The following is a 67851-nucleotide window of genomic DNA, read 5'->3' on the forward strand; positions in this document are numbered from 1 at the left end:
ACACAAAAATTCCAAAAATTCCTAATTATCTCATTTGATCCTATTTATTTCAGTTTATTTTTTATATTTTTGTTTTTTAAGTTTAAATCGATGTCATTTGGCCGCCAATGTCCTTATATTAATATATGCTATTTACCTCTCTATTAATTGAAATCACCAAAACTTTTACATGTGTGAAACAATTTAGCATTGGATTTGGCCTAGAATAGACTATCATATCGTGCGCCGGTTGAGGATTTTGAAATTTAGTAAATTTGTCATTAAAAGGTAATTAATTCCAAATATTTTGTGATTTTAAAGACAATTAATCCTAAAAACTTGACATTTTCAGAATATTATCAACGTATTAATATCTTTCAGCATAAATCAATCTCTCTTAATACTTTTCTTTGTAGAAAAAATAGTACTACTATGACTATTCTTGGACACGATAAAACTAGGCTAGGATGTTGATTACTTGATAATAATAAACCAAGATAATTAAAAAAATTTAATTAGGTGTAAGATGTGGCAATTCATTATTGTAATCATAAATTGTGTAGTAGTAAAAGGCATGCATTTTTTACCAAAAAAAAATTTCAACCATATTGACCCTTCCATGGCCACGAATAAAACAAACAAAAATTAACACTATTACTAATTTTTGGGGCCATATTTATCAATTATTAGTACTATTCTTTTACCCATTTGGAACTTTTTTTTCCTCTGCAAATGGTATGATCATAGTAAGCATTTTCGGCCTACCATGCAATAATGTCAATTATGTGCCCACTTGAGAACTTTCCAATAGTCAAAGAAATTTTGTGGCAAAAAAGAAAAAAGAAAATACATTTATAAAATTGAATCATTAAATGTGAGAGTTTTCGTTTTTTCATTAAATATTTTTCCTAGGACAATGTTGGGGTCGGTTTGAAATAAGTAATTTAAATTGGTCCCATAATCGGATATTTTCTTACTGGCCATTTCAACGAATGCGGTCTCCATAATTAACATTAAAATTTGATTGGTTTAAATAATAATTTAAACGTGAAATCAAGGAATCGGTGGTTCTGGATTGTTGGAATTTTACTAAATTAGTAGTAGTAGTAGTACAAAATTAAAATAGTGAAATAAACGTGCAAAATGTAAACTAAAAGTCCAAAACTAAAGTTTATAAAGATATAACTTATAAGTGTTCTTTGATTGTCAAACTATTGTACGTCAATAAAATTTTAATGTGTGACAATGACATTTTTCAAAAAATATTCAATGCGATCTACTCCCTCCATCTCTGAAAATTTGTCTCATTTTTTTATTTCCGTCCGTCCCCTAAAATTTGTTCTATTTCACTTTTACCATTTTGGTAATTGATCTCATATTCCAATAACTCATCCATACTCATATTTTATTATAAAACTAATATATAAAAGTATGACCTACAATCCACTAAGTTTTTCAATTCATTTTTCGTTATATTTCTTGAAACTCGTGCCGGGTCAAAATGAGATAAATTTTGGGATGGAGGTAGTAGTAATGACATGAATTTATTAGAGCGATTAAAGTTCAAATTTTAAAATGTTCCTGGCATTTATCTAAGTTCTCAATATTCTTACGAATATGATTTATTGAGATCGAAAACTTTATTTAATTAAGGATTAGTACTAGATCTCTAAAATGCGATTTAGTCGTGTTTGAATTAATTTTAATCAAGTCTAGCATAATCATCATACTTATGTTTTAAACAATTTAGATTTTAGCATCATAGTTTTTGTCGTTAGTGAAAGTCACGGAATGGACAATGATACCTAAAAAAATGATCATATATACTGAGGCCGTAGAATCTCTTTACAGTCAATTTTAGTTGACCTTTTTTTTCATTGGTATAGTCCTTAGAGCATCCGCAGCGGTGAGGCCTGCGGTGCTCGTTCATCCGTGCCACTGAACACGGTGCCGTCCATCCACCGATGATGTTCGTCCGTCCGTGCCGCTGAGCAGCACACGTAGCGACGCCTCATTCACCAACGGCATAGCCGTAGGCTTTTTTTTTAAATGCGAAATTAATTGAAAAAAATGTTTTTAAATAAAAAAAAAAATTCCCACTTCCCAAAAAAAATATATCCGTTTTCTTCCCACTTTTAATTTATTTTTCAATTTTTTCCCCCAAAATTCACATTTTCATCTATAAATATCCCCACTTCAACACAAAAAAAATCACATTCTCATCTATTCTATCATCATCTACATTCTCTCATCTTTTTTCCTCATACTCTCTCATCTAAATTCCCACCACACTACACAATGTCCAGCTCCGGCGATCACCCCTCCGGCAATCGTGGTTGGAACCACGATTGGTTCGACTCCGACGAATTCCCTAGTCCGGAAACACAATTTACGGCCCCTCCTCAAACCCAAGGTTCGCAAGCTCCGGGTGGCTACCGTCCTTACCCGGTGCACGACCTAAACGCCTCCGGGTTCGGGTGGGCACCCGAACCCGGATCGGGAGGGAGCAGCAGCTCTACTCCTACTCCTACTTCTGTTCCTACTCCTCCTGTTCGTGGCACCCGCACCCCGTACACTCCGGGTGAGATGATGGCGATGTTCAAAGCCTACTTGGCAGTCTTCGAAGATCCGAAAGTTGGCACGAACCAGACCGGGGAAACGTATTGGTGGCGCATCACTTGTCTTTACAATGAAACCCGGCCGCGGGGAACCATCTATCGCAATGAGAGTATGGTGCGCAATTGCATCTTCAGATGCAACGAGGCAATCGGTAAGTTTCAGGGGATTTACCTCTAGGAAGAGCGGTCGGCGAGGAGCGGCACGAGCGAGTTCGACATCATCACTGCCACCTTGGCGACCTACCAACGCACGGAGTTCAAACCGTTCAAGTACCTCGATTGTTGGCAGGAGGGGCACCATCATACAAAGTATAGGGGCGGCATAGTAGCATCCTCCTCCAGCTCTTCCAGCAAACGGTCGAGGTCGGTAGCCCTATCCGATGGCGCCTCCGATGATGTGGCTACCCAGCTTGCCGGAACTAACTTGGGTAGCCCCGACGCTGGCCCGAGCAGTTCCCGCCGACCGCAAGGAAGGAAGAAGGCGACGACCACCCGCCGTCGCGCCCCGACTCCATCCGCCCACGTCCCCGCCCCCGCTCCGGCTCCCTTTGTGCCTTCTCCACCCCCGAACAACACGTTGTGGACCCTCTTGGGTCAACTCTATTTGAATGATACGTCTAAGATGACTTCGGAGCAACTTGCAACACATGAGCAAATGATCTGGGGTCTCAAGAGGCAATTGGGGTTAGAGGACTAGTCTTCCATGTGTGTAATTTTTATTTTCTAGGATTTTAATTATGTATTTTTATTTTTTAGTATTTTAATTATGTAATTTTTATTTTTTAGGATTTTAATTATGTAATTTTTAATTTTTAATGTATTTTTATAATGTAGAAATGTTTTTAATAATTGGAGTATTTAAATTGAATAATAGAATGGTAGGACCCTTGAGCTTGTCCTTAGCTAAGAGCAGCTAAGAGCACGGATGTGGGTGTTGTGCTCTTAGCTAAGGACAAGAAGTAAAAGTGGGTCCGGGCCCACTTCCGTGCTCTTAGCTAAGAGCACGGATGTGGATACTCTTATTTGACAAATAATCTTTCAGGAAATTATTTGTTCAGTTCAAGGAGACGAACAATCAACGTCCAGTGTATAGAACGATATGTTAAGCTCTGTCCTCCATGCTAAATTTTGGGAATATTGATATTTAAAATCATAATTTTTGATTAATTAAGTAAATTTTAAAAATATGAGATAATAATTTTTCAAATTTTAACAATTTCCCATAATGATCAAAATTGAAATCAAATATGATGTGACAACAAAACAATGTTATTTGGACAAAATGATGTCTTTATATTTCGATTGTTGATTAAAAAAATAATTTACTTTTATAAATAATTGATTAGCCTATATTGTGTCGTGTTACATTCTATTTAGATTTTAGAGTTTGATCAAGAGATAATGAAAAATTGTGACTTAAAAGTACAATTATTCTTTCTTTTATTATCTAAAAAATTAGACTAAATAATTTTTGAGACTTATGATACAAGACATCTCAAACTATTATATCACTTTAATTTTTAACATTTGCATTATGGGTGAATTCTATATAGATGTATAATTCAGTTCCTTTTAGGGGTGTTTGGTTGACAAAACTAAATCTCATGATTAAATATGTATCATATTTGGTTGACTTATGATTAAATATGTATCATGTTTGGTTGATAAGATTGACCCTAATAATTTAATTATAGAGGAATAGTCTCATAATAATTAGTGATAACAACCGAACGTCACCTTAGTTTATAAAATACTCCACCCTAGCATAGTTGAATTTGAAATTTAGAGATGCAATAATAATTAATTATAGTAGGAGAGGAAAAGAGTCAAAATCAAAACGTACACATGTATAGTATAGCATATGTGATATGTATTGACGTAGTAGTACAAATTCTACAATTATGTTGAGACAAAAACGACAGGGAAGGTCAAAAGCCCCTCCCCCTCAATACAACCCTCAAAGCTACAAAACAAACAGCAGAGGTCAGCTCACGTCTCTCCATACTTTCATTCACTTCTTCAACTCCTTCCCCACTCTCTCTCTCTCTAAGCAACAAGACTGAAGCAATTCCCCTCTCACTGCCCCTCCAGTTATATATCACTAGGATTTTCTCTATCGAAGAAACCATTCAATCTCAGCCCGCCTCTGCTTCTTTTTTCTTGATTTGCGTGCTTGACAAATCTTATCCTCTTCTTCTTCAAACAAAACCTAATTTTCTCATTTCAACAACCCTACTTTTCTTCATTTTTCCCTTTCTTAAACAAGGTGGGGAGTACTTTTTTAGGGGATTCTTGAAGTGAAATGGGGAGTAAATGGAGGAAAGTTAAGCTTGCTTTTGGCCTCAATCTGTGTGTCTACACTCCCACAAATCATGTAGCCGACAATGATGACGATGACGACTCTCCGCCGCCGTCCGAGCGTCGCTCCGACGCCGCCCTCCTTTCGCCGACATCTGCTCCCTCTTCCAATAGACTCAGGCTCTCCAAGAGTTTGAGTAGATCTTCTTCCAAGGTTTCCTTTCACCTATTTCTTACTACTATTAATTATGTTCCTAATTCTGTTTTTTTCCTGTGCTTATTGATTTTGGTTGTTTGTCTTTTAGCTGATAAAAGTGGAAATTTGTGAGCTTTTCAGCAGCTATCTATATGTGTCTTTGATTAGTTTCTTCAAAAAATAGTTGACTTTGATTATTTGTTGTTTTTGGTTTTTAGAGTATATGAAGCTTTAGTTCTATGATTGGAATTTGGGTAGATTATCTTTAGCAGTGTATTAAATGCATTTAGTTGCTGACCCTGTGATTTTACTCTGCATTAAAGATGAGTTGTTAAAAAATGGTTTCTTGTCTTGATTTTGCAGAAGACTTGCTCCATATGTTTGGCAACGATGAGGCGCGGTGATGGGCAGGCGATCTTCACGGCCGAGTGCTCCCACTCCTTCCATTTCCACTGCATTGCTTCTAATGTGAAACATGGGAACCAAATCTGCCCGGTTTGCAGAGCAAAATGGAAAGAGATTCCTCTGCAAGGCCCAACTTTGGAGCCTCCAATGGGGAGAGCAAGGATAAATCCAGTAGATTGGCACCAGAACAATGACTTCATGACCGTTGTCCGTCGTCTACCTCCTCCTCGGTCAAATTCTGCGCGTAACGTTGCTCCATTGTTTCAGGCTCCGGATCCAGCAATCTTCAATGACGACGAGTCACTGGATCATGAGATAGACTCTCCCGAGAAGAGCATCTCCAATAAGAGCATATCTGATGGTGAGGATGATCGAAGGAAAGTTACGGTCATGACATACACTGAGGTTCCGGCCATTGCAAAGTCAAGCACGTCGGACAGTTTCACTGTCTTACTCCACCTGAAAGCCCCAGTCTCCAATTCGTGGCACAATGCCACCAGGAGCGACGCCAAGCAGCCCAAAATTGCACAGACGCCTCGTGCTCCAGTGGATCTTGTCACGGTTCTTGATGTCAGTGGGAGCATGGCAGGCACAAAGCTCGCGCTGCTCAAACGAGCTATGGGGTTCGTGATACAGAATCTTGGTCCCAATGACAGGCTGGCTGTCATAGCCTTCTCTTCAACAGCGCGTCGCCTTTTCCCCCTCAGGAGAATGTCCGAAGCTGGTCGCCAGCAGGCTCTACAGTCTGTTAACTCTCTGGTTGCTAATGGAGGAACCAACATTGCTGAGGGATTGAGAAAGGGTGCCAAAATAATGGAAGACCGACGCGAGAAGAACTCTGTTGCTAACATAATCTTGTTGTCAGATGGACAGGATACATATACAGTCAACAGCAATGCCGGCAGCCAGAATCAACCGAACTACCAGTTGCTTCTTCCGTTGTCCATTCGTCCGGATGAAGCCTCGGGTTTCAAGATTCCGGTTCATGCATTCGGCTTTGGAGCTGATCATGATGCATCATCCATGCACTCAATCTCAGAGATCTCCGGAGGTACCTTTTCTTTCATCGAGACTGAGAGTGTGATTCAGGATGCATTTGCTCAGTGCATTGGTGGCCTTCTGAGTGTCGTGGTGAAGGATCTGAGCGTTAAAATTGAGTGTGTTCATCCGAGCATTCGTCTTGGCTCATTGAAAGCTGGAAGCTATCCCAACCGTATCTTGTCCAATCAACGGATAGGATCTATTGACGTTGGAGATCTGTACGCAGATGAAGAGAGGGACTTCCTGCTCTCCGTAAATATTCCTGCTGAGACTTCAAGCAAAGAGACATCACTTTTGAAGGTGAAATGTGTCTACAACGACCCCTTGACGAAAGAATCAGTAACCCTAGAAGGCAACGAGGTCAGAATTGAGAGAACTGACCTGGCCAGACAAGAAGACGTGTCTATTGAAGTCGACAGACAACACAACAGGATCCGAGCAGCAGAGGCCATGGCACAAGCTCGAACTGCTGCTGAGAACGGAGACCTAGCCGGTGCTGTTTCCATACTGGAGAACATGCGAAAGGCTCTATCAGCAACCGTATCAGCTAAGTGTCGTGACAGGCTCTGCGCATCACTTGACGCCGAGCTCAAGGAAATGCAAGAGAGGATGGCAAGCAGGCAAGTCTATGAAGCATCAGGGCGGGCCTATATTCTATCCGGACTAAGCTCACACTCATGGCAGAGAGCGACAGCTAGGGGCGATTCAATGGATGGTTCAAGCCTCGTTCAAGCCTACCAAACCCCGTCTATGGTTGAGATGTTGACCCGGTCACAGGCCACGTTGCTGGGAAGTCCCTCAGCACAGAGGCTCCTTCGGCCAGTGTGGTCGTTTGCTTCACAACCAAAGCCAAGATAGTGGGTGGCCGGGACAGCAGTCACCAGAAGGCTAGGCTACCGCCTTTTTTCTAGTTTCTTCACTGCATTTCAAGTTTTGTCAAGGAGGTGGGGATGACCAGTCTTAAATAGTATTCCTGTCTAATTTTGTGAAGGAAATAAACTCTGTAAAGGGGTTCAATATATTTGGGAAGAAACGGGAAAAAGATGTATCTAGGAGAACAACTGGTGTATCTTAGTCTGTGTGAATGTTGGGGGTGGTGTAGATAAGGGGTATATGGTTTTTGAGATAATTGGGTATTATTAGCTTTGTGTTGTGGAGGTACGAAATATCCACTTTCAATATAAGAATCTGCAATACATTTTGTCAATATATGTTCTAGTCTTTGTTGCAATCTCAAATTAATCTTGGCTCAGCTTCATGCCTGACCGGCTGACCATCATCAATTGAAACAAAATACTTTGATTTCTAAACCGAGTGCTCTGAGCTATGATGACCTATTGGTATGATCAAAATGTGACATGATGAATTTGTTCAAATTTCCTAGTAAAAGCATGTAAATTATGTAAACAGCTAACCTGTTTGAAATTTGATAAAAAAGCATATTCTCCTTTACAGTTCATCTCGTGTTGACTTAGAACTTCCATGATAGAAAGCAGCTTCCTTTTCGAGCGCACTTTACCTTTCTATACATTTGCCTTTGAAGGTTCTTGTTCTATACCACACCTTTCTATGGCAATGGCATTATCAGAGAGAGAGTGCACAAGCTTATTTCGTAAAGAGAAAAAGTGTTCTAAATGCTCCCAGTTCAAATAACCAAAGCTTGAAGTTCAAATATTATCAATCTTCTATATTGATTTTAAGAAAAAAGTGAAAAAATAAAATGTTGCCAAGTCGAAATCACCACACAGTTGTTGATTAGGTCGCATTTAGAACGCTGTGAAAGAATAGGAGTGCGTGGCAGCATGCTCCTTAACACTCATGAACACAGTAAAACATTTATGTAAAACTTTACAACAAGCATGCTGACAAAGTAGAATTTATAATTATAGTAATGTACTAACATTCATTAGTGTAATACACAGTTGATCAAATAGAAAGAAGTGGCTGACTCTGTGCAATTGGATATCTACTCAGAAGAGCCAAAATTGATTTAAGTAATGGACTACATAATACTTCAAGCTTTCAGTTTAAACAGAAATTCTACAAACATGCAGTACTAACCAGTAACTAGATCAATAAAAGGAGCAAAATCAAACAGGCAGACATGAGAAGCTTATTCTTTCATAAAACTGGCTGACTAGAGTAGGCGTCTCTAAGGTTTGATACAGAAACGAGCCCCTTGAAATGTCGCAATGAACCTTCTAAAAGACACCAATACAGCTTCATTTGTCTTCTTTAGGCTTGGGAATTTTCTTGTATTCATAATTATCTATGTCAACCATTTGTTGCAAAGCCTGTAAAAAACGAGCACCCTCCACATTAAAAACTTAGTACATACCACATTTCAAATACACCACCAACAATAGGTTACCTTCAGCTCTTCCTCCAGCGATGTCTTTTTAGGGTTGTAAGCATTAAGAGGTCCGGTTCGTGATAGTGCTTTTCTTGTCTCAATAATTTCCCATTCTTGGTCATCCCTCACTTTAGCAATGTCCTTGCTGAACAAAAAGTTTTGCACCATTTAAAAAAATGCAACAGATGAACATAGAATTCCTCTACTGTGGCAGACAATACACCTCTATTTTCAATTTTTCATATACCTTAATTAACAAAAGATGTTGCAGGTGAGTATGGATAACCAACCAAATCAATCTCCATTTATCGCATGAATGTGCATCAAAAAAGGTAGATCAATTCCAAAGAAAGAAAACATATACAGGAGGACAAGAAGCAACTACCTCCCAAGATATGCAAAAACTATTAATTTCTCAAACCAAACGCATCCTGCAACCCCCTTACACTTGGCCAGAAAGGAATCCCAATATACATGATAAGTGAACCTTCAAAACCAGCTATAACATCTAAGAATTCTTCCAAACTACATAGACAAATACTAGTATATGTTTCTGGCCTGACGAATGTTTAGGTCTTGATGAAACAAGCAATTACAAGGTGATAATCCTTAAACAGATAGAATGGACAACTGTAGTCATGATTTGAAATGCTGGATGCACCTTAAATCAAATATACGAGCAACGAGTTGGATTGCAAATAATTTCTTGAAAAGAAGCAAAAAATGATTCCTTGAGCTATATAAATGAGCACCCTAAACTTCGTCTAGTCATCATGAACTAGCAAATTGCAGCATATAAAGGATCAGCTTGCATTGTAATATCATTTTAAAAATCTACCTAATTGGATCACATATCTTCACCCAGCAATATATCTCCGGTTTTTTCCAATTTCAGAGGTAGATTTCAAAAAACACAACCGGCATATTTAGGGGTGAATCATTGAATAATCATACAGAAAACTACGATTGAACTCACATTCAAACTGACCTCCCTTGAAGTAGATGAGCGAGTCCTAGGGCTCCGATAACAGTGAGTGAGATCATCGGAAGACCATATCTGAGAAACGGTGATTGCCTGCCCCAGCGCTTGAACTTTGAGGCTGATGGCTGAGCCCTAGGCGCTGATCGGTTATCATCCTTGGCCACCGCCGTATGAGCAACCGTCATATCCACGCACAAGCACAATAATTATTTGACCAATTCATAAGCTCATTGATTTCTCCATCAACCACAAATCATATGATATTGGTAAATGGTAAAGAATCCTCGCCCAAAATAGGAATTAAGGATAGATGTATATTTGGGCTTAGTCAGGCCCAATAACATTTAATGGAATTTGCTAAAAAACAGTCGCTGGTTTCTTTATTCATTTCGATTTATTATAATTACGTGGATTCGTGTACGTCACAATATATATAAAAGAATAAATCAGCCGCTTTTAGTCACATCAGCCGTATTGAATAAATTTAGATTTATAATGAATCATAATATAAAATATAATACTAATACTATTAACATATACTAATAGTGCAGTTGTCCGCCACTAATTAAACTGAATAATAATATAAATATGTACACTTAGATATATTTGCGTCGCTGGTCAAAATTATTTAATGAAAATTGGGGGGACATTTGGACGAGAGTGGAATCAAAGATTGTCTTCTAATGGAGTAATGAAAGAAAAGTAGGTAGGCTAGGTTTGAGATATGAGAATGAGATTATGCAAACTTTCCCATTTAAACATGGAGAAGAATGCTAATTAGAAATATATATATATATTTATATATAGTCTTCAAATCATCAATAACTTGTGTTTATGGGTGAGAATTTTACAATGCTTAACCAAAATTAGAGGCAAACATGCATCATCAACTAGAGGAATCAAATATTTGGAATTTAATTGATGGATGGAATATGCCTAAATAAATAAGTCATTTTTAGAGGTGGGGCCGGGCCAAGAAAAATAGGTTTTTAATACCTTTTGAAATTATCTACTGTATTCATTTTTATGCATATCTATGTCATAGTAATAATGAATACGGTTACAAGGTAAATCTCCTATTTTAAATGCATGGTTATGTACTACTACAATTTAACTGAACTGGATGGAGTAACTTCATTCCAATTTTTAAAATTTCAATATGAACTAAGTCATCAGTCGTAATTGATAAATAAACTAAAAATGTATCGAGTCAAATTACCTATATTGACCGGTCTTTAATTAATTAATATTGCAACTAATACAAGAGTGAAATATATCTTCAACTATTAGCTGGTATGCCAAATATTTAGTTCGACCTTTTCCACCTTCAACTTGTCTAAGGTTTTATAATCTATATCATGTGTTTCAATAGGTGGCCTACTATTTCATTGAGTATCAATTTATACAATACATAACATTTGCCCACTATACGTGTTTATATTAAATAATTAATACCAAATCAAAGAGTTATAATAAATTAGAGTTTTGTGTGAGATCCAAACACCTCAAACGGATTAAGTTTCAAATTTAACCATACTCAAACACCAACATAATTACAATCATCATATGTAGTATGAAACTTGGATTATAATTCTAATCGATCTCATTACGGGACTATCTCACACAATTTTTTAGATATTCAAAAATGAAAAATGTCATCAACAAATAAAAGCAAATACAAAAAAGAGAGATAATCATAAGTGAGATTTAGGTTTGACTTGGAAAGAAAAGCTTAAAAGGGCAAGTAATGCAAGATTGCAATACCTTGATCTTGGTATTTCTTGGAAGATATGAATGAGCAATCAACATCTACAAAGTGGCCATCAACACCATAATAACTACTCCAAAAATTTAATTTTCAATATTTTTGTTTATATTCAAAATCTTTTTCCAAAAATATTCTTGAGGTTTAGATTGTAATAGTTTGGTATATAAATCATAAATAAGCAGTTATGTTTAGAATATAAAAATCTTCTCTAGCAAGTTCTAAAATTTTAAATCATAACTATTGTGTCTGCTATTAAATCACTAAATTGTTGTTTTCTAAGTATCTCAATATATGGAAGAAAAAGCAGTGCCACAAAACTTATTTTTAGCAGTAAAAATAAGATAAAATAATTAATGGCGGTAAACCATCTACACGTACAAGGTGACTACTGTGCCATCATTTTCTCACAATAAATCCTTATAAAAATTAAATTTCTCATAATAAAATTGGTAATAAAACCAAAACTGCAAATAAAAAAGAATATATCGACGCTAAATTGGTCAAATTGACAACCTTGTATAATCACCAGAATCAGTTAAATTCAAACGAGACACACGCAAAATATATTAGTTAAACAAAGAAATAAGAAATGGAAAAATTGCACATAGGAATTTAGCTCGAAATCTAAAAAAAATCTGACATCTTGCAACCGATGCTCTGGTTCCCTTTGGCGGAATCAGGGGGTCATTCATCATAATTCTTTTCTCACCTTCTGAAAAATTTCTCTCTTCCCCTATTTGTTGTACATGCACATATCTAAATCTATCTGTATGTGTATGTATATGTGTGTATTCGTGGTGAAAAAAGCAATCTTGGGGCATTTGTAACACGGCTTCTTGATTTGAGGGGGAAAACATCGATAAAGATTGTTTTTTTACTTTTATTTTTCAAAATTATAATTTTTTGTTTGTGTTTTGGGTGATGGGAATGGCGGAAAAGGAAGGGAAAATGCAGGGGTGGTTGCATTTGATTCGTTACAATCGTATTGGGTTGCAGTATTCTCGTAAAAGATACTTCATTCTTGAAGATGACTGCCTTAACAGCTTCAAATCAATCCCCACTTCACACACAGAGGTCCCACTCTTTATCCCAATTTCCATTCCAAACATGCACATATATGTTTGCGCTTTAGTGTATGTTTCTGTCTTTCTTGTTTTGGTATGTATGGGATTAATTGGTGGCACATGTTGAATGTCATTTGTGTATTCTGTTTATATGTATGCATGTGGTGTGTGTGTGAAGGAAGTAGCTAATTGAATGAATTTGCTTTCACAGTGATTGCTATAGTAGAGTTAAGGTGTTTGATTACAATGGTATTTCTATAACTTTATGGTATCTTTCCCCTTTTGTGAGGGTTAGGATTTGTTGTGTAGTAGGTTTCATTTGATATTAGCAACAAGTGTTTATTTCTTCGGTCATAGGTTTTTATAGAAAGAGTCTACTATTTGATCTTCGGATTAGTATGCTTGTGTATCGAACTTTGCTCTTGTATCAGGAGCCTGTGCGAAGGGCAATAATAGACTCCTGCATTCGTGTTGTGGACAATGGAAGAGGGAGCCATCGTAGGAAAGTATGTGTCCTAAAAATATTTCATTTTACCTATACTGATATGTTACCAAAAGGTACAGAATATGGTTTCTCTTTAGGCTTATATGATGTTTATCGTGCTGCAGTTATTTTTCATCTTCACGATATATAATACTGCAAATCATAATGATCAGCTTAAGGTACAGTGTTATGGTTTTTATCCAGAGTGTATGAGGTGGATGGTAACGAGAATTTATAATTTTTGTAGCTTGGGGCAACTAGCTCAGAAGAAGCAGCTAGGTGGATCCATGCTTTGCAGGATGCCGCCGTTAAGACGGTAGATTTGGTGTCTTGCTCCAAACGAAAATATCAGCCTTTCAAGTGAGTACATTTGGGACTCATTGTGTATGGTTATGTTAACATATGCGGATTCATATTCTGATCTGAAGAATTTTAAAAATCGGATTATTGTGCTTGATTGTGGAATTTATCAACTATGACATAACAGCTTGAGTGTTTCGAAAAGAATGGCAAAAAGGTCTATTGATTGGACCTCAGCAACTTCGGGTCATGTGGAGGCAATAACCTCTGATGTAATAGCACCTTCACCGTGGGAAATATTTGGCTGTCAAAATGGTAATGTTCCACTTTCTGCATTTGTTGATCAGTTGATGGTTGTTTCCGTAGATGATTCATTCTCTAACAATGGCATGCTCAGGATTACGTCTCTTCAAAGAAGCTAAAGACAGAGACTCCAATGTTCGGGTGGATATTTTCTTCATCTCACTTTAAAGTTGATTTCATGCCTAGACTCCTTACATTCTGAACTTGCTTTGATTCAGCGGTGGGACAACCATCCAGCCATAATGGCAGTTGGTGTCATCAACGGAACACCTGAAGCTGTTTTTCGTACTGTCATGGCTGTAGATGCCTCAAGGACAGAGTAAGTCTTGCACAATTTAACTCACAACTGTCGAATTTTGTAGCTCACCGAGATTAAGAGCATGTTTTATCAATGTTAACGCGGGATTTGGTTTGGAAGTTCAATGATCAAATAGGCTTAAGTGTTACTGGATTGATTTTCATCGATATTTGCAAATTTTGTAGAATCCTAAGGTTTTGAGAAAAGTAGCACCCAATTAACATTTTTAAGTGTGTGTTTGGCTGTTTGCAGGTGGGATTTTTGTTTCCACAAGGGTAGCGTGGTCGAGCAACTTGATGGGCATACGGATATAGTACACGTTGAACTATATAAGCATTGCCTACCTTGGTCGGACCCGCGACTTAAACATAGGAATCCAATCAAGACAGACTGGAGTTGCTGACCACATGTTGTATTTTTGTTTCCAGGGCAATGAAGCGCCGTGACTTGCTGGTGCGACGCTACTGGAGAAGAGAAGACGATGGCACATATGGTACTTTACTACCAGAATCTTTGTGTTCTAACTTTATAGTTTTGAAGCTAATTTTAGGAGAATTGTGAAGTTTCTGTTGCTATTGCTGCAGTGATTCTCTACCATTCGGTGTTCCATAAAAAATGTCAACGTCAAAACGGATTTGTCCGAGCCTACGTTAAAAGTAATGTATGCTTTGACTTGGAAGTTGTGAATTTGACCCTTTCTATTGTCAGTATTAAAGACGTTCGTGTCTATTTTGGGAAGTGGTGGTTATTACGAACAATGATGCCTTTCTTCTTGCGTATGAGTTGATCAAACTAGCTAATGTCCCATTATTGTGTATTCATTGTATTCTTGTATGTTGTTAATGGTGTAGGTGGTGGATATGTGATCATTCCTATGAATCGAGGCAAGAAATGTGTTATAAGAAACATGCTTTCTGTTGATTGGAGGTGTTGGAAATCATATCTCAGAAAAGCTTATTCAAGATCTGTCACTATATGTATGGTTGGAACAGTTGCAGGTAGAGTGGGCATCTTATTTTCTTTTTTTCCAAAGGCTCCTTTTTTCAAATCCTCTTGATTGTTTGTTGTGTTTTATCAGCCTTAAGAGAAATGTACAAAACAAAAGAAGAAGGCAATATAGATATTGGTGTGCCTGAAATTGAAGAGGAGGTGAAATCAGAAGCTGGTTGCAAAAGGATCCAAAATGAAACAAACGAGGTGACGCCAGGATACAACTCCGGGACATCCAGCATCTCGGGAATGAATGATATAGGGGATGAATTTTTTGACGTTCCTGCGCCTTCGGACGACGAAGAAGGATGGCCTTCAAATACGAATTCAGATTCATGTTATGTGGTATTTTTAACTCTTGGATTCGAACCTCAAATTCAATTTATATCCATCTAATTTCTACTGTGTTATATAGCTTCTGACAAGGACATTCTAACGTGAAAATTTCAGAACTCGGGCCAACCAAAATTATCTTCTACGGCTAACTTTGTGAAAAGGCTGCAAGATCTTGCAGGTTAGCCCCTTCAAGAAAACGAACAAGGATGAGGATGCTTGTAATGAATGATTTGAAGTACTAGTATTACTTTACTTTGTGTTTTTTCAGTCCCGAAAAAAGGTTACATTGGCTTGCAATCCGTTTCTTGGGGCGAAAGTTTATCATGCAGTTATGGCACAACTCTTCCAAGAGATGCAAATCTCAAAACGCCTTGTAGCTGCGCAGAAGCAGATCCTACCTCGTTCCTTATCCGTGGAAAAACTTATCTGCACGACCAAAAAAAGGTTGCATTTATTTCTTCGTTTCTTTTAATGTCTTCTAATTATGTTGCACAATCTTTTCTAGCACAATCACACTGGCCTTGCTGCTCTGCTTCTTGAATATTGCAACTATAAATTCAGTAAGATTTTTGTCACTTTCCGTTTCTAGATCAAGGCGAAAGGCACTTTGATGCAGTTGGTTGGAGCGGATTGGATTAAATCTAGCAAGCGTGAGGACAATCTCTCTGGCAGGAGTAATGGCATTGTCTCGGTCTCTCCCTCTCTCTCTTATATTTTTCGAAAAATATATCTGTACATTATTTCTGATCATAGTTCAATGCAGAACTACGCGGCTGAGGGGAGATCGGACTTCTTTTTTGTGATTAATATACAGGTAATCATCCCTCTTAGTATCACACATAACTTTAGAGCATTCGTGATGGTGGTGGCTGGCATCAGGTTCCGGGCACAACTACGTGCAGTTTGGCCCTATATTATATGCTAAAGATGCCCCTAAAAGAAACGCCTTTGTTGGAGCGTTTCATCTATGGAGACAATGCTTTTCGAGATTCGAGATTCAAGCTTATCCCATACATTTCAAAGGTAGATTTGTATTCAATGGATGTTTTACTTGCCAAAAAACGCGCTGACATAACATTTTTTATGTGATTTTCGCAGGGTTCTTGGATTGTCAGGCAGAGTGTCGGACGAAAGTCTTGTTTGGTAGGTCAAGCGCTTCAAATGAACTATTTTCGCGGAAAAAACTACTTGGAGGTAAAACCCATGCAATTCTCCAATTTCTTCCAAGGGTTATTATTATCAACTTATCTTCAATATGTTGTGTCTGACATGTCGATATCCGCAGCTAGGGATCGACCTCGGGTCATCAACGGTGGCGAAGGGCGTGGTAGGCCTCGTTCTTGGATACCTCAACAATCTTGTAATAGAAATGGCATTTGTAATACAGGTATGCATCACTGAGAATTTTCTTTGGAAAAAATCGATGGGTCAGGCCATTTTTGACAGCTCGGGTTACAAATGTCTTCAAATCGACGTCGTTTGATTGATATTTAGGGAGACACAGCGGAGGAGCTGCCGGAGATTTTAGTTGGGACGTGTCGACTAAACCATCTAGATGCAGCAAAGGCAGTTTCTACTGATGCAATTGGCAGCAGCAAAAGCTAAATGCTGCTGGTTTAAGCACCAGATATTGATTCATGTATAGATTATTCTTTTTTAGAGAGGATTACTTTAGGCTCAGATAGTGTGTCACCACTTATTTGATGGTGTGAGCAATGAGTTGCAACAATGCTGTAAACAGTGGCTGTGTGTTTTTTCAAGAAAAAATCACTATTCAGTTTCCTTAGTAATTGTTGAAAAATGAATATTAAAATTTTAAAATAAGTACAAATTTAAGGATATAAGGAGTTCTAATTAATAAATTTAAAATTAAACTAAAACACGGTAATTCATATTAATAAAAGAACATAAAGAAAAATTAAAGCAGTTACCACTAGTTTGCTTTTAAGCTCCATTTTTGGAGAGATATTGTTTAGTTCTAGAAATGGATTTATTAATTTATTTTAACTTTCTATTTTCAACTTCAACAAATTAGATGAAAAAAGTATTCAAATTTCAAACCTCCCCACTTAGATTGGCTCTGCTCTGTCTTTGACTACATGATTAAGATTGATTGTGGTATTTGTATGTGGTCCATTTCAATTTAATTTTTTGGAAAAACTTGCATAAATAATTCCCCATCCAAATAGTATGCACTATTTTTGTGATACAAATTTTAATAAAATTCCTTAATAAAAGTGAATGGACTATTTACATTCTTATCCCAACAATCAAGTGCTATTCTTATAATTTGTGCCCTAATTATATGTGGAGTAATGAATTGAATCAATACTCCATAAAATAAAATTTTGAAAACTTATAACTAATTCCTAGTACTCGAACCAATAAGAAGTTCATTATTAGTATATAACACAGAGTGCTGGGGGCTTGCACAGCGGAAGACTTGTACAATAACAAATAAATCAGACGAGGATCTATTTGACCGATTATGCGATTAATCAATTCACATGTTAAACAGATAATTGCATGCTAGAATGCAAATAATTCATGCTCATAGAAAGTAAATCCTAAAACATGAATTCTATGGTTTAGGGTTACCGATTTTGATTCTCCAAAGAATCGTCGATTGCTCGCGCCTTCTCCACGATGATCTTCAATACTAGACCACGGATCTTCTCTCTGGTTCCCGAACTGTATCTCGATATCAGGATGGACTGATCTTATCAAAATACTAGGACTCGAATAAAGAAGACAGAAGAAATCCTTCTCCAATTAGGAGAGAAATTCGAACTCCTCTAGGCAGAGGGGGACGAAAATTATGAGTAATAATAATTAATGATTTTTGTCTCATTTATTCTCCTATTTATATTAAGTTCCTTTTGGGCCCAGACATATATCTATGGAAGGTTTTGGATATGGGCTCCCCCAATTAGCTTTTTACTAATTAAATTGAACCCACAATTTAATACAAGCTTATATTGGAATATTACGGGCAGCCACTACAGAAGTAATATTGAACTCTCTCCATCCAAATCCGAAATTACAAGTAATCCGGGTTTCCTCTTTGTTTATTATTTATTTCTCGCGCTTAAGATATAAATGTCCATTAATTAATTAATGTCTGTTATGGACTTAATTAATTAATATCTTATTAATTCCAAGAGTGGACTTAGCAAGAAACATTTATTTATTATTCATAGAGTAATAAAACTCCAACTGACCAGTTTTCCGAATAATAAAACCTTGTTCGAGCTCCTCTTGAGGACGTTATCAAACGAGACTCACCTCGCGCACGATTCAACATAATAGCAATCTTAGCATCGCTAGATATTAATCACCACTACCCAATATATCAGGATTATTGGGTTGCGAAAAACCCGCACCATTTGATAAGTCAAAGTAGTGCATAATCAATACCGTATGCTCAATGCTAACATATGTAGATTAAGAAATAGTATTTTATCAAGACCTAATCTTTCAGTAGATAGCATAAAGACACGTCTTGCTGTTAGATCCGTTCAGTGCTATACCACACCAATGTCATCTTATTTCAGTAAGGCTTAGAAATATGCGGACTGACATTGCAACCTTGCACGATAGGTAGCCAAAGCCTATCTAGGTTATGAAATTCTTCTTTTTCTTTTGCAAAGCATTGCATAGATCTGACCGTGTTACCTTAAAGTGGACGACGCCCATAACCGGTCTACTAAGCAAAAGACTTAGACTTTGTTTACTTCTTATGCATTTAAATGTTTGTAAAACATCTTACAAATGCACAAGCAAACACAATGTAATAATAATAGTGATTCTATTCGTGCGAGACTGCTCGAATAATACTGAATCGGGTTAAAAGTGGATTATAGAGTTTTACGTATACAAATAAGATTCTAATCGAGCGAAACTTGCTCGAAACATGCTTTTCAGTATACCAAACCTAACACAGAGTTCATTTTAAAATCGTTTTACTTAATTCTTTTCAAAATGAATTAAATGAACTAAAAGTAAAAGGTTCGATGGTTCATTGCTAGAAATTACTAGTTCAGTATTGATTATCTCACACGTAAAGATGTGTAAAACAGTACAGTTAATGACCAATACGACACATAGTTGTTTTTTCATTATTGATTTTCTTTATTAGTAGTATAATAAAAAAGATTTGCTCCAACGATATTTGCGTCCCAAAATCATGAACGAAGAAAAAGAGAGGAAAAAACTAGTAGTACTAGAAAAATATCACTCTCATTGCGGCGCTTAATTCGGTGGTCGCCATCTATATTTAACTATTTTCCACGTCATCGTACCACTATAATGTAAACTAAAATTCCACGTGGCACAATCACATGCTCCTAACTTTCACATGCTTAGTGTCGTAAGATACCAGAAATTATTGCGAATATAATATACAAATTTTAGTAGGTTCCTAATATATTAACTCATTATACGTTCTCCGGTATCACGTGCCGTACACGTATCTTTTTTATTTGTTTTATTTTGTTTATACTACATATTTTATGAGCGTTACTTTCGTTTGGCGCATGTTTAGTATTATTCGTTTTGATTTATATATTTATTTTGATTATTCATCTGATTTTAATTTTTAAAGTGGACAAAATAAAAGTAAATGTCACATTTTCATTTTCAGTTTGTCATATAAAGATATCACATTTTTATTTTTATTTTAAATTTTCTCCCACATTAATATAAATAGTAGTATATTATTTTCTCTTTCAATTTAACACATGAAACAACTATCTCAAAATCTCAATGTCATTATTTAAGTGTGTCATTTAGTAGTAAGGAGGGAGTAGCTGATAAAATCTAGAGTGAACTACAAAAATGGTCTCTGGACTATGGGTTTATCTCGCCCATAGTCCCTGGACTTTAAAAATATCGCCAGTAGTCCCTGGACTAAGGGTTTATCTCGAAATTGGTCCTTTTGGCTTTTTTTTGGTACGAAAATACTCTTTGATATTATTTTGGGGGGTTTGGGCAATTTGGTCTTTTTACGCTTTTAACATTTTAAATCTGATATTATTGTACTAACGTTGATATTATTTCAAAATTATCATTCTTCTTTCATTTTGTTATCCTTCACTGAATTTGTTTTTTTTATTTCAATATTAGATTTAATTTTATAAAATTAAATTTAATATTTAGATTTTTAAATATCAATAAATTTTTTTAATGAAAACTATTAATTCATGGACACTATAAATATTGATTAAAACTATTAATTTTTGTTATTTAATATAATATTCAATTGAATTGAAGAAGTACAGAAAAATAATATTAATCATGATGGAAAAATAAGAGTAATTCTATTTAGCCTCCGTTCGGTTGTTATAATTGCTTGTGATTAAATATTATGAAGTTGACTAAAAATTTGATCCTACTTAAAAAATTTTATATAGGAGTATTTTTGTTGAAATTTTCTAGTAAATTTTGATTGTTTTCAAATTAATAAACAAAAATTATATTAGTCTTACATTAGATGTATATTTATTTCAGAATAAATTGTGTTATATAATCTATTTATGATTAAAGCTATTTAAATATTGATTAAAACTAAAGCGTTGTCATACCTTATTGATTACATAGTACTATACACTATTAAATATTGATTATAACTATTAATTTTTGCTATTTAATAATTTTTATAATTAAAAAAATTTATTGATATTTAAAAATTAAAATTTAAAATTTTATAAAATTAAATCTAATATTGAAATAAAAAAAACAAATTCAGTGAAGGATAACAAAATGGAAGAAGAATGATAATTTTGAAATAATATCAAAGTTAGTACATAACTAAAATAATATCAGATTTAAAATGTTAAAAGTGTAAAAAGACCAAATTGCCCAAACCCCCCAAAATAATATCAAATGGTATTTTCGTACCAAAAAAAGCCAAAAGGACCAATTTCGAGATAAACCCTTAGTCCAGGGACTACTGGCGATATTTTTAAAGTCCAGGAACTATGAACGAGATAAACCCATAGTCCAAGAACCATTTTTATAGTTCACTCTAAAATCTAATATGACTAATTATTATCTGTACTTATATATTCTATCGCAGAAGATGAACACAAAGTCTAGTTACATCCATTTTTAGTTTCTTTGCTTAACAATAATCAACAAACTTATATGGAGTATAATAAATATTTTCAGCATTTAGATGAGTCATGCATGAATGTTCGAAATATCCTTGAACAGACTTATGCCCTGAATTTAGGGGAGAGGTTGACATATGATGTGATATTTGGAGTTCGAATTTATATTTTTTAAATTCAAGGCTGAGATAGAAAAAATAATGGCAAAGAGACGTAATTAAAGATGCATATATATTTTTGTTGTTCGATAATGATGTGCTTTCGTTTTGAATTTTTGAAATTGAAATTCAATTTTGTTACTTCAAGTTGTAATAAAAAAATCCAATGAATCAAATATGACTCATATTTTACTAATTTTTCAACTTACTTTTAATCATATTTTAAAAGTTCACATTGAACTAAAATGAAACTATAAATTTATAAATTTCACATTGAATAAAAAAAGGACTATAAATTGTAGACGGAAAAGGGATCGATCTTCCTCACATTTATAAAGGTTTTATGATTATATCATGCACAAAAGAATAACTAAGACATGAACATGCACATACATATATATTACTATAAAATTTTATTTGATTTGTAATTATAATCAAATTAATTACTATTACTTTTGTTATATTCAAGATGTCTACTTTCTATATTTAGAAATAAATCCTTATCTCCTCATAAAAATATTCAATTACTCTGTACTTCTTTTCTTTCTATTTTTGCCACTTAACAACTTTTGCTAAAATTTCTTACCATTAATAAATGTGGACATCTTGAGTGCAACGAATTGAATGAGTAGTATTTTTAACACTCAACTTAAGTGACGACAAAAGTATTGCTATGGAGTTCGTCTCTTTTTTTTTCCCTGTACGAGGTACAAAAAGGGAGTTCAACATAGTAATAGTATTATAGTGATAACATGATAGTTTCTATTTTACATATCAAATTACTAAAAAAAAGATACTACTCCTAAAATAAAGTAAAAATCCGTAAAAGGACCGGTCTCATTCCGGTTAATATTTAGATGTCAGAGGTGGTCACCTGGTATAGCCGGTGGCACTGTCGGCGGGAGTCAGTGTCGGCACCGACACGCCAACTCTTTGCCGGTAATGCACTTGTTCTTAGTTATTTCGAAGTGATTTTTCGATTGATTAATCAGAAAGAGACATTTGATTGGATCAGTTTCTAGGTAAATGGTTTTGAGAATTTTTTTTCTCATGGTTTGATTGTGTTTTAGTTAATTAACAATGTATTAAAAAATGATTTTTTGATAATATCGAGCTAATATCACGAATTCTCCAACAAATGGATAAATCTAATCTAATATTAACAATCTAAATGCTAAAAATGATTTCTATTTTTTTTTAAAATGGTTTTTATTTTAGCTACCGTATCATCTCATTTAGACATTAAAATAAAAAAAATCCCAGCTAATTTGTAACGGAGAAAATTTCTTCGTTCACTCTATAGTCTATAAAATTAGTGAAAAAGTGTGATTGGGTCATGTGGTTTTCAGTATGGGCATGTGAGTTTGGTGTGCATAATTTATTATTGAAGTGAGAAAAGAATGATTTTTAGTGAGTAAATCAAGCAATAATTTTCTGAATTTGGTAGTGTGATATCTGGACTATAACACATGCAACTATGTCCCACCCGTAAAATATTTATATATTTATCACTTCGTAAATTGGGATAATTCCAAATATATCCAATCAACCACTTCCCAACAATAAAATTGCGTGTGTATATTTAGAAAATAAATGGATTACTTCAGTGAAAAAATAGATATTTGTCGGTTATTTTAAAATGATTTTGTTAAATTGCAGCTTAATAAATAAATTCTATAGTATTACTATAATACAACTATTCACAAATCACAATATTTGAGTTTCGAGAAATTAAATCTCATAATATTTGGAAAGTACGGATGAAATTTAAGTTCTCAAACTTTATTTTTAGTTAACTTGAGTCCTCAGATTGATAATTTAATCGTTTTAGTCAACAGTAGCTAAAATAAGATGATACAGTAACTAAAAATGATTTCTATTTTTTTAAAAGGATTTTAAATGGTTTCTGCTTAGTTTCTAGTTAGGTGTTATATATAGGTTCAACATTCTGGTAATTAGTTTTTTTTATCAACATAAAATATTATGAATTGAGTTAGTTATAGTTAATCACATGATCTAGATTGGATCTAATGCAATAATTAACATGGAGTAGTATGAAATGTTAATAATAAAACATTTAAATAAAACCTGTCCCAAATCTTGTGCAGCAAACATACTGAAGCATGTTGTTAATTAGAATACTCCATATAATTAGCATATTAACATGATTAGTAGCTAGTATATGACGTAGAAGTGTTTAATTGTCCAACTACTTATGCTACATCACTGAATAAAACTTAGTGAAATATGACTTATATTCTATAAATTAGTTTATAGTTAATATAAATGAAATCATGTGATATTTAATGATAGATACTTGATAAAAACAACCATAAACATTCCTAAAGAACAATATGAGATTTTTAATGGTGAACGAAAAAGATTTAACGTATAGTACCAATTACCAAGCGTATTGTAAAATATTTGTATCAAGATGGTTGTAATAATATTGGCTCTAAAAAGTTCAGATAATCATTGAAGTTTTGCTCATCATCATTAGCTTATTGTTGAGGAACATTTGAGCTACTGCATCATGTAATTTCATTGACTTTGAAGTTAAGTTTTGTGTGAACAACCATAATTATGTGACTCTATTTTAAACTAGTATCTCACTGTCTTTATATAAGACCCAGTGCATTTCACAGGATAAAATATACTAGTATTAAATTATGACACAAAATAAAACAGGGCTCGTTTCATTGTTATTAATTAATTCATGGTGTCTAGTGTGGTAGTTTTGTGGGGACATTTACATTATTAGATCCCAATTTCAAGTAAGCCACGAAAAATAAAGATTACTATATTTTTTTACACGAAGAATTTAATCAGGGAAGAAATAAATAGAGGATGAAAGATTAATATAAAAAATTTATACTTTAATAACTATAAGAAATATCATACTAGTATTCTAGAATTGTAGAATACGAGATTCGAATGCAATAAAACAAGACTAGTAATCAGCCCCTTGCAAAAACCATAGAAGCAAACAATCATGATATTGATAACTCTGCAGAATTAAAATAATTGAATAAGGTTTTAGCCAAAATCACTTTTGTAAAAGGGTGAAGTCTTTTTGAAGGAAGTGATTCATAGAGTGCATCCCAAGTAAGCCATATAAGAGATAACTAAAAAAATCTACATAAAGATAGTTATACAAATTCACTATATATTCTTTTTATATGAAATAATATTTTCCAACATTGTTTACAAATTTATTGTGGCAAAAATTAATGATTCCAAGAGTACACCTTAAGATTAGTTGGGAAAAAAGATTGTTAAAGCGTGGAATCTTCCTTCGTGTCTGTTTGAATAAAATTATGCGAATTCACTTTATTACCTTTATATTTCATATGGTTATGACTTATGAGCTATGTAAAGAAAAGGTTTACAACAGCCAGTCAAATTAATTAGTTGATAATTTTTAGTTTTTATAAACTCACCAAAAGCACTCCCTTTATTTCCAGGGAAAAAAAGCATTTCAACAATGTCTGGATATTAAAAAAAGCATTACGAGAAATAGGTAATAATGCTGCAAAATCAAATTACAACCAGTTGTATAATTTTAATTTTAATTAGTATACATTGACTAGTGTGATTAATTGCAATAATGCCGTCTTGAAAATTCTAATAGGTGGAATAAGTGATTCCATGACCATTTTATAAAAAATAGTACTACTAATAATTGCAATAATACATGGTAATAGTAATTATAATGATTAAATGTCATGTACTTGTAGCTACATGAAATGAAATCAGTTGCTATTACACTAATCATAGAAAGCAATTATGAAATGAAACAGTAATATCCACTTTAAACCTCCCTTTCGCGCGCTTTTACAACGATTTTATTCCAACAATTTCAAAAATTACGAACTAAAGTTCAATTCCTCCAAAGGTCACACAATTCTATAAATATGTAATGAAATCATTAACTTTTTTGAATTAGTTTAACATAAATAAACTCCGGCTGTTTCGTTAAAGTGTAGACTGAAAATCAAAAGAAAAAGCTATTAAAATCCCACTTTGAAAGAAAAAAGTGGGAGTGAAACCACGGGCTATTAAGTTTGTTTTACATCATACTTTTTTTAAAATTTGATACCATACTAGAATTTGAAATTATTAAATCATGCTTTTATTATAGGGATATATCAAGATAAGATATGTACATGGTTTGCTTTAATTAAACCTTTCTAAAACTAAGAACGGAAATAAATCGAAACATACTGTAAAAAAATCCCAGAGTAATTTTTTGTTAAGCATCACGCGGTCTCAAGATATAAATGAACATTACTAACTTATTATTTAGGGAGTGTATCATTATTGATTAAACTAGCATGTTCCATGAAACAAAATAAGAGTCAAAAGATACGATCGATTTGTGTAATAAACATTGTCAAACTTCATCAAATTAATGAATGTGTAGTGAATTTCTTAAAAAAAGGGGCAATTGATGAGATTTTAAAATTAATATTCAGTACAGTTTGGTTCGAAAGATTATATCTTGCTATCGAATTATACTAATGAGTCAAAACATTCGTACGGCACCTCAAAAACAATCGGACTAGATGGATAACGATAATGAGTCAAAACAATCGTAGGACAGGTGAATAAATAAAATGAAAAAGAATTTAAAGGAATAATTTTTGAAGAAAAAAAGAAAAGGAGTGATTTAGTTTAGAAGGTTAGGAATGGATGAAGTTGAGAGGAGTAGGAGGCTATCCGGGACAATACCATACCCGTGTGCGCCCGCTCATTTACACATCCGGTGGCGCTGGGAAGCGCGGTAGGAGTGGTGTGGGACCCGTGCTCAAGCAAGCCTTAAACATCACGACAGTGAAGCCTGAGAGTGCAATTGACAGCTTGCATTCAAGCTACAATTTCACCTACCTATTCTATTCTTCCCTCTCTCTCACTCACTCACTATTTTTAGCCTTCCCTCTTTCAATTCCCTTCTCTCATATTCACAATATGCTATATACATGCATAATTAGGCTGTAGCTCAGTTCTAGCAGTGTTGTTTAAAGACACTACCTATTTCATTGTATTTGGGGGTATGCCTCGCATTTTCCTTTTCTGTCTCTTCTTCATTTACATGCTTTCCTCACGTTTTTCAGCTCCTGCAAAATTCACTTCTAAAAGGAATTTTATGGTATTTTCCCTTATTGCTGAAGAAAATAAATCAAATCAAATGGGAAAGTTTTAAATTCGATGTATCAGTATATTGAACCATTTGAGTTATTGAAAATGGGATTTGAATACTTATTTCGATTTCTGCAATTTTCCATTTTTGAGAAATGCTCAATCTCAAAATTTGCTTTTAAGAAAAAATTCCATTACTCATTATTTCATTCCTACAATTCTCTGCGTTTTTCTAGATTTTGAGAGGTTGGTTTTATTGTTCAAATTCTCTATCACTCTCACTTTTTTTATGTTGAACTTGGGCAAAATTTTATGTCGGTTGAGTTTTTGAATAAAGTCATATGTCCATATCTACTTTTGTTTGTTACTGATTGTGTGTAAATTGGAAAAGGGACTATGATAAGGTTTTGGAGGTTCTTGTTTGCAACTTGCAAGAATTCAAAAAACGCTTGAATTTGAAAGAAAAAAAAAATCACCCTTTTGGTCCCAGCTCTGTATAAGCTGTCAAGCACAATCTTCTGATAATCCCTTCTCGAATTCTTACCGTCCCACATTTTTGAACTTGTATTCTGTAACTCTGTTTTTGTTTTTATCTACGTAGGCAAACTAGTCCAAGTTCTTGTTATAACATCACATGTTTCTTGTTTTGTTGCAGTTATTGGCATTGGTGTAGTAGAGAAAGAGAGGTGATGGAGCCAGAGTTGATAGATGAAATCGATTGTGGAAACTTTTTCGACCAAATGGATGATTTGATTGACTTTCCCCCAGACAGCGAGTGTGGTGATGCTAACTTAGTTAGCTCCAGTGACTGCAAGGATTTCCCCTCGTGGGAAGAGGCCTTGCAGGGCTGCGACACTCTCTTCTCCGCCAGCCATGACAGCTCTGCCTCCGACCTTGCTGCTGAGCTCTCTGTTCCGGTCAGCATCTTCTACATAGCTCTTAATGTCTATTGTGTTTAATGAATATTGTGCAGAAGAATTTGATAGCTAGAGATTCCAAATTCACATTAGTTTTGAATCTGATCATGTTGTCATTGGTAGAATATGTTTTATTGTGTTTGAGTTTGATTGAGGCTCAATTCTTGATCAGGAAAACTTGAAATGAATAAATGAGCTTTTACCTGCTTTTTCATGGTGAGAGTTACTAAATTTATAATTTATGAATGTCTTGATTATTTCATCCAATGCTTTTAAAGAGGTCGCTGGTCGTCTTTCTTCGTTGATTCTGAAAATATCGATTTTGTGAGTTAATTTGATTCATCCAATGAATGTCTTGTTAAGTTTAAGTTTTTTGCTATACTAAACCAACATGATTTCTTATGTTTATGTTTGCATTGTATATTTATTCAACCTTCATTTGTTTAACTTTGATCTGATTGTTGAACTGTTTGTTGTTGCAGTATGAGGATATAGTACAACTGGAGTGGCTTTCGACCTTTGTGGAGGATTCGTTTTCAGGCGGGGGGCTGACAGTCGGCAAAGAGAATCTGCGTGCCAGCAACGACTCACCACATAGCCAATTCCAAAGCTTGAGTCCAGTTTCCGTAGTGGAGAGCAGCAGCTGCAGCAGCAGTTCCTCCTCAGGTGGGAAGGTGATGCCTCTCAGCCCCTGCCATCGTGGCCCCCAGCGTGCACGCAGCAAGCGCCCTCGGCCAGCAACTTTCAACCCTCGACCGGCAATTCAGCTCATCTCCCCGGCATCCTCTTATCAGGAGAACCCCCATGTTTCTTCTGCCCTCCACGGTGGGGTTTCATCGGAATCCAACAACTTTGCTGAGTCGTGGCCCGTAAAGAAGAGCAAGAAAATCAAGATAACGCCTCCTGCAAATCCGACAGCAGCGCAGCAAGACCCTCCTCCAGTCCGGAAATGCTTGCATTGCGAGATAACAAAGACTCCGCAGTGGAGGGCGGGGCCCATGGGCCCAAAGACGCTGTGCAATGCTTGTGGCGTTCGTTACAAGTCTGGGAGGCTGTTCCCTGAGTACCGCCCTGCTGCTAGTCCAACCTTCGTCCCGTCTCTGCACTCAAACTCGCACAAGAAGGTGACCGAGATGAGATGCAAGGCTGAGACCAGAAGCGCAGCAGCTGCACCCGACACTTCAGTGTAGACGAGACTTATCAGTCAGTTGGTGGTTTCCCTTCTCCGTTGCTAGTCAGTCATGCAGGTTATGCCATTTGTTTGTTCTTTAGTTCTTTGTACATTGATGTAAGGAAGGGATAGGAGCTTTATAATTCATCATATTTTAGCTAGTTCGGGGCGAGGAAGAAGAGGACGAAGAAGAAGAAGAGAGTCTAGGGAGTTTAGCAATGAGGACTGAGGGAAGGTTTTGCCCTAATCTTGGATAGTTCCTTGAAATTTATAGCATTTCCAGCAAGTTTTGGTGGGAATTCTTTTTGCAGTTGATTTGCTTGTAGTGTTGATCTTGAACTGGTAATGGAGTTGGAGTTAAGTTCATGTCTGCTTTTTGCACATTTTGTGTCTTGCAATCTTCCTACCTTTTTAAATTTAAAATGAGTTTTTATTTTATCCAATCTATATAAGTTGGTTGAAATTAAAAAAATGTCGAATTGTGGGAATGATAGAACATTGCACTGAATATACTGCATAAAGTATTGCATTTGCCATTAATTTAATAAGATATGATTGATAATTTAATTGAATCAAGTATTTAGTTTCCATTATTAGGATTGTACTTGATACACTACAGAGCAGGTATATAATTGCATGACTATAATCATTTACCGTGTATGCCTAATAAATCCAATTACACAATATGTTTTACATTTACCATGAAACCAATCACATTAGATTGCTGCTAAAATGATTTTCTTAGTAGCATGGTTGAAAATGAGACCAACACAAAATGTAAGTTGTTGGATTTTGATGGGATGTGGAAACTAATTCTATTATATTGATTTCGACAAAGTCATTTACATATGTTTGGACTCCAATTCCAAATAAATGAAGGGTCCATCGAAATTCAAATGTAAGATCTGGCCTTCTATTTCGATGGGCTTCTTATTTACGTCTTTCCACTAGCTCCATATTAGGCACATTATGGTGTCTAATTTTTAGTGAGAATGCAATTTATATTTCATGTGCAATTTGATCATCATTATTATTACATGAGTAATGTGTAACCTAAACGCCATCTTTGAATGACAGTCATATTTTGATTCTCTTCATCACGTGTTAGAAATAAAAAAGACAATACTAATACGGTTACTTGATTATAAAAATACACACCAACTAGCATAATAATAAAAAAAAACATAATGACCTTAGAAGAGAAATAAGATGGTTTTGAAGTCATTATCTCAATTCAATGGTGACTGAAATTTTCAATGATATGTGAAATTTTCATTTACTATATATGAAATGGTGACTGAATGCCTAACTCTACACATCTGCTAAATATTTTTGTTAATACATACATAAATATAATATGTATAACTTACAAATGAGTTGACTAAGTGGCGCTAAGGGTGTCATTATTATTATGCTGTAAAACCAAATTACTACACCAACAATGTTAATAGTGACCTTCAACTCCTAACCGGCTTGCATCATTAACATTAATTTAGTGTTGCTTCCTCAAAGATTGGCACTAATTACAAGTGTTCCCTTAGTCGCCGATCACTTTTGGCTTATCTTGTACCTCTATACTAGTGTCCATTGATCAACCCTCACAATTTTCAATTTTTATAATATGGTTGGATATATGATAGTACTATACTTCTAATTGGGCATACAACATTTTGATGAATAATTTTAATTAGACGAAAAGTAGACATTTTACATTGTGATTACGCCTATGCTTGCCAATTTTTTTTACTCCCTACAAACTATAGGTAATATCTCATTAAATTTGATCATACAGTGAGTTTAAAGTATACATTAGAAAAGGCTATGTTTATTATTAATTTAAAATCTTAATCAATTTGTTTTTGTAGATTCTAATTCTAATGTTATGATGAACATCAGTACATGTATTCTTGTTTCTAGTGTTGCTTTAGTTTCCCACCGGTCTACCTTCTGATATTCAAATATATGGACATTTAACTGAAAATCATAACTACGCCCTCGTTTTGAATTAATATAGTCACTAATAAAATTGTACTGCATTTCTTTACCAAAACAATCTTATTTAATATTCATGAAAACGATGTGTGAAGAAATAAATAAGGACAAAAAAGAAATAAATATCAATATATGTGTGATTTTAATACTGGGCTTTTCCCCTTACCACTAATTTCGACACTATTTAAAGCAAACATTAATCACAGCTTAAACTCTATTTTGTTACATTTGAAAATCGAAAATATATACCACCTGACCTCCCATAATTTAAAACTTTTCAAGAAAGTTATTATTTATTCTACACTATTTCAATAATTTTCATTAAAAATTCATCATTACCAATTTTCAAAAATGTATGTGCGTTTGCTGATTTATAGTATAATTAATTTACTTGCCGCAGATTTTGAACGACTCTGTTATTGGTTTGAACTAAAAATTTCGAACAAATCGAGGAAGAGCAAGAATTAATTCTATGGCATATGATGCAAGAAATGTTTTTCTACACTAGTGTAGAAGTTTGAAGGCAAAAAAACGCACTCAACCACAACAAAATCGGAAAATCCCACTATAAATAAATTGGGACGCTTAATTTTTCTGCATCATTTGTCAATATCATTTTCCTCTGCCACCTTCTGGTCGGCAAGTCACAAACCAAAGCTCAACTTCACTTGTCTCCTCATTTCATCTCTCTCTCTCTCTCTAAAACTCACTGTTGTGTGTTTTGTCTGGTGTCTGTGTCTGTCTCTATGTTTTCATGAAACTCTGCATAAATTCTCACTCTCCTCTCCCTCAACCATCACTCCTCCTCCACCTTTTTGCTCTTTCTTCAAGTAAAAGATCCCATTTTTCTTCCCTCTCTTCCATCCTTGTCACGCGCCTCTATAAATTTGAAGGGCCCCTCACAAAATTACAAAGTTCTTACCTTTTCAGGATTTCCAAGCTAAAAAGGTGCAAGATATTGCTTTGTGACTTCATTACATTCCAATTTCATACTTTTTTGCTGTTTTCCTGAATGAAAGATTCAATTTTTAACTGAAATTCTTTTTCCCTGCAGAAATTGGTGAAGTGGGATTGAGTAATTTGAAGAAATGATTAACGTGATGCATTCATTGAGCAAGCCCATGAATCAAATGGAAAGTTGCTTGGATCCTCAGCTATGGCATGCCTGTGCCGGTGGGATGGCTCAAATCCCTCCACCGAATTCCAAGGTCTATTATTTCCCTCAAGGTCACGCTGAACACGCCAATGAGAATGTTGATTTTCTGAAATTTCCAAGAATTGCACCTCTTATGCTGTGTAGAGTAGAATCTATTAAGTACTTGGCTGATTCTGAGAGTGATGAGGTTTTTGCTAAAATCAGATTAGTGCCTCTGTTAGGGAATGAATCTGGTGTGTGTGATGATGGGGGAGGGGTTGATGGGAATGAGGAGAGAGAGAAAACCAATTCATTTGCAAAGACATTGACTCAGTCTGATGCAAACAATGGTGGTGGTTTCTCTGTCCCTAGGTATTGTGCTGAGACTATATTTCCTAGGTTGGATTACTCTGCTGAGCCCCCTGTTCAGACAATCTTGGTTAAGGATGTTCATGGGGCTGTTTGGAAGTTTAGGCACATCTATAGGGGGACTCCACGGCGCCACCTTCTCACCACCGGTTGGAGCAATTTTGTGAACCATAAGAAGCTTGTGGCTGGGGATTCAATTGTGTTCTTGAGGGCTGATAATGGGGAGTTATGTGTTGGGATCCGCAGGGCCAAGAGGAGTATCAGTGGTGGAGCTGAGGTCTCGAGTGGATGGAACACGGGGATCCCTGCCTTACAAGGGGGATTCTCGGGTTTTCTTGGTGAGAGCGTGGGGTTATGCAGGAGACGGGGTGGGGGTGAGTTGGGGTTGAAGGAGAGGGGTAATGTGAAGGCTGAGGTTGTTGTTGAGGCAGCTAGTATTGCTGCTAATGGCCAGCCTTTTGAGGTTGTTTACTATCCTCGTGCTGGCTCACCGGAGTTTGTGGTTAGGGAGTCGGCTGTTAGGGCTGCGATGAGGGTGCAGTGGTGCTCGGGGATGAGGTTTAAGATGGCCTTTGAGACGGAGGATTCGTCTAGGATCAGCTGGTTCATGGGAACAATTTCCTCTGTTCAAGTTGATGATCCAATTCATTGGCCTAATTCTCCTTGGAGACTTCTTCAGGTAACCCTATGATCAAATCTTGTATTGAATGATCCATGCTTAGTTGCTGATCACATTTTATGCTAAATCATGTTATGTTTATAATCTTGGATTAGTGTAGAATAATGAGTTTTGAGGTATTCTTGGATTAGATTCAAACTGTTTTTGGAAATTGCATTTGTAGGTGGTTTGGGATGAGCCTGATTTACTACACAATGTGAAGAGAGTGAATCCTTGGTTGGTTGAATTGGTGTCGAATATGGCAGCAGGCCACGGCCTCTCCCGGTTCTCTCCACCAAGGAAGAGGCCGAGGCTGCCTCTGCCAACGGAGTTCCAACTTCCGATGGGGACACTCGTTACCAACCCCTTCAGTCCTAGCAAGCCCTTGTGTTATCTACCAGACCACATTCCTGCAGGCATACAGGGAGCCAGGCATGCTCGATCCAAGAAACTGCAGCCGTTTGATTTCAAGCTGCTCGACTACGCTTCTCAATTTCCTAGACTCCTCACCGGCTACCCTCTCCAAATTCCCAACTGTGATGTCTCACTGAACATGGGTAGTTCTCCACATGAGGTGAAGAAAAGCAACGAGGCCAAGACCCCGATGTTTCTTCTGTTTGGTCAGCCGATTCTCACTGCAGAGCAAATCTCCCAGAGCCACTCTGCAGACACAGAAGGCAATAGCTTAGATGGAAATCAAGAAAACACAGCAAATGCATCCAATGCCTCGGGTTCGGCTGTCATTCAGAATTTTCCACTGGAGGCCTCATCGGATGGAGAGTTCCCGGGATTCGACGACCAAACGCCTTATCTAGAGGCGGATTTTTGATGGTTTATTATTTCTGTTGTACAGTTTGATCAAACTATTGTTGTAGTTGTATTGTAGGTTTACAATTTTGAAGTAGTGGGAAAAATCAATTCCTTTGGAGCAAAACTGTAGTACTCCTAGTAATTTGCTTATGTATGAACTCACTTTTTACTATAAAGATTTTTCATTATGACTTATAATTATTTGGTTAGTACATTCTACACTCTGTTTTAGTCTCCAACCATTGCTATAAATGAAGTTGAGTCATTTGAACCAAAAAATCCTAAATTCATTTATTCAATCATACACCACTTTTGCAAATTAGACGTGTGATGGGAGAAACCCTAATTAATCAAAACACATAATTAAAGTTACTAAACAACAATCAACCCCTTTCTCACATGAGATTATCAAAATTCAAATGATGTAAAAAGGCTCTTCTAACACGTGTCATTTATTTTAGACCTAACGAATCTTTTTCGGTCCAAATTTATGTTCTCAAATGATCAAATCATCATGCACTAGATTTTCAAATATTGTACTATTTCGATTTCACACAACATTTGATAATAGTGATTGCATAAAATATGATATCGGAGTTAAACGATCTCTACTGTCATTTATGAGATCCCAAGTTGGACTTGAAATTAAAATCCCAAGAATAGGCAAGAATTCAATTTCCAATTCCAATTCTGATGCCGCATGAGTAGGGCGAGATCAAATTGGGATTTGAGCCTGATTTTTTTTTATTAATGAGGTCATTATTAACGAATTAACGAGTAAGTAGGGCCAATGGCTCTAATCCCAATTGCTTGTTACAGATGTCTTTGAGTAAAAAGTCCATTGTCCCAAGCTGATTGAAAATTGAATTGACCCAAAATCGCTCAATAATTATTTTGCCATAAGTAATTTGACCGAATTTATACTATATTTGTATGACTAAATTTTATCTATTCCATCAAATCGAATACTCATGTGAATGTTTTATATTGAGATTACAGTATTGATAAAGAAAAAGGGTTAGAAAATACATACATGCACTTATATAAAAATGGAGGGGGTTCTGTTCTACAATAGATCGCTTCATTTAAGCAAGTTTGTGCGTGACAATTATGTTAGTAATAAAAAATGGTTAATTTGGGAGGAAGCATTTATTGTGTAAATTAATTGTGTAATTAAGAGAAGAAAACATAAGGAAATGGGCTCACGTGAGAAACCTCGAATAGTCAACCTCTCTCAAGGCCCAGAAACAACGCTTGCGCCGTGTTGACGCTTGGGCCATTCTTGAACATTAAATCAACAAAGTCAAACTCGATTTGCTCTAATTAATAGTGTTTTCGATTTAAAATTGGAACATACTATAAAATATTAAAATGGGTGTGTGTGTGGAGACAACTATCCTTTGAATGAGCTGGATAAGATTGTTTGTTTCGTAATGTCTCTCTTAGGTTAAGTAATTAGTAAACCGATAATAATATAACTTGTGAAGATAAATATTTTGCCAATAAATAAATTAAGTAGATCAAATTATTTAGCATCTTGAACGAAAGAGGAGTAGAGTTGATCCAAAATGATTTTACTAACTGAAATTTAATAGAATTATCTATTGATCAACAACATTCAAGAGGCGTTAAAAAGATAATAGAATCTCCAATCACGAGAATAGGGTAATAATATTTATAGAAAAATTAATTGGGATCTTGAATTTTAGGGTTCATAATGGGTAATTTTGCAAACACGAAGCATGTTATTGATGATGCACGAGGGGAAAGCGTTGAATGAGAGACATTAATTATTGTTGCAAAATTTCATGACCGTATAAATTTTTGTTTATTAGTATGTGATTGTTTATGCTTAAAAGTTAAAAAAAAAGGAAGTGATACGAACTAATTGTTCGAGAATAAGAAGCTAATACGTATATGCATATACTTAAATTTATAGAAAAACAGTGTCAATTTTTTAATTTTACACTCGTTCTCAATTAAAAATCTTCAGTTATTTTGGTGATTGTTGAAATCTTAAAGTAATGTTTTGCATAAGAACAGAAATTAAAGTTGTGGTTGAATAGTTAACCATGGTTCATACAATCTCTTAGGTCAACACACATTATAATTTATACCAAACAACTTTATGTTTTTCAACCTATGTAAGGTATCCAATGTTTTGATCTCTAAAATATGGAATTGCATGGCTTAGTTTGGTATTGTTACTTTATAAGAAGTGTCGAAACTTGGGTTTTGATATGTGAAAATAATAAATGAGTTTGAATAGAAAGCTTCCCTAAGCGCCAATCTTATTCTTACATTTTGACTAAATGGACAATCAAGATTGATTTTCAAGTTGAAAATGCATCTTTTTGCATATATTGTGACTGTGGGCCTTTTTTATATCATGTCATTAAATAATAGTAGTAGAGGGGAGGTAATAATTGCTAACTAATTACCAATTCTAAATTGAGACCAATTTTCAATCATTAGATTAGAAGATCTTGTGGTTAATATGATGACAAGTGTAATATATTTTAAATTTAAATAATTATTAATTAAATTAAAATGGTATTAATGTCAAATCTTATATGTAATAATTATAACTAACTAACTACTTTCTCTCTCCTCAAAATCATCTCAAATCTTTAAATTTACGTAACTCTCTCAATTTATATTATTTTTTCGCAAAAAATATATCAAATTAACGATAATTTAATAAGGATTCCAACGAGATCTCAATTGCATATGTTCCGACGATGTTCAGGTGATGAAATTTGATAAATTATATTTCAATTTTCGTACATGTTGATAAGCAGCTATTTTCAACAAATGCAACAAAAAATCTCAATATATTGTAGGCAAAATCTCAATATTATGCATGTCCAATCTCAATAAAAATGTGTTGATATTTTCTTGTCCTTGTGTTGATATTCTAATGTCATATTGTTGATATTTGTAATACACAATGTTGATATAAAAAAACACTCACGAAAACGATATTACCCTTTTGTTGATATTTTATCTACTATTTATTGAGATTTTGTGAGCTTTAATCTCATCCACTCATTTTAGAATCCAAGGGTGGAGATTTAGTCTTGATTTTGGATTAGGGTGCTAAAAGCATTAGAATAGGACCCTAATAGGGGTATATTATTATTTTATGTATAAAGGAGAAAGTTAAATTCAGATTTTGTAGAGATTACAAAGGCCCAAGGTAGAAGTAAGTAAACCCCAAGCTAGAGAAAAACTATTGTTTAATGGATAGGGATGTCAATCGGTTCGAGTTTCGATCAATCGGGTGCGGGCTAATCGGGTTGTGATATCTTTTGAGCTATAAAAGTTTAATCCTAACCCTGAAAGCTCGGGTTTCGGGCTAGCCCAACAGGTTAATCGGGTTGTTGTTGATAATATTAACATGCGGTTAATCCAATAAATAATGATTAAAATTAGTTATATTCATACAACGTAAAACATTTAATTATATTTGAGATATATGCTTAAACTCAATCATAAATATGATCAAATACTAATATTTGAGACATTTCATCGATTTTTAATGCATGGTTTAGAAATTTAAATATTGTTAATTTTAAGTTTTTAATTTATTATCAATTATTATATTAATAAAAAATAATATATAATTTGTATATCTAATATAAAATTGAAAGTTATTTTTTTAGTTATCCATGTTATAAAATTTATCAATAAAGTGTCGAATTAGTAGTAATAAAAATAGAATAATAGACATTTTATCGGATTTTCGTGTCTGGCCCTAAAGAGTTGCGGGTTAATCGGGTGCGGGCTAATCGGTTTTGATTTTATCGGGCTAGAAATTTTCAGCTCTAACCCTATAAATTTGGCGGGCTATTCGGATCAACTCACGGATTATGGGCTACACTGACGTCCCTATTAATGGAGCAATATTTTGGCTAATAACTTAAATTTAGAGCCTAAGCTCAGTATAGTAAACCACTTTTATCTATACTCGTTTTACAATAATTTTAATCATATTTAATTATTTTATAGCCTATAGAAATATTAGGCTTCATAGCTCCCAAATTTTTAATAGGAAGATTCATATACTATAAGGTATCTGATGGGCCTCAGATGGTCCTGGGTCAGTATTAAATTGTCATCATCGTTACCTTAATATTAATACAATTATAAACAAAACTTAAAATTAACTAACAAATGCCTTCAATAAAACATTTTACAAGGCAAGGCTGATATGCAATTTAGACTGATATACATTTTACATTAACTAACAAATCCAATAAATCATTTTTATTTAGACTGATATATATTTTTGACTCAAAATATTTGACAAGGCAAGGCTTTGATGAAGGAAGAATGTCGAGCATGAATCGATATGCAATTCCTCCGCCTAAGTATGCCCTTCCTCCTCAAGAGCTCCTCGACGATCTTTGCAGGTCTACAAATGGGATTTCTTTCAATTTCTCGATTTACGTTTATTTTGTGGCAAATTAAGATTTGGTGGAAAAAAAAATTCAATTTTTATTTTTCTCAATCTTCCTTTACTTCCCTTACCCGTATTAAATTGGAAATGTATTATGTGCTTGATTTTGATAAAGTTTTAGGCTATTTCGGTTGAGAATTTTGATTGCAAAGGCAATTCCTAAGGAATGCATGTAGCATTAGTATTGTATTTTTTCTTGATGAATACAAGTTTACATTATTACATTGCTGTCATGACTGGTTGATATGTGTTTGATGCATCATGATTGATATATTTATTGTGAATCAATCTTGGAGATAAATATCTTTCTCATAGAAACAGATATTCAATTATACATTGTATTTTGCTCATGCTAACCTTTGAATGCTTGTACTTGTATAAGGTTTCATTTTGTTAACTGACGTCCGATTTCCATTTCGCAGTCGTTTTGTTCTAAATGTGCCTAAGGAGGACCAACAATCGTTCGAGAGGATTTTGTTTCTCGTGGAGTATGCACATTGGTTTTATGAAGACAACTCGGTTGAAAATAATCCATCTCTCAAGTCATTAACTTTGAAGGAATTTACTTCTTTATGTATCCTTCACCACTCCCAGATTGAGTGCATTTATCCTTTGTTCGACTTATCTTTCATAGACAGTCTCGTAGTATTTGATTCAGTTTTTGTCTATGGAGCAATCCTAGTTATCCTTAACATCTAGCAGTATTCAACAACTGTAATGTCTTAAAGCCATATGTTGCTCATATAGACGATATATTTAAGGACTTCACTTCATATAAAGTCAGAGTTCCTGTTACGGGGGCCATTATACTGGACCAAACCTATGAGAGGGTGAGTGCTTTGCACGAACGTATTTGGTGATTTTTGTTTTTTGTTTTTTTGTTTCTGAGTGCATGAGCTGGTTCATTGGCAATTATAGATATGTGCTTTAGAATCATGCTTGATTTCCTTACTACGTTTGTTCTCATTGATTATCTTGATTTAAATGTATGGAAATAAATTTTCAGACATTTAGGCATTGCGTAATATATGAGGACGAGCAACCATCTGAGCATTGTCACTGTAATAGAAGATACTTCATTTAGATTTTGTTTCTTTCTATGTCTTCGCTTCGCTGCTTTTTATAGCCCGGTTCTCGTCTACAGTGTCTACTAGTGAAGGGATGGAAAGGGACAAGTTGGAGCTTTCCCCGTGGTAAAAAGAACAAAGATGAAGAAGATCACAGTTGTGCCATTAGAGAAGTATGAAATCTTTCTTCCTGCCTTTGTACTTTACATACATCGCTTTCTTGACTTATCAGTGGAAGAAGTGTTAACGAGATAGGTCTGAAACTTGTGTTGTTGCTTAATAACACTGCTTCTATATATATGCTTATGAATTATGATACTCCTCTATCCCATATTTTCTTGCCTCGTATTCGAACACATCATTTTCTGCGAGATGCAGGTCCTTGAGGAAACAGGGTTTGACGTATCAAAACTTCTTAACAAGGATGCATACATCGAGATGATTTTTGGACAGCAGAGAGTGAGATTGTACATAGTGGCTGGGGTGAAAGATGGCACATTATTTGCTCCTCTTACAAAAAAGGAGATTAGTGTATGTCCTTTTCCTCTTCTAAGAATGTGCACCTTTGAATTCTAAGTTACTATTCCTCTGTTTGTTGCCTTATTTTGCTTGATTCTTTCTCCGATTATCTTAGACAAGACAATGCGTACAAAATGTTTATCTAATCTGTTTGTCGTTATTGCAGGAAATAGCGTGGCATGTGATAAACGAGCTTCCGCATGCAAATGCTGACGTCATATCTCGTGGGAGCACTGGCCTCAAGCTCTACATGGTTGCTCCATTTTTAGCGTGAGTATCTTATATCGATTTTGTTGATTCCGTTGTTCTTAAGTCTTACAAGAAATGTTGGGACGATTTTGCAGATCCCTAAAGTCATGGATCTCAGTGCATCCACCTCGTGTTTCGCCTCGACCAAATAGACCCGCGAAAGGTCACGTCTCATATGTTCTCTTCCATCTTATGTGAAACTTGGCAAACTTGACGCTGCAATTCTAAAATTTACCTTGCTCAATCTCACTTGTGCAGGACTTACCTTGTGGAAGGCAAGAAACAGCTCGGGAGGCAGCTCAACAACCGACTACCAGATGAGTAGAACTGTGGCTGATGTGTACCCTTACGTGGCACGTCCTAGTCGGAGCTTTCGAAACTTCAGATTTGATACTGGCCCGATTTTACAAGCAGTGGACGCTGCCTTCTCTTCTTGAACGGTGAGCAGAGTCCTTGAAACATTGGTGTACATATTTTCTAGGGTTTGTGCACATTTTACGGAGTACTCTTGCTGATCTGACGGCTAATGCCTTTCCGATTCTCTTACCATGATCACAAATACCTCCAATAGACAAACGTGGAAGCATCTGCAGTCATGTTTGCTCGAGTGATGACAACGATATCTCCAGTACCGCGCTACAAAGTGTTATGAAGAATGGAATGAAATAACAACAGACAACAACTACGTTTGTTGTGCTTTGTGTTGGACCATTTTTCGTTCGTACATAACACATTCATTTCCTTCATCTTCGACTTTCCTATGTTACTTGAACATGGATGATTGGGACAATTTACTAAAACTGATATATTTAATGATATTATTGAGAAGCCACAAAGAAAAGGTTCGTTTCTGCATACTACTAAATCAAGTCCTAAGACAACAATAGACATTAAAGCATATACTCTAACATTGCAAGCATAAGAAGTTTTAACTCTTGAAACAATTCCTCCCACAACAACAGAATAAGTAAACCAAAAGGAGAAAGGAGGGGGGGAGAGGGAGAGAGAGAGAGATTAAAAAAAAAGAAGCCAAAACCTAGATAATCCCTTACTGAAAGAAGCTGGCTGTTCCAATATCATATCTTCAGATCTTTCAGGCCTTTGATTTCAACCTCAGCTGGCTCCTGCAGCTTGTTCTGTTCAGCAGACGTCGTCTCTTTGGCTGATGGTGCCGGAGGACTGACATCAACGGTGAGAACTTCAGTTGTGGGTTGGTCGACTTGAACTGTTGGAGCTTCAGAAATTGGTGCCACTGCAGCAGGCTTTGTATAACCAAAAGGGTCCTCAACTAGAACAGGAGAGAATTTGGAGAATGGTGGCTCCTCTACTTGAGGTGTAGCAGGTATGGAAATCCGAGGATCCTCTACTTTAACAGATGGACGCACCACGGACGATAGCTCATCCATCCGTACTGGAGCAGCAAATGCAGGAACAGCTTGTCTGATTGACACGGGTGGGGCCATGTGCAAAGTAGGAGGCCTCATTACTAATGATGGCTGTGGCGAAGGAAGTGGTGGTGCGGAGAACACTGGAATCGCATTCCGAATTGTCACTGGGGGTGCAATCTTGCAATGCACTGGAATATATGGTGCTGCTCCTACTGCTGGGAATTTCTGTGGCCGGGGTTTGAAGATGTCTGCCAATGATGACTGACATTCATTCGGAACTGTAACCATTGGCTGGCCAGTTATGCTGACATTCTTTTGGAGAGTGGGGTTGTTGTTCAAGGCAGGATTAGGCCTGTTGCGCTGAGCAGTTTTCGGGCATATCAAGGGAAGGATTCTTGATGTTGTAGTTATAGACGGTTGTGTACTCGATGGCCTAGGATTTAGTGTAGGAAATTGTATTGGAAAAGATAGTCTCGCCAATCTAGCCTTTATTAGATACTTCTGCAGCGCACGAGCTACTGTCACATGCTCCTGTTCATCCTTATGGGACCTTTCATAAGGAAGCTCAGTTTGTTGCACTACTGGAAAAACAATGGGGCACAAAACATATTAACTATTAGATTCTTGCCACATAGTAAAATGCTTAAAATTTATATACATAAGGATCATATGATACTCAATAAGACCATATTAATCCTCCGTTTTCTCTCATAAACTATTTGCTATCCCCATGCCTCAGCATTATTCACATGATTTGAATTCCATATTCAAAGATTAATAAAAAGTTTAGGTGCAGAGGCAAGAAAGGCTGATGGACAACAGTACCAAGTAAGGCATCATAGGGACCATGTAATCAGTTTTAAATGGGCTACTGGGCGAGGCTGTATGACTCTTGATTCCTACTCATTAATCATCACCTATTTGTCTTTTATTTCTTTCTCTAATTGGCTTTTCAACTAGGTAGACATAAAAAATCAAGGGCTTGGTGACAGAGCAGCGGATGGGTTTAAAAAATTGAAACGAGTATGGACCAGGGCCACTTACAAGATTTAAGAGATAACCAAGCTGCCATGGCAGCATTCTTTTCTGCTTGCTTCTTGTTCTTAGCTGGCACACCGGTAAATATAACACCAGCCAACTCTACAGTACACGTAAAAATAGGAAGGTGGCCTAGACCAGTTCTGAAAGTTGAATATGCAGGCAAAGTTGCTCCTACTCTTTGTGAAACCTCCTGCAATAGATTCTTATATACACCTGTCTCGTCCTGCAAAGGTCAGAATGGTACAGCATTAGCAAGGAACAAGGAACCGAACTGTTCGAGAAATCCCAAACACATTATTTGACAAATGAATGTTATAGTTTACACAAAAGATGGTAACAAGACAGTTTGCAAAGTTCTAACAATTCATGTATAGGGCCTTCATTTTGAGATAAGCGTACATAGAAGAATATCGGAGATATTCAAACTTGAATGCACACCAAGTCATCCAATTTTTCACATGACAAACTTCAATTGCTTTAGCTCTTTGAAGCTACAAGGATCAATCATATATTGTTAATTCTGGGTGTGTCATTTGTAACTTAGCGATGAAAATCATTAAGTGTGTTAAAGATACTATATCCACTGAATGGTCATGAGTTTTCATGCGAATGATATGTTGAACTATAATTTGGTTTCCTATCACACGAGGATCTGGTAGAAAGCATATTTCTCAATTCTCAATCTAATTCTTATGTTATTGACTGAATATCAATCCAAACTGGCTATAATTTGGAAGGAGCAAGGTATAAGATTCTAGACTGATCCAGCAAAGAGTCTCTTTGGTAGACCTAGTGAAGATATGGCTTTGCTAAGTGTTATCGACTGAAACAACATAACAACAATATACAGCCTTTTCTCGCCTCCTTAGCTAGACCAAAGCACAACATATAATGAGTTTTCTAAGATTCAAAGATTTCATTTCTTCAATAAAAATGATTACAAGATTTCACACAGAAAGGTAAATTTATATTAATGTTTTGAATTTTAGAAAAGTTAATTTTTCCGGATTACAACCCATCTAATGTTCTAAGCGACGTTATGGTTAAGCTAAATACACGAAGCCTACTTTATTGAAAATATGGAGGCTGAGAAAAATAACATGAACTCGATCCTGCCACATGAGATGCCATTTAATGTTTTAAGTGACATCATAGGGCAGTTGGATTCTGTGATACCCTACTAATTCAAACCAAAGAGGCTGAGTTAATTACATTATTCATCACAGCTCACGACTGTCACTGTAACGGATATAATGTGTGACATACTACGCCTATTTCACAGAATGGTGGGTCAAAAAAACATGTTTTTCATGGCAAGTAGATAGCAAATGAAATTTAAAACATGGCATTGGCGTGAATCGCGTGATTTCCTGAAAACCAACAAACTTGTCCAAATAAATTCTAACAAACCATTCAAGAGTATTTTAATTTTTGCTAACAGACAGAAATCAATTCTTATCTGGAAACTTTTCCAATGCGAATGAAGTATTCAAAATGCTTATTATGCTACTAAAGTCTAAAAGTATGCGTATAATCTGATTCACTAAAGCCTTATGAGTCGTCTAGACTCTATAGTAGAGCACAAAATCCTTGACCAAAATGACTAAATTACCCATCCAAAAAGCTCTTTCTCATGTATCAAAGTGCAGAAGTTACTAAAACATGGCAAAGATTAAGTATACTTGGAGGAAAAACCCCCTCTAGAGAATCAAGGTTACACCAAAGGCATACCCAAAATCCTATCTAGTGAAGAGAAATTTAGTAGCTCTAGGAACTGAATCAATTAGAGGTTCTTACTTGTGAAATCGGCCTTAGATGCTAACAACATCTAAATGTCAACTTCCATGAGCTGATTGTTCACAAAACAAAGGCAGCATTTGAAAATAGAAATGTTTAGTAGCCACAAATTCATCGAAATGACACAAGTACAGAGTAACGTATTATAATTACACAATCATTCTCAAATTTACTCAGATAAATCCGTCCTTTCAGAAGATCACATAGACACATTGTTGCATTCTGTTTAATCCCCAATTTTGCAGCAATCAAATTATATCAAAGACGACAGGAGCACAATTTAAGAAATCAAACACCAAGCAAATTTCAAACAATAAAAGTTCCATGGAAACTAAACAACACAGTAAATTAGTAAAAAACTTGGAAGAAAAAAAGAAACTCACAAGAATTCGGGCTGCGAGCGAGTTTGACGGGCCGCGGCTGGCGAGCGCATCAAGCGCCATCTCAGCTGCAGAGTGCTCCGCCTGGCGGAGAGTGGAGCAGTAGGTAGGGCTCTCAAAGGTCTCCCCGTTAAAATTAACGACGGCCTTGAAGCGCGGCGCGTGATCGGGACCTTCCCTGATGGACGTGTAGGCCGGCAGATTGAAGCAGCTCCGCTGCGCCAGCTCCTGCAGCTGGTTCTTATACATCTCTACACCGAACCCCCCAAAAAATCAAAAAAATCAATCCAACAAACACACACTTTCTCTATTAGCGAAATGCATCAGATCATCGCCTCAATCGAGGCTCCAATTGAGATCCGGAGCGTCTTTCCTGGCGTTTTACTAGGGTTTTTGCTTGCATTTCTCAAAAAGATAGGCAGAGTTTTTCGGTGAGCTTTTTAGAGAGAGAAAGGGTTTAGAGAGAGAGAGGACTTTTGTTTCGCATTTTCGCTGTGCAGTAATAGCTTCGCTTTAAAACCAACGTGAGAGAGAGAGAAAGAGGTGGGAATATTTGGATGCATGCAGTTCCACGGTTAGATTCAGTGTGGAAAATAAATATGAATGCGTCGGAATTATTTTATACTACTAGATGGCAAAATAATTCAATTTAGTTTTAATTATTTTTATGTCATTTAATGATATGATGTCAACGTGATAGAAGATGGGTGCAAATAAATTTTTTTAGTGGCACATGGCAAATTACGAGGGGAATTTATGAGAGAAATTAAAAATGGGAAATGGAAAAATAAAGATAAGGAGGGAAATAAATTTGTGGGTGCCAATAATTAAATCAAGGTTTCTCGATAAAGATTGTGGGGATTGTTCCCATGTATATTTATTGGATGGCATTGACTAAACTAAGACATATTCGAGTGAAAAATTAAATCAAATTCAAGTACTTACTTTAATAAGTATGTTTTGGATTAACCATATTTTAGCTTAATGCATAAATTATAAAATAGTTAAAAAAAGAGAGGCGCATATACATTTGAATTTGGTAATCTGTTTAATTGAAACTTGCCCCAGTTGATTTTATTATTTATAAAGACTGCACTTGAAGTCGCTTTCTTAGAGAAAATAATTTGTGGCATAAATTTCAAAACAGAAATTAATGTAATGTGTAGTACCTTAAAACACTGCTTTAAATATTTTTTAAAATGCGACGATAAAAATCAACAATTACTATCTGGATAATTTAGGAATAATTACGGACTATGAAAAGGGACAAATGAAATAAAATTAGTGAGACCGATTTATAAAGCCGTTGGCTAATACTTGTCCCTTTTTTCTAATCACTATTAATTTCAACAAATTTAAAATTTCGGCGTAATGAAATTAATTAATCCTAGTTGTCCTATTCACATATGTCGAGCAGAAAATAATTTGGTCATAGATGGAATAGGGGGAATGGGAATTTAATGAGTAGGTTTATGGATGGAAAGTTGTGTTTAAATGGGATTAATTGATGATTCCTTTCACAGGGGACATAATTTACATCACTGCTTTTACTAATCATACTTGCTCAACTATTCAAATTTCTAGCCTTCACCTATATTCTATGTTATCATTACTTTTAAAGTTTACTAGTGTATCAAACTATCAATAGTATTAGTTCTTTTTAAGATTACAAATCTTTTTTCTCCATGTCCTAATTTCTTAAATCGAATAAAAATACCAATATGTAATAAAGGTAAACAACATTTTGTAAAACTCTGGTTAGTCCCATATAAAAACTATTATTTATATAATGACTTTGATATTTTATATCTATGTCCTACTAATTAATTTCTAATTTTAATGAAAACACACCAATATGTACAAGATAAATATTACGAAATTTGATCAAACTTTTTTAAGTCCTACAAGTTTGAAAATCGACTGCTAATAACATGACTTTGATATATTTTGTAATTATCCTGAATTATGGCCGAAACTTTTAAAATTAGCTAATAATATCATGAATATAATATATTTCACAACAAACTTAAATAATGTAGTACTACTTATTTAAAAACTGAAAAATAAAAATAAAAGCGATGGTAGAATTGTTTTGACGAACTACACTCAATTGGTCAGAAGCCAAAAAAAAAGATAAATGAAATGTTTGAATAAACCACTATTGACAAAACTCTAAATTGAAATTCATGACTTTTTTTTTTTGTTACATGATAGAGAGGGCATAGCCGACGGGGAATATCTCAGTTTGTCTAGAAGGAGAATGTTGAGTAAACTTTAGGAGGAGAATAGAAAATACTAGTAGGAGTATGAAACTCTGGCGGCATCCCAGTCGACCAATTTGCAAGAAAATCGGCAGCGGAATTGGCTTCCCTATAAACGTGCTTTATGTTTACCTCACATTGTAGCTCCATGAGCTGCCATATGTATTAGAGTAGGCTATGATCTATCTGAGTTAAGCATACATACCGTTACTGAGCTCTCACTTTCAACGTCTAATGCACGGATGCCATGCTCTCATGCTAGCTTCAAGCCATCTAATATTGCCCAGAGTTGAGCTATCGTGAATAACCATAGCAGCCCTTATGTGTTGTGAACATCCGTGAAGCTAGATGCAACACGTGTACTCCCTTTCACCGCCCCATCCGTGTTAGTTGATGGGGACTTCATTAGTGCTGGATGTTTTGGAATGTTTGGACCATGCTACCTTGTAACTGACATTTGCAGCTGCCCAAAACATTACCTAAAATCTAAGAGCTTTCAGTCTGCTTGCCTTTCACATTTCTCAGTGGAGCTACCATATTTCCTTCCGTGACCTGGCCACCATTCCACTAATTCGTCTGAGAAGGATTCTCGATATCACAGCTCGGAGAGCTTTCATCGTATAACTGATCAGGTATTAGTTAGTATTACTTGCAGAGTTCACATTTTTATCTTGTGAGCTTAGACAGAATGTACATGTTGATATTGGAGCTGAAATAAGGGAATATTTTTGCAGTTTGCCAGAGCTGAAAACTTCAAAAAAGAATGCTGCAAAGCCAAAAGAAAACAAGTAGCTGCTGATGTTCATGTTAACGCAGTGCAGAAGATCACCCTGCTGAAAATGGAAACAGAGGAAGAGAGCCCTTGAAGCTCAGTCTCAGTTATAACAACCATCAAATTCAATATAGCCTGGTATTTTTCTATCAAACTTGATTGACATCATCAATATTTTCCAGCTTTGAGGATTCTGAAACAAAACTCATATTTGCTGAGAACATAATGTACTTATCAAATAAATGAGATGTTATACTTGATGGCTGATATATTGGCATCACAATTCAATCAAAACCATGTAAATTGATATTGAAGAGAAGAATTTCCCTAATATTATCAACAAACACATCAATCAGCAAGGTGAGGAGGCAGGTTACTGGAATGACATGACAAACGAATAAATCTTTCCCTTCAAGAGCTCCGCCTTGTCCATCAGCACCCCGTCCCTTCTAGAGACAACACGATCCAACCAGTCGTTGACTCGTTTCAGCTGAGACAAAATAGTGGCCATAGGGCCACAGTCGAGACCTCCACCATTGCCTGTAGCGGACTTGCCAAATACACGAAAACCTGCATCAAGGGACTCCTCAACAAACCTCACGAACCACATTTGCATCTCAGACAGCAAATTCTTTCCCAGCTCTACAGTTTCGTTCATTCCCATGCATCGAGTCCATGTTCCAGCCACTGATGGTGACACCTTCTTGGCAGGTTCACTGATAGAGGGCCTCTTCTTTGAACTTTGCTCCACCTTTGATAAGCCATCAAACTCTTCGTTTGTGAGGAGGGAGACAACCTCAAGGTTCGTGGCCAAAGCAGCTTCCACCCATAGCTTGCTCGGTTTTGGTTGCTCTGTAGATGTAGAATCCGTACTTCTTGATGAACTGTGGCTACCGAAAATCAACTCAACGTCTGCTGTTGATTTCAGGGCATCCTCGTAAATGGACATGAATCGGTCGATAGTAGGCAGAGGATTCTCAGGCTTTGACATTGCAACTAAATCAGAAAACATGCTGCAAGTTGAAAATTTGAAAAGGGTCAGTACATATGTTCAAGATTGCTTTTTTACTAAAGCAGTAGTTATGTTTCCGTACTTTTAGTATAAAAACTTTGGGTATACAATTCTTTTTTACTCTAAACAATGATTATAATGAATATCACATAATCATGTTGGAAAGAAAGACAAAGCTCACAATCCAAATAATCAAGAAATCTAATACTGTAAGACAAATGAAAATATTGTAATAGGTTAACTTTACCATACTAGTTTAGCATAGCCTATGCGCAGTAGTCTATCCATTAAACCGAGACAAGATGCCTTCTACGTTTAGGTGGATTACAAGTATGGGTTTACTATATAGAGAGACTACTGTAAATATTAAAGAATCAATTTTCAAAAAGTACATGACAATTGACAAGAAGAATTCAGTCTGATCGCTCATGTTCAAGTTCTCTAACTATGGCTTCTTCATTGAACCTCTCAATCCATGGAAACAAATCACCTATAAATATATCCACTTTTCTGGAGTTAGACTATACCTCAAGTTTCTGACAACAGATTCAGTTGCCATGGCTTCCTCTAAAGCTTCAGCAGCAGCTATTGAAGCAATTCTTCTCCTCTGCATAGCATCCTGATCCAAAGAACACACAAACAGATTCATTTTTCAATTCTGGATAACATAAAGGAACATAAATAAGTATAATAGTTCTACTAAATATCATATCTTTATATACCTTCCCAAGTTTAGCAAGACCTGAAGTAACCGCATCAAGAGAAACACTGCCATCAGTCCATTTCTTTTCATGTATGGTGATCACTGGGGCTGCGCCATTCGGTTTCACATTCGGACTCTCAGATTTCTCATGTACGTCGCTTAGACGCCTAGATATAGCAGCCTGAAAAGGAAAAACACCACCACACTTTAAGATGAAAACAAGTTCATACAATTCAACCAAAAACAAAGCTAATTCAACCAAAAATGAAAGAACATTCATGAGGCTAAAATGGGAGAACTGGACCTGTGTCCTCAGGATAGCCTGGAGATCGATTTTGTTTTTAGCCAGAGTCTTTTCTTTATGTTCAGAAGAGCTGCCGCCGGATGCTGGTCCATCATCCCAATTTTTCCTACTAGGAGGTCTCCCATTCCCAACAAGCGCTTCAGAAACCTTCGAAATTCCAGCAGCTATATTAGCCATCTTCTTCCTCCCTGAGGAGTCCACTGCGGGTGATGCCCTAAGCCCGCCAGATAGCCTTCGAGCTGGAGACAACGACATCCTCCTCGCCACAATCGGGCTCGCCTGCCGCCTCCCAGCAGTCGGCGACGGCTGCCGGTACCTAGATGGTACAATTATCGCAGGCTCCTTTGATGTCCTCCTATTTTCTTCCTTTGCCACCACAAGGCTCGGGACCACACATTTTGACGGGGCAGGCGAGGAAGACCTCTTCCCTGATTTAGCCGCCGGCGACGGATCCCTCTCCGCTACCACAACTTTCCTTCCGGCTGCTGCTAATGGTCTCTGCTTCTGCGAGCCCGGCGATGTAAACCTTTGCGAGATCTTGTCTGATCCAGCTCTACTACTAACAGAGCTATTATCATCTCCGCAATTCGCAGCTATATTCACATTAACATTCTCTTTTTTGGGGGCAATTACATGTCTGCCGCCCTTTCCCTCTCCGAATTTCTCCTTTCCTTCCGTCTCCTTCTTCCCTGCCCTAGACAAATAGGCAGCGATGGGATCAGCAGAGGGGCTGGAGTCTGAAACCGGCTGAATGACGAATCCATTTTTGGAAGGGGAGATCCGAGCAATTAGGGGCTCGGGGGATCCGATGAAGGGCTGGCGGCCGGCGACGGGGCGGAGGTTGACGGGCGTTGGGACGGGAGGGGAGTCGGAGTCGAAGAGGAGGCGATCGAGGTGCACAAACTGACCTAACTGGAGGCGATTGTTGAGGATTAGGTCAGTGTCGCGGTCGGAGAGGGAGACGTAGGTTGAATTGAGGGAGTCGGAGAGCTGGACGTAGAATCCATTGTGCGGCCATAGAGAATCGGCGGCGGAGAGAGCAGGGAGGATGCCGATGACCTGGAGGAGGGGACTACGGTGGTCGCCGGTGACTTTGGTGGTTGAATTCATCGATTGGAGGAGCTTGAGGAGGATTCCGGGTGTTAGAGTGGCCATTTTGGAGAGAGGTGGAGAGGGCAGTGAGGATTTCTTCTTTACGAGAGGTGAATTAGAGTGAGGAGAAATTGAAAGTGGGATGCCTTAGCATTAGGGATTGACGACAGATGAAGAAATTGGGGTTTTAGGGATGAAGATGGTGACCGTTACATTTTTGAAATTCAAAAAAATGGCTTATCCGCTTAAATTGTTCTAACGGTGCCTTCTGTAGGGCCCACAGCAGTTGGATTCAACCAAAAATAATGCAAGCCGATTTGGACGCATTCTCGGTAAAAATCAGATGTGAGTAACATTTTTGAATTGATTTAGAATTAGATTACTTCAAATTTACTAAATAAAGTTGATATTAACCTTATTTTTACTCCTGTCTTTTGTCAAAATCTACTATATGATGTTGCATAAAATCAATAGTGAATTACATATTTAGGATCTATACTTATCACGACGAACGTTTGCGGTCTCTATACTTATAAAATATCATTTGCGGTCTTTATACTTGTACTTATGCACGTTTTAAGGTTCTTTTCACTCTTTTATCTTTTTTTGGACAAAAATACCTCCAAAGAAAAAATTTGTACACTATTTTCTCTCTTTCATCCTCCTTCTTTCTTTTTCCTTTGTCTATAATAAAATTAGAACTAAAATTATGGGTTTGTTAATCTTATTTCCTTGTATTCTGTTAAATTTTTTGAGAAATTTAATCATATGATGATAAATTTTATATTTTCACGTCATTTTCCTTTATCACACTAGAGTATTTGTGATTATGCTTCAAATGTGGAGTATTATAATTAATGATCCCGTAAATAAAAGATAAAAAATTTGAACGACGAATTTCAACAAGTGGATATTTGAATCTAATCAATCGCAAAGTGAGGAATAATAAGCAATAAATGGAATGTATGAAATTATGGTAATTTTGGTTGTGTATTTAGCAAGTGGGCAGCGCCCGTGACTTATGTGGGTTCTCACATCAGAAATTTCTCTTCGCAATTCTAACAAAATAATGTAAAATAAACTTCTTAGCTGAACATTTGATTTGTCTAATTTCCTTCTTCAAATATGTCTCATCTCAATTTTTGTTGTAATTATACAAGTCATTTACAAAAAGAAGAAAGAGAAAATATGAAGAAGAAAGAAAAAGGAGAGAAAATATGAAGAAGAAAGAAAAAGGAGAGAAAATAGTAATATATAAATTTGCCCTTCATTTATTTGGGGGTATTTTTGTCCTAAAAAATGTCAGAAAAAAAAAAAAGAACCTTAAAACGTGCATAAATACAAATATAGAGACCGCAAATGATATTTTATAAGTATAGGGACCGCAAACATGTATCGTGATAAGTATAAGTCCTAAATATGTAATTCACTCTAAAATCAATTGCCTCAAGTATCTATATGGTCTTACATTAAGGTACTCTACTCATGTAATCTTAACAAAGCAAAGAGCCAATTTAACAGTCATGGAGATATTTAAATGAATTGTAAAATCTAATTGCAAGACAAATGCCATAACAAAATCCAAATCGATGATGATGCTTGGACTTGGTTATAAGTACTAGTAGTATCTTTTAAACTAAAAGTCAACAAGTACTCAATAAATATAACTCCCATTTAATCATTACATTTGGTATTGGTTTATATTCCTCATATTGATTTCAAATACCATTCACTTATTCACACAATTGGAGTGCTATTTTGCACTCTAAATATAAATTTGTTTTTAAAAATTTACGATAAGATAATGGTAGATGGAATAGTATTTAAGTTTACAAAAGTTGTTCGCAAAGTATGACAACTTTGAGATGATGACTAATTGACTTTGATGAAGATAAATAAAAGATATATAACAAGCCCAGAAAATATTTAAAACATGGTGGCCCAAATAAGATATAGCCCGCCTCTTGTTGAACCCTAGTTAAACCCTTTCTCCACTTCCCTCCACTTTAGCCCCAAATTGCATTAGGGCTCAATCGGAGAGCAGCAAATAGAATTTTATTGCGCAATCGCGTAATCGAAGAGTGCGAATTTCATGGGTAAGCTAGGAAAGAAGGCGCGAAAATTTGCGAAGAAGCATCTTCAGTCTGTGCTGAAGCAGCGGCGAAAAACGAAAGCTTTGTTCAAGAGGAAAGCTCCAAGTTAGTAATCGTTGTTAAGTTATTGTGTAGATAGTTCTGGTTCATGCGGAAAACGAACATTATGTATGCATTTTTTATGAATTGAGTTGAATTCGTGTGCCTTTATATATGCGCAATTTCTGTATACTGCAGAAAACGGGAAAAATGACTCCGAGGAGGAGACAGTGGATGACTATGCAGGCACTTTTAATGGAAGGTAACAAGGTGAATTTGATTCGCATTCTTCATGCTTTAATTTTCAACTCATGGTTGGAGATTCTGTTCGATATAGACTACCTTTTGTGTGTTGATGAAGGCTGCGGTGTGTACTCAAGCACAGTCTCAACCTTTTTTCTCAGGAACAGTGAACCCGAGAGCACTGTAATTACTTCTCTTGATGCAGCATTCACTGAAAATGAAACAGATGAGATTGCACTTGCATCAGATAGTGATGGTTATCTTTCGGAGGTTCTTGATTGGATTCCATTTCCTTTTTATCAATCTCCTCATAAATTTTATGCTATCGCCAGTCCAATGATTTTGTATTCTATGTCTAGGATCCAAGTTGCCCATACTCGGTGGAGAGTGAAACGGAGAAAACACTAGAAGGTCAAATTGTTGATCATATTTATTCTCTCTCTTAGTTAATCTTTCTACTTATTTAAAATAGCTGTTAATGGTCTAACATCGTAATAAATGTCTATCTTTTATGCAGATACAATTGTTACTGTCTATTCAGCTCAGAACAACAAAATTCACTCTGATCTCGCTGCTCTAAAGAAGAAACTGGATAGGCTGAGAAAGAAGGTAATCTCACCTTTTGGATTTTTTTTGTTTACTGTAAATCAATTGTACTGGCCACTGGGATTATGTGGCTACTTAGCTTTGCATCTGTCATCATGCAAGGCTAAGTATGTATGATAATATGCGTTTCTCTATTTGTTTACATAGTGAGAAAATCTCCCCTTCTTTTGTCTGATCAAGATCTTTAGGTGATGGGTATCTTTAAACTTCTTAAAATACTGGATGAAGCATTTTGTGCTGATGGTTACCTATAAAATTGTCCTGTGAACTTTTGATCTTCCATGCCCAGGGAACTGTTTCCTTTTTATTACTTTTATACTTTATGAAATCTTTCACATGCTTGGTAAAAAAGTATTGGAAGATTGTTTTCATGCGCTTGACCAATATCTTTAAAATAAAATGAGGTTAATGAAAATTCTCAATAGGAAGGAAGAATAGTAAAGTAAAATGAGACTAAGTGCAGTTGCTTGCTCTATTTCTGTTTGTATGTCATTTCTTCTGTCTGCTATAATTCTGATAATTGGAATGGACATTTTCACTTGTAATGAATAAGGTTATAAGTAATTTGGAATCTCTTCATTATCTTTGTTTTTCTTATGTCATCAACCGTCTCAATGCTAATTTTATGGCCCTTAAGCTCTTTATCTGTTACATGTTTAAGAGAAATACATTCTTTTGTATTTAGTAAGTTAACTTGCTTCAAAACATTACAGGATCCAGGATTCAACAACTTCTTAGAAAGCTTCAAAAGCAGCGCTGAGACAATTCAGAATGATGATTCAGTAAGATACTTGCCATTTTTTCACTCTGTTTCCTTGTTATTATTCTTTCTGTTTAGGGAATGGGGGGTATTATTCCTTGAATGTATATGCTGCTTGACTTATTTATACATGAGAATGATAAGAAACCGAGCATCATGCTTTTTCAATTCAATTTTTCTTACTAGAATATAGATTCTGAGCCTTGACTTGCTGACTATTTGATATTCCTAAATCTATCATGATGGTTCTGCAATTGTTTTCAGATATACTACTTGATTTTATTCAAGCATTAAGGCAAAAATGGATATTGTAGATTGGCATCATAGTGTTAATAGCTTTTTCCTGTTTTTTCTCTTGTAACAGTTTTCAGATGAAGGTGATTCAAGCGATCACGAGGAGCAGGGTGAAGATGACCTGGTCAAAGATAAAGAAAAATTTCTCTCTAATCAAGTCATTGTTACATGGTGTCGAATGGTCAAAGAAGATAATAGCCAGTCAGCATTTGTTGGCCTGCTAAATGCCTACCGCACAGCATGTCACTATGGAGTTGAATCAGTTGGCCACAAAATCGACAGCAGTGAAACATTTTGCAACATTCTCATATTTACACTCTCTAATGCAGATGATGTATTTCGAGGCATGTTTCAAATATCATCTTCGAACAGCAAAAAGGAGACAGTAGAAAAACTACAGAAAAACTCAAAGTGGAAAAGCATGAAATCTCTTGTCAAATCTTTTGTGAGAAGTACATTGTTTTTGTTGGATCAGATTACTGACTCAGAAATTCTGACTTTTGCAATGGCGAGGATTCGAGCTTCTCTGATATTCTTTGTTGCCTTTCCATCTCTGGTTCAACGGCTCCTTAAGGTAACTTGAAGTTTCCTGGTGTTTTGATATGTTTTTAAATTGCTTGTTTTTGTAAGGAATCCCACCTGTTCTTAGGTGGAGCTCAGGATCTTTGCATTTTTTTGTAATACTGACTTCAAAGCAAAGGTGTCAACTTGCTATTATTGGATTGGTATATGTCTGTTATAATGTTTCATCTTATTTTTTATTGTGGAGGAAGTGAAAGAGCATTGTAGATATAATTCCTATTGCTTTATGATTGTTCATTGAACTTGGGCAAAATGGGTGGCCTTTTATCTTTCATTCCAACCAGTCAATTTTCAAATGAAAATTTCCACATGTATATTTTATTATTTATACTATCTGATTCCAACACTTAAAACTTATTAAACAGGCAACAGTTCATTTGTGGGCAACCAGCGGAAGGGTCTTATCATCAGCTTCCTTTCTTGTCATAAGGGACGTTGCTGCTATGTTTGGTTCAGATCACTTTGATACCTGCTTAGCGAAAACCTCCAGATCATTTCTTTCTCGATCTAGAGTAACTGAGATCACTGACATAGAACATATGGAATTTTTAAGGGATTCCGTAGTAGAATTGTGCTGTCTAGATGTGCAAAAATCATCTGTTAAAGCTGTTGCTTCTTTAAGTCAATGTGCAAAGATATTTAGCTTGGCCACACAAACAAAGAAAAAGGTTTGTTTTTTTTAATTTCTCTTTTTTTAAGCGCAAAATATCTGGAGGATACTAATTGGAATGAATTGCCCTTTTCTTCTGTGACAGGAAGCTGTTAAAAAAATTTGCAGTTGGGAATATGTTAACTGTGTTGATATGTGGGTTAGATTCATATCAGCAAATATACGCGACTTTGATCTTCAGTCCCTGTTCTTTATGACCGTAAAACTTATTAATGGTGTAGCTCACATGTTTCCCGGTCCAAGATATTTACCTCTGAGACTCAAGTCCATTGAGTGGCTGAATTGCCTCTCCAGTTCGAGTGGAACTTTTATACCAGTTGCTTCATTAGTACTGGATATTTTGGAATATAAGGTTGCCGGGGAGGGAAGAAAAGCTCAAATTGCATTCGATACTGCGTCGGTCTTGAAGGTGAGGATCATGTTTATTCTATCACATGCAGTAAATCTGTTGTCATTTTCTTCTCAATTTAATGCAATATTTGGATCTTGCTACCTTGTAATTGGGAACTGACATTTGCAGCTGCCCAAGCACTACCTAAAATCAAAAAGCTTTCAAGACGAATGCTTTCAGTCTGCTGTCAAACAGCTTGCCTTTCACTTTTCTCAGTGGAGCTTCCATATTTCCTTCCCTGACCTGGCTACTATTCCACTAATCCGCCTGAGAAGGATTCTTGATATCACAACTCTAGAAAGCTTGCGTCGCATTGTGAAGCGTATGATTGATCAGGTATTAGTATTGCTTGCTAGTTCTCGTTTTTATCTTGTTAGTTTCATCAGAATGTAAATGTTGTTAATGGAGCTATATCCACTAAATCTAAAGCAAGAATGATATTTCTGGCAGAAAGGCCATTGTGATTAGTTCTTACGTTTGCTACTGCAGGTGGAGCAGAATGTGGACTTTGTGCAGAAGAAAAGGGAAGATGCGCCTTTCTCCCCTCTTGATCATCAATCAGCAGATTCTTTTCTTCAGGTTTCTATCTCCGAATCCAATTTTTCATACTCTTACGTGTGTTGGGACATAATTTAATAAAGTATCATGGCTAAACATTAATGCAGCTTGAAAAGTCCAGTCTCAACTCTCCATTTACTCAATATTACAGAAGTGTACTGGACAAGGCTTGTGAAAGAAAGTTGCATAAATTTGATAAGAAAAGGTACAGTTACTCAAACTCTAGCTGCCCTTATGATTTAACTATTATCAATGACATAAAGAGTCATCTTGTTGCAATACTTGGTGAATCATCATGTGTTTAGTAAAGAAGAAATAAAGGAAAAGATTGGGATCTTGTGTTTTTGTAAACCATAAATTGACATTTTCAATTATCTGAAAAGAGTGTTATTCTTGTTTGTTTTCTATTGAACGAGGACTATTTTTTGCAGTTTGCCAGAGCTGAAAACTTCAAAAAAGAATGCTGCAAAACCCAAAAGAAAACCAGTGGCTGCTAAAGATCACCCTGCTGAAAATGGAATGGTGAATAGTAAACGAAGGAGGAAGGGGAGCCCTTGAAGCTCAGTTATAAATTATGGCCCATCAAAGCTTGGTAATTCACCCAATTTTGGAATCAGAATACTAGATTCACATTCAATATAGCTTTCTTCTTTTCTCATTGTTGTATTCTATTCGCTGAGTTCAATGTATCTGGAGATCGTAACTCTTTTTTTATTATCAAAATTGATAGAGAGGAATTTGCTTAGCATCATCAATATTTTTCAGTGTTGAATACTCAGAAATTTGTACAACTCATTTGCTGAGAACATAATTTATCAATGAAATGAGATGTTATAGTTGATGGCTGATATGTTTTATGTGCTCAACCAAGCCTGATTCTGAAATATTGGTAAAAATATTGGCATCATGGTTCAATCAAAACCAGGCAATTTGCTTTACACTAGTAATTTGTTCAACTAACTGTTGTCTAATCTGATTAACCTCTCTAATAAATGAAACTAAACATGATGAACAGTATGCAAATGCAAGTGCTTTCAATGAAGGAATCATCTTCCCTCTATCCGATTGCAGCTTATCGACCCAATGACCATGGCGTTGGGGTCACTGTTTCCGCCACAACTAAGTACTCTGACCACCTCCCACAGCCCTGATGAGCCTCTGCTCGTGTCTCCAGCCACCTTCTTTTCGTGGCTTTGTGTTGGGATGGGGCTGTGACGGTGGCTCTGCCTGCTCTTAATATCCCTCAGCTCCATTTTACTTGAAACTCTTGAAATCCCAGTCAAGAACAAGAACCATCTTGCTTTCCCAGATGGTGAGGATGTCAATATAGGCATCTTATGCAGTGGGAAATCATACCCTTTTCCCTGCTTGCTGCCGTTGTGCTTTTTCTTGGATGCTTGAGTTGTCCTCTTGGAGCCAACCCTCCATCTGAACATGCTCCAACCGCGCTTTTCCGTTGGTTGTTTGATGTCGACTTCTTTGGGTGGAACGATGCCTGATGCGTCTAATGGTTGTTTGTAAGGGATGATCTTCCCGCAGAAGACGATGTTCTCCTGTGGGAAACACGGGGTGGGGTGAGCGAGCTCGTGGCTGAAGAACTCGAAGTAGTCGTGGTGGTCGTCCGAGGACATGGATGTTGAGCCTTGTGAGTCAGCAGAGAGATTTTCTTCCCATTCTTCAACACTTTGATCACCATACAATGGGAGATCACGCAAAGAAAGTGTCTCATCTAATTCATCTGTTGTGTCATGCATGCCTTGGTGCTCCAAGAATGATTCTTGAACCAACATTTTGAGTTTTTTTTTTTCTTCTTTTTTTGGGTGAAATCTATGTTATGACATAGGATGGTGGGAGGGTTTGGGGAGTTTATATATGGAAAAGGGTTTTTGTGGGAGACAAAGATTGTGAAACATGAAAAGGATTGGTGTTTGTTTGACTAAAATAATGAAGAAATTGGTTGATGGCTCTTGGGGTGCTTTTTGGCTCTCTTCTAGATCAACAAATAAAGGAGTTAAAAATGGATCTTTAGTGTATAAAATAAGTTTGAATATTAGTTGGTTTTCTAGAAGGGCATGCCATAGGCTACAGACAGGTCAGATCAGATTAAGGGCCATAACCCACAAATATGACCAATATACATTAAATATGGGAATTTAGCATAAGATTAAAACTTTTATACTCTATAGTTTGAGGTGTTTATTTTGAGTGATTAAATGAATTGATAAAATATACTTAGGATTTATTATTTGAAGGATATAATTGTCAAATAACTTTAAAATTAATAAATTCATCCAAGTAAATGATAAAATAGGTTCAATTTCTTTTTATTTATCCATCGCATCACTCAAATTAAATGTACATTAAGATTTTGTTATAGTGTATACTTATTCTTGTCTAACTACTCTGAATGACCCAAAAACACACACACACACAAAGACATTAAATTTAAAATTAAGTGGCTAGCACATATGAACTGTTACAACTGCCTGCAATCAATTTATCACTCATTTTTCCAATACAATAGTACAATAGAAGAGATTGTAAGTCCAAATTTCAGAATTTAACACCTCAGTCAATTTCTTCGCCACATTGATTAATGTAGGAAATCTCTCTATTTTTAGTTAATTATTTCATAAACGTTTCTTTAATGTAGTTACTAGTTACCTCCAAATTATTGCTAGCTAATTAATGACGTAACAGTCTACCATCTAATTGAGTCAAATATAGGTCACACATATTGATTCACTCAAATGGAGTATCTTTAAAGTGGTATGGTAGTAGACTAGTAGTTTCCTATGCGGTTAATTAACTCAAAATCTGTTTCGTTAATATATGTTGGATATTTGAGTTTAAGGTAATACGTAGCATTTAACAAAACATTTTCCCATTTCTAATTTAGAACAAGACTTTTGAATTTTGACACAAAAATGACTTTTAGAATGTGTTGATTTATAACATAATATTTCCAGTTAGATTAAAATTGACATGACTGTCGAAAAAATATACATGGACCAGTTCACATTACAACATTACACAAACTTTTTTTTTTATTCAATTTATACAATTGTAAAAAAATTAAAATATGTGATAAACAGGTACATTCTAACAACTTGTTTTACTTCTCATTTTCATTTCCTAACAAAATCATTAAAACAATGAATTGTTGAACTAATAGAAGACATAGTTTTGGGATCAAAGAGAGACTATTATAGAATATGATTCTAGATTATTGAGGGTTTCGTAAGTAATTAAGCTCAATAAATAAAAGTAAACTTAGGTAGTATACATAGAAGTTTCCGTTGTTACATGGATTATATATATAGTCTTCACTTCTAGAAAATGGGGCCCAGTTTACCAGAATAAATAGGTTAGTCATATACTATACAGAATTAAATTTATGTAATTTGTCGACACTATTTTTCAGTCTTCGCTCAATGAAAGAATTATATAACTGAAAACGGGCATAGTTAATTTCGACAAAAAAAATCTTGAAATGATGGTTTTTTTCCCCTTGAGATATTATAAGTGACTTTATCATAAAATTGCTCGTAGACTCGTAGTGGTGAGATAATATTAGTAAATCGCAAAACAAAATAGTACTCCATCTCTCTCTCCAATTGCAATTGTTTCGTTATTTTTACAAATGAATTAAAAAATTTGTGTTTGTGTTTAAAATAATAAAAGCAAAATAATTTTTTTTTTCTAAGCAAAACAAATTGCAATTGATGATTGACTGAAACAAAAGATTTTTCAGTCACGGTTGTGGTGTAGAGGTTTAACATAATCCCATGATTTAGGAAGACGATATGATGACTTTCCATCAAAGTATTAACAAAGTCGTGAGATCATATAGAAAATTTATTAACGTAGAATTTTAAACCCCGCAAATTAAAATTTTCTAGAGTCAGAGATAATTAATAAGATGAAATGTTTTTCACGTCGTAATTGTATGATTGCATCATGGACTTCATTGTCATTGAAAAAATAATACTTTAATTAATTGGTCGCAGATGTTACTATTTACGTAGTATTTTCAAAAACGTATTCATTTCAAATAAGAAATTATCAGAAATATTTGGCATTTTGTTATCACACCGGAAAAGAAAAAGGAAATTACAGGAAAAAAGAAATACTCATTTTCCTCTAGTTGACTCCTGTTTACACGTTTCCTCATAATAATAAATTAATAATTTTACTTTGATTATTTTGAAACGTAGTTGAAGGCTTAAAGCACTCATGTGTTCTAGAATACCAAATCAACTAAAAAAGAAAATATGACGATTTCTTATAGTACTAGTATTATTTATTAGGATTAAAAAACACAAATTGATTAATTATATTCAACATAGGTTAGGTTCAATTGTACGGTTTGGCGGTGAATATATGTTTTTTATAGAAAAAAAAATATGTCGATGTTGGTGTGGATCTTGTCTCTTTTATAGAATACTCCATATAAGGGTTTTGTATGGATAATTATTTATTAATTTTTAACTAGTTTTTTTTAATTCTTTTAAATTTGAAAACTATCATTGATATTTATGACAATTTTTTAAAAGAGATATTTTTGACACATTATGTGTAAGCTTCGCTAATTATTAGATTGAAGGAAACTACACAACAACCATTTCTATACTTTGTGATTGTTTATTATCTTAATACTGCAATTCTTATAATTTAAAAATTTATAATAGTTGATATTTTTTGACACATTATGCGTCAGCTTAGCTGATAACATTATATTGAAAGAAACTACGCAACAACTACTTTTCTAATTATGTAGTTGATAGCATTAGGTAACGAGTTTAGATTCTTTATGAATATTAAGAGAATCAAATTGCTATTTTTTTCCTTAAAACTCATACAAATTTTTATGGTGGCTTCAATTATTTTAACCTTACACACTAGTGAGTTCTCAGCCTAATTTCGAACTTACAATTTTCTACGACTTTCTTGAGTTAATTTTGCGCTTATATGATAAACAAACTTGATTTGAAATGGCTATACAAATTTAAGAAAAAGTTTAATGAAACATCACAATTCAAGATAAGTCAATATTCGCTTATATACAGCTAAAGTAGAGTTTATATGGATGTGTTAGGCAAAGTGCTATCCAAAACTTCTTTTTTTTTTTTTCTTTTTCTTTTTCTTTTTCTTTTTATGGATATAAATTAAAATGAGAATAATGCCTAATCTTTATATGCTAGATAGGTCAACAACTCAATAGGACAGCCAAGTGGAGATAACAACACTATTCTAACAACATTATGACAAGCTACAAATATACTAATGCAGTCAACACACACATTTTTTGTACATATAGATTTAAATAATAGACAATCAGCTACACCAAAAGAAGAATCCAAATGTTCAGTGTGTTTATTATAACAAAGATAAGATAAAGAAGCCAAAATTTAATAAAATGTACTTCTCAAGAAAAGGGAAGTTAAACTCACTATGAAGACAAAATGTGTTCAATATTATTCTGTAATTCAAGCATATGTGAACCTAATGATTCATCGGTAAACTTATTTCACCAAACAAAGCTTACCCGGTAAACAACGTAAGTATATCACCATACCTACAGAAGAGAGGAACACTTTGACCATGGAGCGTGGCAATGGACTATTGTTTCGGAGGGGTTAGTTTTGCCAATAACGCCTTGTTGTGGCAGTGCTCAGTGTCGACAAAGTAGAAGTTACCGTTAGCCTTGAAAGACACGAAAGGCCTCTGGGTCTGTGGAGGTCTGATATCTTCAAACTTGATGGTTTTTGGGACCAATCTCGCCAACCAGGACATCATTTCGACCTCAAAGGTGTCAGAGCCAGGCTGCCATCTGAGTGTGTGAATGTAAGGACTCACGAACCAATGAAGGGCAGCAGTTGTAGAAGCACTTAAAATTACAACAGTAGAAGCCACTGCGTACTTAAGGATGACATTCATGTCCTGTGATGTCATGAAAGTGATCACAGGACCTAATGAAACAGAGAGGCAGCACGTGGAAAGCGAGAGAAGCTTCACTTTCTTGATGGTGCCTGATATAGGACCGTTGTAAACAACCTCCCTCCCCTTTTCTTCATTTCCATCTTCTCTTCCTTTACGAGGTCCAATACTAATTTTACTTTCATCTTCTGCGACTGCAGCTTGAGATGCCCAGCGTACATGGGCAGAAGTATAGCGAGTGGTAGGACTATAATCAAATTTGGCACCGGATGCACGAGACCAGGGCAGGACCTTAGTAACACGATCACCTGTTGTGAAGAGAAAACAATTACTAAAAAGGAAGCAACTTCTTCGATATCTGATAAGTAAAAGATTAAGCTAAATTGACTATAAGAAAAGGTCCTGAAAGGGGAATAAACAGATCCCACAACATAAATGCAAATTAACGAAAAACTCAACACCTCTTGGCTTGGTTGAATACAAGAAATCAAGATCTGAAGCTTCTGAACATGAACCTTCAGATGAAACTGCAGAAAATGCCTAATATATACGTGAAAGTAACTTCACTTCTATCTTATTATTGGAGGAAACTAAGTCCCGTCAGTCAAACTTCATAAATTGATCAAAAGAAAGAACACAAGGAAAGTAAGCATAACAAAGTACAAACATATAAAAGTTCTACAAGAGGAGTATTATAAAGCATCAATGTGTTACAACCACATAAACATCACCCATTTGCAAGCACCAACAAAGACAAATATTCACTATATCAACCTATTCTTTATCGAATTTGGAACCTTTTACCAAGTCTAATATATACATTGTGTCATCCTCTACTAAACTACTTCTATGAGACTGCTAGAAGGTGCTTGATATGATAGAATGGACATGGAAATGGAATGGTGATAAATTTCATTCCATTATTTTGTTTGGTGTCACTCTTCTATAAGAATCACCATTCCCATTAGAGTAGGCATAGCCATTCCTATCTTCATTCCCTTCCCTCCTTATTCCATTCCATCATATCAAGCATTTCCTCGGTTCCTACAAATGGAGTATACCAGTTCTTAAGAGTTCCACCATGCAATTGCCATGGATTGTAATAAGCCAAAATCTCTCCATCAATTTAAGTAACATGTAAGGTCAAGAAATATGGCTGATCACACTAAGATAGGAAGATGCTCCAAATAAGCCTTTGTTTGTCTTATTTAAGAAATTCACCCTCAGTGCCTCACCCATGCAAACATGTTCTCTGAGTCAAAAACATTTTAATCCCCTCAAGCACTTCAGCAGTTACTTCGGCCTTCGTTGGGATGTTTTCTCCCAAAAAACATCCTGATAATTCGCATATTCTTCAAGCCCACTAATAAATCACATTTTCCCATAACATATAACGCCTCAAATACTCGACATAACACCAAATAATTTTAAAAATTTTAAACTACTTTCAAACTTACAATAAAATTAACATCTTCCCGGAGGCTTATAAACCACTACCCAAAACATTTCATCAGCTCTCAATCCTCAAATATGCTTACAACTCACAGAAAACAGATGTCATGTAGAGGATTTCATAAGTTATATTCAAGTTCAACGGGTGCTAGTGATTGATATTCTAATTTGAAGAGAATCGCAAAGGAATTGATTTAGCTAGACCAAAAGTCGGAATGCATTTTATAAGCTTTTGGACATTCGCATTATAATTCATCGATCTGATTTGGCTCATTTCAGCTCAAATCAAGCTGGCTATGAATGAGAACGGAAAAATCTTCGCCTGATTGAACACGAAGTATCTACGGACAAATATTAAAAATACAAAAACGAAACACGCAATCCAACACCGAAATTCAAAAAAGATAAACCAAGAAACAGATTGAATGTAGGCAAGGAACCTGAACGGAAGGCTCTGGATTGAGATCGAACCAGATGAAGCAGAGCTGCCCTCGCCATCTCAATTTGCAGTTCTAATTTAGGGCGAAAAATGATAAACCCCTCAAAATATAACAAAGGTTTTACCACTAAAGATACTGTATAAAATGTAAGTAAAATATTTAAAACACAAAATGGGCATTTGGTCTAGTGGTATGATTCTCGCTTAGGGTGCGAGAGGTCCCGAGTTCAATTCTCGGAATGCCCCTTTTCTTTTACAGTATTTTTTTTCTCTGTCGCTTTTTTTTTTTGTAAGTTGTTAATAATTACTCATTTCTCTGTCCGACTTTAATAAAAGTTCAGTGATTGCAATTTCAACGCTGTGTACAAGTAGTACAAGGCATGGTGCTTGGGATATGGTTCATCTAGAAAACAAACCTAGTATTTCCGCGTTATTGCCTCTTTATTACTTAGGGTGTATATTTTTCTAACACTATTTTTCCACTCATGTCATATGGATTTCTTATTATTCTTCTAGAAGTCTTTTCTCAACTCTAACTAATCACATACGTGTCACCATGTTGACCTTGCTTGCCAACATGAAATACAATTATATTCTATATCGCCAATACTACTATAGCAAATGGGGTTGTGTAAAATGAAAATATAATTATTTTTCATTTAGCCCCCGTTTAATGTAATCTAATACCATAAAATGTCTCATTTTAACGAAAATGGATGTAAACGATAAAATATACAGTACTACTATTCCGTTAAATTAATTATAAATTTCACTAATTTATTCTATTTCATAATAGTCTATAAGTAAGACATAACATAGAATTATACTGTATCTTATTTTTTTTATTAATTATTAAAATGATTAAGCCCTTATATTTATCTAACTTTTATTAAAATTCATAGGCATAGCACAGTTTTAAGAAAAGAAGGAAATACATGTAAGCAGACAAGCAGTAATATTGACACTAATTGTGTATCACAAGTCAACAACATATAGACTTTTACTACTAGTTGTAGTAATTAAGTAATTAGAGATATTTAAGTTTAGGAGGACCAATTCCACACAAGCATTTTGAAATCGTAGCTACAAAGAAACTGACCACCCCCACCCCCACCCTACCCCCAAAAACTCAATATATATTCATGCAAAATGCAATGTTACCACAACACTCAAAACCATTCACACAATTGTAGACAATCATTCCAGCTTTGCAAGCTTCTCACATACACAGATATCTCCATGGAAGAAGAAAACTACGCCTCTCTCTCTCTTAAACAAGAAAAAGAAGAAGAAGAAGAAGAAGAGCCCCACAGGCTCTCTTTCAGCCATCTCCCCATCCCACTAAACAATCCCTTCACCCCCTCTCCCAGCCCCAACCCCCTCTTCGAATTCTCCTCCTCCGACCCCACGCCTGCGCCACCTCATTCCTACCACAACGACATCGTTTTCTGCGGCAAGATCATCCACGAAGAAGAAGCCGACGAAGACGAGCTCAACGAGTACCAGAAGCGCGACTACTTCGCCACCGTCAAATCCAAATCCCTCCGCAACAAGCCCTCCAACCAGCGCCGCCTCTCCGCGACGGCTCGATTCTCCGGCGAGCTGATCACGCGGCCGAAGAGCCCCGACGTGGAGTACCACGTGCAGAGGGTGAACATAAGCTCGCTGACGTCGATGTCGGCGAAGTCGCGGAGGAGGATGTTCATGTTCGGGCCGGTGAAGTTCAAGCCGGAGATGGAGCTCAGCGCGATCAAGCAGAGGCAGGAGAAGCAGGCGGAGAGGAAGGGGCAGTGGGAGATGTTTAAGTCGAGTTTTAGGGGGAGATCGCACTTCACCACCGTGTTGGCGAGGTCGTTGGGATGCGGCGTCGGCGGTTGGTCGCGCCACCAGGATAACGGAACTCATCGTTTGGTGGCTGCGGATTCAAATTGAATACAGAGTTTTTTTTGACATATTGTGTGTGAACTCCAGAATGTTTCAATTATTTTTTATTTTTTTAGTGCATACAAATTCTAATTTGGAGGGCTTGTTTTGTATAGTTTTATTTGTTTGGCACTTCATTTAGCGTGATACCAATTAAGGCCCCTATATTTAGTCAAGATTTCTCATTTTATCATTAATTTAAAATCTTCATATCTGATTTGTTTCTGCGCGCCAACTAGTCGATTTGACCAATTACACAATTGCAGCTTTGTACTACTCCTACTACTTTGTTCCGCTAATTTGTTTATAAAAAGAATTTGGTCAATTCAAATAGTTCAAACACCATTTTGTTTATACTATATCCAATTTAAACAAAAATATACTCTAGTACTCCATATTTATCATCAGTCACATATATATGTGATATGTCCCATAAATGATTAAGACTGTGTATCTCCAATTCATATTGTAATTATTATGTTAATATGCTTTGTAAAAGGATTTGATTTTAAAAAAAACATAGTATTACTATAATTTTTATCCCAATTACTCTTAAAATTTAAAACCACATGGGTTTTAACTTGATTTTACTCAAATGGGTTTTAATTTTATTAGCGCGGAGAAGTATTTTAGTAAGTACTGTGTTATTACGTACTAGTATCTTGATTGTTGTCTACTTCAATAGCATTTTTATGATTTAATTTTTTCCATCTCTACATCAGATTAAATAACGAATAACGCTTATTTATTTTAATCTATAAAGTTATAGCTAAATTATCAATTATGTATTTTCTTAGAACTAACTAAATAGAATTGAGACAATACACAATAATATATAATAGAAAATGATTCAAACAAAAACATTTCTTATTTTGAAAAATTAGGATCTAATCACATCTTTTTATTTTGGTAGATGTACTACATGATAAATTCATGAGTT

General features: G+C 35.6%; 11 protein-coding genes and 1 non-coding gene across 17 annotated transcripts; 8 read left to right on the forward strand and 4 right to left on the reverse strand.

The window, feature by feature from the left end:
* Positions 1-4535: 4535 nt before the first annotated feature.
* On the forward strand, positions 4536-7744 carry LOC148930047 (E3 ubiquitin-protein ligase WAV3-like). Its single transcript, XM_089068532.1, has 2 exons — positions 4536-5109; positions 5455-7744. Exons 1-2 carry the CDS (start codon positions 4900-4902, stop codon positions 7393-7395), a joined length of 2151 nt encoding a protein of 716 aa, XP_088924658.1. The 5' UTR covers positions 4536-4899; the 3' UTR covers positions 7396-7744.
* Positions 7745-8522: 778 nt separating this feature from the next.
* On the reverse strand, positions 8523-10145 carry LOC148930048 (uncharacterized). The gene is made up of 3 exons (XM_089067537.1): positions 9879-10145; positions 8909-9035; positions 8523-8831 (listed from the first exon to the last, which is right to left on the reverse strand). The coding sequence occupies exons 1-3, from the start codon at positions 10055-10057 to the stop codon at positions 8760-8762; spliced, it is 378 nt and encodes a 125-aa protein (XP_088923663.1). The 5' UTR covers positions 10058-10145; the 3' UTR covers positions 8523-8759.
* Positions 10146-12203: 2058 nt separating this feature from the next.
* LOC148930049 (protein ENHANCED DISEASE RESISTANCE 2-like) lies at positions 12204-17201 on the forward strand. Of its 3 annotated transcripts, XM_089067125.1 has the most exons (20): positions 12205-12714; positions 13136-13210; positions 13314-13367; positions 13436-13548; positions 13676-13803; positions 13886-13932; positions 14010-14110; positions 14342-14437; positions 14518-14582; positions 14674-14745; positions 14941-15087; positions 15168-15424; positions 15530-15593; positions 15684-15859; positions 16005-16106; positions 16179-16229; positions 16295-16438; positions 16514-16609; positions 16701-16802; positions 16910-17201. In XM_089067125.1, the coding sequence occupies exons 1-20, from the start codon at positions 12562-12564 to the stop codon at positions 17018-17020; spliced, it is 2154 nt and encodes a 717-aa protein (XP_088923251.1). In that variant the 5' UTR covers positions 12205-12561; the 3' UTR covers positions 17021-17201. The 3 variants fall into 3 exon arrangements, with proteins under 3 accessions (XP_088923250.1, XP_088923251.1, XP_088923252.1); XM_089067124.1 differs by having other exon boundaries at positions 12204-12714; positions 16005-16229; XM_089067126.1 differs by lacking the exon at positions 13314-13367.
* A 9155-nt stretch (positions 17202-26356) lies between these two features.
* On the forward strand, positions 26357-29291 carry LOC125215567 (GATA transcription factor 8-like). 3 transcript variants are annotated; one of them, XM_048117019.2, is made up of 3 exons: positions 26357-26734; positions 27478-27739; positions 28222-29291. In XM_048117019.2, the coding sequence occupies exons 2-3, from the start codon at positions 27512-27514 to the stop codon at positions 28927-28929; spliced, it is 936 nt and encodes a 311-aa protein (XP_047972976.1). In that variant the 5' UTR covers positions 26357-26734; positions 27478-27511; the 3' UTR covers positions 28930-29291. The 3 variants fall into 3 exon arrangements, with proteins under 3 accessions (XP_047972976.1, XP_047972978.1, XP_047972977.1); XM_048117021.2 differs by lacking the exon at positions 26357-26734 and adding an exon at positions 26748-26832; XM_048117020.2 differs by lacking the exon at positions 26357-26734 and adding an exon at positions 26869-27386.
* Positions 29292-31518: 2227 nt separating this feature from the next.
* On the forward strand, positions 31519-34072 carry LOC125211515 (auxin response factor 18-like). The gene is made up of 3 exons (XM_048111341.2): positions 31519-31850; positions 31957-33085; positions 33249-34072. Exons 2-3 carry the CDS (start codon positions 31991-31993, stop codon positions 33891-33893), a joined length of 1740 nt encoding a protein of 579 aa, XP_047967298.1. The 5' UTR covers positions 31519-31850; positions 31957-31990; the 3' UTR covers positions 33894-34072.
* A 4124-nt stretch (positions 34073-38196) lies between these two features.
* On the forward strand, positions 38197-40871 carry LOC125214742 (mRNA-decapping enzyme subunit 2-like). Its single transcript, XM_048115878.2, has 9 exons — positions 38197-38289; positions 38759-38910; positions 39039-39166; positions 39481-39576; positions 39782-39934; positions 40089-40192; positions 40267-40334; positions 40430-40611; positions 40743-40871. The coding sequence occupies exons 1-8, from the start codon at positions 38210-38212 to the stop codon at positions 40606-40608; spliced, it is 960 nt and encodes a 319-aa protein (XP_047971835.1). The 5' UTR covers positions 38197-38209; the 3' UTR covers positions 40609-40611; positions 40743-40871.
* A 90-nt stretch (positions 40872-40961) lies between these two features.
* Positions 40962-45275, reverse strand: LOC125214741 (double-stranded RNA-binding protein 2-like). Of its 2 annotated transcripts, none has more exons than XM_048115877.2 (3): positions 44781-45275; positions 42604-42823; positions 40962-42137 (listed from the first exon to the last, which is right to left on the reverse strand). In XM_048115877.2, the coding sequence occupies exons 1-3, from the start codon at positions 45024-45026 to the stop codon at positions 41248-41250; spliced, it is 1356 nt and encodes a 451-aa protein (XP_047971834.1). In that variant the 5' UTR covers positions 45027-45275; the 3' UTR covers positions 40962-41247. The 2 variants fall into 2 exon arrangements, with proteins under 2 accessions (XP_047971834.1, XP_047971833.1); XM_048115876.2 differs by having other exon boundaries at positions 40962-42140; positions 44781-45274.
* Positions 45276-48041: 2766 nt separating this feature from the next.
* LOC125211152 (serine/arginine repetitive matrix protein, putative (DUF936)) lies at positions 48042-51110 on the reverse strand. Its single transcript, XM_048110858.2, has 4 exons — positions 49830-51110; positions 49545-49706; positions 49350-49441; positions 48042-48823 (listed from the first exon to the last, which is right to left on the reverse strand). Exons 1-4 carry the CDS (start codon positions 50982-50984, stop codon positions 48184-48186), a joined length of 2049 nt encoding a protein of 682 aa, XP_047966815.1. The 5' UTR covers positions 50985-51110; the 3' UTR covers positions 48042-48183.
* A 1776-nt stretch (positions 51111-52886) lies between these two features.
* Positions 52887-58005, forward strand: LOC125213791 (protein REBELOTE). The gene is made up of 13 exons (XM_048114527.2): positions 52887-53119; positions 53252-53315; positions 53458-53566; positions 53656-53707; positions 53814-53905; positions 54616-54684; positions 55027-55530; positions 55904-56206; positions 56294-56617; positions 56729-56935; positions 57089-57178; positions 57265-57362; positions 57589-58005. The coding sequence occupies exons 1-13, from the start codon at positions 53014-53016 to the stop codon at positions 57713-57715; spliced, it is 2145 nt and encodes a 714-aa protein (XP_047970484.1). The 5' UTR covers positions 52887-53013; the 3' UTR covers positions 57716-58005.
* Positions 58006-62512: 4507 nt separating this feature from the next.
* Positions 62513-65134, reverse strand: LOC125210632 (uncharacterized). Its single transcript, XM_048110175.2, has 2 exons — positions 64990-65134; positions 62513-63405 (listed from the first exon to the last, which is right to left on the reverse strand). The coding sequence occupies exons 1-2, from the start codon at positions 65045-65047 to the stop codon at positions 62780-62782; spliced, it is 684 nt and encodes a 227-aa protein (XP_047966132.1). The 5' UTR covers positions 65048-65134; the 3' UTR covers positions 62513-62779.
* A 28-nt stretch (positions 65135-65162) lies between these two features.
* Positions 65163-65234, forward strand: TRNAP-AGG (transfer RNA proline (anticodon AGG)). Its single transcript has one exon. It is a non-coding gene; the product is annotated as a tRNA-Pro (tRNA).
* Positions 65235-66148: 914 nt separating this feature from the next.
* Positions 66149-67130, forward strand: LOC148930050 (uncharacterized). Its single transcript, XM_089067641.1, has one exon. It carries the CDS (start codon positions 66228-66230, stop codon positions 66918-66920), a length of 693 nt encoding a protein of 230 aa, XP_088923767.1. The 5' UTR covers positions 66149-66227; the 3' UTR covers positions 66921-67130.
* The last annotated feature ends 721 nt before the right edge of the window (positions 67131-67851 follow it).

Source organism: Salvia hispanica, chromosome 3, assembly GCF_029641045.1.
Source record: "Salvia hispanica isolate PSC_SH4W2 chromosome 3, Shi_PSC_v1, whole genome shotgun sequence".
NCBI classification, from domain to species: domain Eukaryota; kingdom Viridiplantae; phylum Streptophyta; class Magnoliopsida; order Lamiales; family Lamiaceae; genus Salvia; species Salvia hispanica.

Excerpts from the sequence above, each read along its gene's own strand:
- LOC148930047 (XM_089068532.1), top strand. The coding sequence starts at position 4,900 with ATGGGGAGTAAATGGAGGAAAGTTAAGCTTGCTTTTGGCCTCAATCTG. Across the intron at positions 5,110-5,454 it reads TGAGTAGATCTTCTTCCAAG|AAGACTTGCTCCATATGTTT; the intron begins GTTTCCTTTCAC and ends TTGATTTTGCAG.
- LOC148930048 (XM_089067537.1), bottom strand. The coding sequence starts at position 10,057 with ATGACGGTTGCTCATACGGCGGTGGCCAAGGATGATAACCGATCAGCG. Across the intron at positions 9,036-9,878 it reads GCTCATCTACTTCAAGGGAG|CAAGGACATTGCTAAAGTGA; the intron begins GTCAGTTTGAAT and ends CTTTTTGTTCAG. Across the intron at positions 8,832-8,908 it reads CGCTGGAGGAAGAGCTGAAG|GCTTTGCAACAAATGGTTGA; the intron begins GTAACCTATTGT and ends CGTTTTTTACAG.
- LOC148930049 (XM_089067124.1), top strand. The coding sequence starts at position 12,562 with ATGGGAATGGCGGAAAAGGAAGGGAAAATGCAGGGGTGGTTGCATTTG. Across the intron at positions 13,368-13,435 it reads ATCATAATGATCAGCTTAAG|CTTGGGGCAACTAGCTCAGA; the intron begins GTACAGTGTTAT and ends TAATTTTTGTAG. Across the intron at positions 14,746-14,940 it reads TGTCCGAGCCTACGTTAAAA|GTGGTGGATATGTGATCATT; the intron begins GTAATGTATGCT and ends TTAATGGTGTAG.
- LOC125215567 (XM_048117019.2), top strand. The coding sequence starts at position 27,512 with ATGGAGCCAGAGTTGATAGATGAAATCGATTGTGGAAACTTTTTCGAC. Across the intron at positions 27,740-28,221 it reads CTGCTGAGCTCTCTGTTCCG|TATGAGGATATAGTACAACT; the intron begins GTCAGCATCTTC and ends TTGTTGTTGCAG.
- LOC125211515 (XM_048111341.2), top strand. The coding sequence starts at position 31,991 with ATGATTAACGTGATGCATTCATTGAGCAAGCCCATGAATCAAATGGAA. Across the intron at positions 33,086-33,248 it reads CTCCTTGGAGACTTCTTCAG|GTGGTTTGGGATGAGCCTGA; the intron begins GTAACCCTATGA and ends TTGCATTTGTAG.
- LOC125214742 (XM_048115878.2), top strand. The coding sequence starts at position 38,210 with ATGTCGAGCATGAATCGATATGCAATTCCTCCGCCTAAGTATGCCCTT. Across the intron at positions 38,290-38,758 it reads CTCCTCGACGATCTTTGCAG|TCGTTTTGTTCTAAATGTGC; the intron begins GTCTACAAATGG and ends TCCATTTCGCAG. Across the intron at positions 40,193-40,266 it reads ATGGTTGCTCCATTTTTAGC|ATCCCTAAAGTCATGGATCT; the intron begins GTGAGTATCTTA and ends ACGATTTTGCAG.
- LOC125214741 (XM_048115876.2), bottom strand. The coding sequence starts at position 45,026 with ATGTATAAGAACCAGCTGCAGGAGCTGGCGCAGCGGAGCTGCTTCAAT. Across the intron at positions 42,824-44,780 it reads CGCTCGCAGCCCGAATTCTT|GACGAGACAGGTGTATATAA; the intron begins GTGAGTTTCTTT and ends TGACCTTTGCAG. Across the intron at positions 42,141-42,603 it reads TTGGTTATCTCTTAAATCTT|TAGTGCAACAAACTGAGCTT; the intron begins GTAAGTGGCCCT and ends TTGTTTTTCCAG.
- LOC125211152 (XM_048110858.2), bottom strand. The coding sequence starts at position 50,984 with ATGGCCACTCTAACACCCGGAATCCTCCTCAAGCTCCTCCAATCGATG. Across the intron at positions 49,707-49,829 it reads AGGCTATCCTGAGGACACAG|GCTGCTATATCTAGGCGTCT; the intron begins GTCCAGTTCTCC and ends TTTCCTTTTCAG. Across the intron at positions 48,824-49,349 it reads TCTGTTGTCAGAAACTTGAG|CATGTTTTCTGATTTAGTTG; the intron begins GTATAGTCTAAC and ends TTCAACTTGCAG.
- LOC125213791 (XM_048114527.2), top strand. The coding sequence starts at position 53,014 with ATGGGTAAGCTAGGAAAGAAGGCGCGAAAATTTGCGAAGAAGCATCTT. Across the intron at positions 56,618-56,728 it reads ATACTGCGTCGGTCTTGAAG|CTGCCCAAGCACTACCTAAA; the intron begins GTGAGGATCATG and ends TGACATTTGCAG. Across the intron at positions 56,936-57,088 it reads TGAAGCGTATGATTGATCAG|GTGGAGCAGAATGTGGACTT; the intron begins GTATTAGTATTG and ends TTGCTACTGCAG.
- LOC125210632 (XM_048110175.2), bottom strand. The coding sequence starts at position 65,047 with ATGGCGAGGGCAGCTCTGCTTCATCTGGTTCGATCTCAATCCAGAGCC. Across the intron at positions 63,406-64,989 it reads ATCCAGAGCCTTCCGTTCAG|GTGATCGTGTTACTAAGGTC; the intron begins GTTCCTTGCCTA and ends TCTTCACAACAG.
- LOC148930050 (XM_089067641.1), top strand. The coding sequence starts at position 66,228 with ATGGAAGAAGAAAACTACGCCTCTCTCTCTCTTAAACAAGAAAAAGAA.